Source organism: Medicago truncatula, chromosome 7 (genome assembly GCF_003473485.1).
Source record: "Medicago truncatula cultivar Jemalong A17 chromosome 7, MtrunA17r5.0-ANR, whole genome shotgun sequence".
Classification (NCBI taxonomy): Eukaryota; Viridiplantae; Streptophyta; class Magnoliopsida; order Fabales; family Fabaceae; genus Medicago; species Medicago truncatula.
Genome location: NC_053048.1, coordinates 8,314,075 through 8,386,163, shown reverse-complemented (window position 1 = coordinate 8,386,163; position 72,089 = coordinate 8,314,075). Strand labels below are relative to the sequence as shown.

Genomic DNA, 72,089 nt, shown 5'->3' with positions numbered 1-72,089 from the left:
CTTCTCTGTGTGGGTTACAATGTGTGTTTAGTTTGGCTTTCTAATGAAAAGTTCTGGTTAACCCAAGGGGTAACTAGAACTCGGTCCATGTTTCAGTTATTTCCTTGTCATTCCTATTTTCTTTTCTTTTTCTTTTGATCTGGTCAGACCCTACCCAATGCATTATTGTTGGGATGAGTTCTAAGACATAGTCGTATTTTTTACAACCCTATAAGATAATATGAAAGATATACAACAATTGAGTTCACTCATCTCATCTCAAACAATTTAAGCTTATGCATTATTCCTATATTTAAGCTTTTTATTCAAAAAAAAATAAGTTCTAGTGTATTACATAAAAGATATACAACAATTGAGTTCACTCATCTCAAACAAAATAATAAATTAATTTACATATTATTTATTTACGAACAAAATTATTAATATGACAACAGAGTTTTGATAACCCCGCTTCTTGAAATAATTCACACCCTAGCTAACAAGATAGCTAAAAAAATTTGTTCAAAAAGAAAAAGATAGCTAGAAAGTAATAAATTAAAAAAAGTGTGTATGACCGTTGACCGAATTAAAGACAATTATATAATTCTTACTCTTAAATTTCTTACTAATTTTATGAAATAATATGTTATAAGGTTATATTCACATTTATAGTAGTAGGTAACTATATTATTATTTAAATACTTTTGACTGCAATATTAATTAATATTTAATAGGTACCCACATAACAATAAATTTTTCAATTTGACCAAAAATAAAAAGAATATTTGTTTATTTTTTTTCCTATCTTATTTCTTGAGAAAGACTAAGTATTATTTTAATTAATAATAGTTACTACCAACACTATATTATAAGATATCGCATGGTCTCCTTGAGAGCAATATATAGCGCATAGTTGAGTTCACTTTTCTCATAAAAAAAAACTGTAGGTTTACTCACGCATTATTCACAAGCAAGTTCTAATACTAATAATAGAGTTTCAATCAACCCTCTTCTTGGTATAACATACTCCCTTACTAACAAGATAGCTAGGAATAATGTATTTCGATTTTAATTTGTTCAAATTTACTAATTACTAATTTTTATTATTTTTTATGTGTTGATTTTTTTTCTCTCCAGATTTTTCATCCCAAAGCTCTTATGGCTTTCACTACCTCAACCCTAGCTGAAAAGAAGAACAAGGTTTTGTTCATATTGGGTGCAACTGGAACTGGGAAAACTAAACTTTCAATCAGCTTGGGTACTCATTACCCCGCTGAAATCATAAACTCAGACAAAATTCAAGTCTACAAGGGTCTTGATATTGTCACGAATAAGGTACCGGAATCTGAACGTTGTTCGATTCCGCATCACTTATTAGGCATCATCGATGATCCTGAATATGATTTTACTATGAATGATTTTTGCAAACATGTGCTTGAATCCCTAGATCTGATAATTGGCAATGAGCACCTACCTATTATTGTAGGAGGGTCCAATTCTTATCTTAAAAAATTAGTTGAGGACCCATCCATTGCATTTTTTTCAAAATATGATTGTTGCTTCATTTGGATCGACGTGTCTTTGCCTACTCTGTTTCAATATGTAGGCAAAAGAGTCGATGAAATGGTAGAGGCAGGGATGGTCGATGAGATTCGAGAATATTTTGTACCTAGGGCGGACAACACAAAGGGAATTAGAAGGGCTATTGGGGTTCCTGAGCTTAATTCTTTTTTTGAGATAGAAAAGAAAAATGGCATTGACGATGCTCAAAAGGAGAAGATTCTGAAGGAAGCTATTGGAAAAACGAAACATAACACTTGCATATTGGTTGAAAATCAACTCTTGAAGATCCATAACATGGCTGATATGTTTGGATCAATGGTGTATAGAATTGATTCTACGAAAGTCTTTGAGGCCCTTTTAAGGGGAGAAGATTATAAACATTTGCATCAAGAGATTGTGATTAAGCCAAGCAAGGAGATAGTGAAGAGATTCCTAGAGGAGACGACTGATGGATTTGGATATGAAAAATATTCAAATGAAAATGGGAAACATGCACCCAATGATGTTTGAATAATTGGGGCAAAAATTACATAAAAAGAATTTTGTTTATTTTCATTTGGGAAACGTGCTAGGAGGAATTTTGTTGTCTTCCCTGCCAAATAAAAATAAATTTTTTTTGTCTTATTTTTCCGTGGGAATAATTTTTAGGTGGGTTTGGTTTTAATGATTTGTTGCTTTTTGTAATTGATAATATAAAAAATTAAATAAAATGTAGAATTAGTTGAATTTTTACACAAAATTAAGAGATTCTTTTTTTTAATGAACTATATACTTGATTTGTAACTTTCCGTCTTGGTTGTTATATTTCATCTTGTAATGAGTAACGGGAGCTTCAATATATGATACACTCGCTAATTAAAATGCACTCGTACTCTTGTTTTTCAAATCAATAAATTAAGGACAATTTTCATAAAATAAAATGTTATTTCTTGATTTTTATACTTTAAAAAAATTCATAAGAAAAAACATTATTTCATTGTTTATAGAATCATACTAAATTTTTTGTATTTTATCTTAAAAAATAATCAATATTCACTACTATGAGTAGTAAAAATTCAAAGAAATTCCTCTCAAATAGAAATAAATTTATTTAAAGAATATTGTGGTAAATGATATTTAGTTATTATATAATTGTAAATGATATAAAGTATATTAAAAAACTCATATAACTATTAAATTAAATACTAGATCCGTACCGGTACATATTAAATATCTAAAGGTGCGTTTCATATGTTAAAAAATAAAGGACATAACAAAACAACTCTACTAGGTGGAAGGGACATGAGAAAAAGTGAAATTTTTGTCACTCACTAATCATAGCATAACTTTTTGTCTGAAGTACAAGTTGTCTAAAATACCAAAATAGTTTTTTGTCCATAAAATAGTTTGTTCTGTGATGTTCTATCTTGTGTTGTGCTGTTATGTGTTATGTTATTATGCCAAATACATATTTTTAGCATATCAAACACATCATAAGTGTACTATAGAAATTACCTTTTCTTTTTTGAAATTAAGTAGAAATTATCATGTAAACCCAAAAAATAACTTTTTTTTATAAACAAATATATAAGTAACATTAATATAATTTTTTTTTTCAAACATTGAAATGAAATCCAAATTGAAGGTGATTTTTTTTTTTTATGGGAAATCGAAGACGAATGCTATAATTTTTTTTTTTTTGTGATATGATTTTTTTTTTAATACATTTATATGTAATCGAGTTAGAGTTTGATATTAACTGATGTTACCATTTTGTAACCTCGTTAGATTTTGTGATAAATGATGTTCATGGTTTCTATTGAAGTTTGTTAAGTTTGTATATGTGTCTAAAATTAATATGTCTTTGAGTAATTTAGCTGATTAAAAAAAATCTATCTTTGAGTTTTGTTTTTGGACAAGATAGATATGTCTTTGAGTTGGATGGTACCTTTAATATAGGGATTAGTGTGTTCATAACTAGGAGCTGAGTCTAATGGAATATTTTAGAGTCTCTCTGCATGGTGAATCTATGCAAAACACAAATTTTCTAAAGACCTCTATGTGCAGAGCTTTAAGAAGACTTTTGAAATGCATTGCAAGAGCTGGTCTCCAAAGTTTGAAACTCCATGCCAAATATTTCTTCATAGTGAGAGCTATTCTAGATTGTAGCAACCAAAATTATTGCATCTTTCCAAGGTAATTAAAGCAAGAGTCATATTAGGTATATTATTCCTAGTGAACTTTACAGATTGCAAATCATCTGATTAAACTCAATGATTAGTTTAGCAATGAAAATGAAATTCAGTTTGTGACAACGAAAATGATTGGTTGTGAAGCCCTCTAATGTTACAATAAAGGAACTTGATTGTGAATAGGTTTGTCTAACTACCTTAGAACGGGTTTCATAACCACTGCCAGTTTTCTTGGCTTGTTGTATCATCAAATTTTTCTTTCGATTTTTGGAAAGATATGTTTTTTTTTTTGAAGAATGGAAAGATATGTTGTAAAACTAGCCTTTTCTCAGTCCCTCGATCCACTTTATCTCCCCATAATCTTGCAAGTAATTCAATATTTTGCAAGTAATATTATGTAATTCCTGGTCATTAATTTGTGTTTACCTCATAATCTTTTGGTACTTGATTATTCGTACAATCTTATGAATCATGAATTTCCCCATTAGCAACACAAAAGACTTAAAAAGTAATACATAGACGAGGGCAAAGAACTTGACCCAGTAATTCCAGATAAACAAACCCTAATGGGTAAAATAGACAGTGTTCAGCAGAAAAGTGGAACAATCTAAAAGTAAAAGACAAGCAACCATAAATGAATAATAACATAACACAAAACAAACACCTACAAGGAAACAATCTATTGAATCCACGTACGAGCGCGAAACAATATTGCAACAAAAAGAAACTGTGCGTAAGAGTTCAAAACACATTGAAGATTGGCAAATGAATCTGACCGCCAACATAGAAGCATATCAACCACGAAACAACGCTTTATCTATTCTATATATAAATAAATAAACCCCTTTCAACTCTTTTGGGCTGAATTTTTCTTTCCAAAAATGCCTTCAATTTTCAATATAAACATCAATATTGTATACTTTCGTTGGGAGCATTATATAGTTCTCAATCCACCAATAGAGTTTCACTCAATCCTCTTCTCAATATTACTCACATTCGTACCATTAAGATAGCTAGGAATAATGAATTATATATATATATATATATATATGATCATCGACTTTATTCAAGATAATTAAATAATTCATACACTGAAAGTTAACTATTTTTTTTTTATTGAAATATAAGTTTTATACACATAATCATATATAAGGTTATAATATAATGTCTAAAATATATGAGTTTGGGATGACTTTTTCATTACTGTTTTACCTTTTATTTAAACTACTTTATTTACTACTTTATCCTTTAATATTATTATTATAATTGTAATCTCCAATTCCAATCTAGAGATGATATTTGGTCCATCTGCAGAAAACCCTATAGTCTTCAACGTAAGATTGTCATTATTACTGCTTTGATTAGCATCTTCAATATTATCTGGTTCGCAAGGAACCATATAAGATTCAACGACAAGACTATCCCTTGGAGAAGCTCTATTTCAAATATTATATCAAGCACCTCTCTTTCGGGTAATAATACACAGGTTGTGTCCTCTGCTAATATGTTTGATTTTGCTCTCATAAAAAAATTTAATGTGAATTTGCACCCTCCTATGGAGTTTCTTGATTTAAGATAAAAGCGAATTACAACGACTCGAATGAAAACAATACAAATTTTTCTTTAAACCATTGATAACTCCTCTAAATTACAACTTATTTTCCTTCAAATGCAAAGAAAACTACTAGCATAAAATATCGTATGATCGATACTCCCTCTTCACAACCCCAAACTTAAATCGTTTCTTGTCCTGAAGCAACAAAATATCAAGACGGTAGAATTTACATAAATTTAAGAAGAGAAACGTATCTTTCCGAAGATTGTGGTCAGATTATTACTATTCCCACTTCAAGACTTGACTAGCTTACCACTTACATTCAAGCGGAACCAACATAGAGAAGAACTTTCAAGCACTTACAATTCCAAGATACACGTGTGTACCTCCTAAATTCAACAGGGCTTCTCAAGGCATTTGCCCCACTCCAGTCATCATGTGATTGTACCTTGTTATGAGACTAAAGCAATTCCAAACAGACACTCAAGATATATACTATCACACAGACATATAGAGGTTTTTTCAAGGTTATAATGTAGCTTAGGTTAAGGTGGTATATATATGAAAAAGTAGGCTAACAAGAAATTTGGATTTAGATCCTAAGAATTCCCGAATTGAAATACTTCCTTACCACCTACAACCTTTAGCTTTGTGTCACAATCATAATTGATAAGGTATTAGCATTTATGCCAAACAATAAATGGGTACTTAGAAATACTTATACTTTAAGAGACCAAACTTTTGTTTCTGGCTCTATTAGTACCCCCACCCCAAACTTAATTTTAAATCATGACAAGTATTTCACTAATCTATCTAACTCCAAAGAAGTCAAGCAAATATAGCATAATTAAAAAGGTTCAAAATCTTGCGACATGATTCAGTCACCAAAGTAACAAAGAAAGAAGTAATGCAAGGAGGCTCAAAGGGGTTTAGCATAGTATATAACAATAATAAATCCAGGTGGCTTGAAAAAAGATCAAGGTACCAAACAAGTGCATCATGTGTATGATAATATAATCAATAGCATGTAGATAACGATCGAACTTTCCAGCAAAAATAACAATCGACATGGAACACACATATACAAAAGAAATATAGTAGAAAGTGAAGGAAAAAAAAAAAAAAAGGCTCAAAATTTAGGTGCATTTCCTTTTTTTTTTTTTTGTGTATGGTTCATAACTAAATTTATCATGATTTCCACAAATCTATAATCTTCTCTGAGTTTTTTATATAAAAAAAAAAATGTATTTTTAGTTAAGAACCATACAAAAAGCACATAAGGAAATAAACATAAGTTTTTCCTTTGTAATATTATGTTCTAAAGAAAACCCAAAGAAGTTGTTAGAAGAACAGCCTATATTAGAATCAAATCAATCACAATGTTCAATTAAGTTTGTTATCATTAAAACATCACCTTGAGAAAGATATTTTGACTTTCATCAACAAGGTAAAATATCTTTGGAAGGGAAGAACTAGATTAGCAACAGGTTGTGATGAACCAGTATAAAAATAAGTGTGTACATCACTTGAGCATTCTTTGTCATTGTCATTACTCACTTGCTCTTCCATTTTGACCTTTGACACATGACAATAAGGCCAATAGAGTTCTTCTTTTCTCATCCTTATTTTTATTCTTTTTCATTTTTCTTTTAAACTTATTCATGTTGATCCAACCTCATGAGTTGTTGCTCACGGTCCTACAACTTCCCAAATAGTATTGCAGTTGGCATGGTTGCAATGTTCCTTGAATCACCAACAACTATGAATTTTATTTGACATTCCCTAAAAAGACATCTGAGCAATTTATTTATCTAATCCTCAGTTCCAATAGTTTTGCCTTAACTGTCCTATTTATTCTTAATATGCATGAATCATTTATGTATCTCTATAGTGGATTCCCCGTGCTTCATGTGGAATAAATCATATTATTATGTTAATGTATTGATTCTGGAGCATTTTATTTCAGTTGTTGCATTGCAAGTGACTTGCAAATTTTTCCATGTAATTGGTTACGTAGTCTTGAAATCGAAAACATGATAGTATTCATTCTCTCCCAAGATGAAAATGAAAATGTTACCCGCTTTTCAATCAAACTGAAATTTCGTGTTATCTAGGTCAGTCTAGATTTAAAAAAATTAATTATTTATGAAAAAGTTACTATTAAAGCTTTATTATAATATTTTGCATGTTTTCTTTAGAGCATTATATATCGCACAATTGAGTTCAGTCATCTCACAGATAATATTAAGTTAATTCGTATACTATTAAAAAACAAAGTTCTCACTTTATAAAAGAGTTTCAATCAACAATCTTCTTGATATAAATCATATCCTTACAAAGAAGATATCTAGGAATAATGTATTTTGATTCTAGGTCAAAATTATTTGTGAAAATTGTTGTTAACACATTTGGTTTGGCTGATAAACACATGTAAAAGACGAAAATACCCCTCGGCAGTTAACTGCCGAATTATGGAACCGACTGCAGTTAACTGCTGAGGAAAACTTCGGCAATAAACTACCGAGGAAAACTTCGGCAGTTAACTGCCGAGGAAACTTCAAACCTTTTTTTTTACGAAAACCATAAATTGTCATTATTAATATTTATTAATTTTGAATGTTTCAATCATTATTTTGGTATGTTTCAAACAATTGCAGTATTACTTATGCATATATATCTTAAGGTTCTCTTCATAATAGGTGCATATGGCACTAAAAAGATAAACTTTCCATCTACCTAGGTGCTCAATTCCTCTTTGAATTCATCAACTTTAACAAATTTCAAGTTTACAAGGGTTTTGACCTGTCACCAACAAGGTATTACAACATGAACATTGTTCAATTCCACATCGCATGTTAAGCATCACCAATCATCCTTATTATGATTTTATTGTGATTGATTTTTCAAAACACGTGCTTGAATCCCTATATTTCATAATTGAAAGCAGGCATCTACCCATTATTGTAGGAGGGTAAAATTTTCACCGACAAATATTAGTTTATGAGCCAATAATAGCATTTTATTCAAAAAAATTATTGTTGTTTCATTTGGCTCGACGTTTATTTTCCTATTTTGTTTCAATCTTTATACAAAAGAGTTGATCAAATGGTTGAGGCAGAGCTTGAGTATGAGATTAGAGAAATTTTTGTGTCTGGACCATATTGCACCCTTGGATTATAAGGACAATTGAGGTTCCTGAGTTTGATTATCATTTTGAGATAGAAAAGGAAAAAGGTGTTGACGAGGTTCAAAAGAAAAATACACTAAGGAATGCATTATAAAAACCAAAGAAACCACTTGCAAATTTGATGAAAAATCAACTCTTGATTAACCATAAGATGATTGATAAGCTAGGATGGAAAATGAACAAAATTAATTCTACAAAAAGTATTTGAGGCTATTTTAAGCCAAGCATTGAAATAGTCTCAAAGGTTTTTGTAGAATTAATTTTGAACATCTTATATCCAAGCTTTTCAATCATCTTGTGGATCTTAAAGAGTTGATTTTCAACCAATTTGTAAGTGTTATCTTTGGTTTTCGAATAAATTCATTTACTATATTTTCCTTTTGAACCTTGTCAACATATTTTTCCTTTTCTATTTCAAAATAATAATCAAGCTCATGAACCCCAATTGCCCTTTCGATCCCCCTTATGCAATTTACTTCAAATACAAAAATTTCTCTTTTCTCATCCACAATCCCTGCCAAGTGCCAACCCCATTTGATCTACTCTTTTATATAAGTATTGTAACAAAATAGTCAAATAAATGTCCATCCAAATGAAAGAACAGTAGTATTTTGAATATAATGCAATGATTGGGTCATAAACTAATATTTCCATGTTGGAATTTTACCCTCATATGATTAGGTGTCCATTTTCAACTATGAAATATAGAGCTTCAAGCATGTGTTTGCAAAAATAAGTCACATTAAATTCATAATCAGGATAATTGATGATGCCTAACATGTGATGTGGAATTGAAGAACGTTGAGATTCTCGTATCTGTTGGTGACAACTCAGGATCCTTATGAACTTGAATTTCGTTGAAGTTGATGATTCCATAAAGGAATTGAGTATCTACGTAGATGAAAAGTTTATTTTTTCCCACTGCCAGTTGCATCCATTATGAACATGAACCTTCTTTTTGGCTAATGTTAAAGAAGCGAACGTCGTGAAGTATTTTTTATGTAAAATTTGAAAACAAAAAAAAATAAAAACATCAACAGTTAATTAACTGAATAAGAAGAAGAGGGTTCATCGAAACTTGTTGCAGAGTGAGAACTTCGTTTCTGATCAATGTGTTAATTAACTGAATATTGTAGTTGAGATGAAATGACCTCAATTGTTCTATATATAATGTTCTCGAGAAAGCATGCAATAATTTTTTTTTGACTCAATCGTATAAAATAAATGTAAAGAAAAAGTATTATGTTTTTTCCGGTCAATAGAAAAAAGTATTATATTTTTTAAAGAGAGTAGCTAGGAATTTTTTTTAGAAATAATCATTTAGTAACTATTTTTTTCTCGATGTGTGTGTCATACTTATCTTTTCTTTTTTCAAAAATGAGTTATTGGTGCAATTACAACCTTGTCAGTAATTATGCATATGGCACCCTAAAGCTTAAATATGAATATAAAATATAATTCAGTAGGTTTAAAAGAGATTTGGATCGGTTCAAAATTATATTATAATATTTTTTCAAAGATAGGCTAAGGTTTTTTTTTTTTTTTTTGCGAAGGAGGCTAAGGGTGCTATTCTTCCTTAGTAACAGCTCAAAATAAATCAAAATTTGATGAATTTAGTTAGATGTATATGTGTTGCGGTTTGTCTCGGTTTGGAGACAAAAAACATTTTATCCGAAGATTAAAATACTTGCAGTTCGATTTAGTTTAAATATCTCTCTTAAAAAAACTAATCCGCTCCAATTTAGCGCAATTTAAATTGGATCAGTATTTGGCTATCCAAATTGAAATTTTAATTTCCTTAAATTATTTTAATACTCATATAATAAAACTACATACTAGTATATTTTATGCAAAATTAAAACACATCAATTCAAGAATATTGTAACATTGTAAGTATACTCGTCGTGAACATTTAAATGACACTATGACATATTCAATAGCATTCAAGCACAAGGTAAGTCCGTCAAGAAAATAAAAAGTAATTGAATAACCCCAACATTGAATTTTAATCGAAATACAAAGTTATTTGAATGACAATTAGCCTGATATTCTTTACTCCTTTCATGTCTATCATTTCAAAGACTTCTCTAGATATTCCTTCAAAAAAAAAAAAAAGGACCTCTCTAGATATATTTCTGGTCTGGGTGAAAATTGTTTATTTTCCTATTTTGGAAAATAAAGATAAGCTTTCAAATTAAAAAACAAAATCCAAAATAGTAGTTTTAATGGAATACGAAATGAAGCCTCACAACCTTAAGCTACTAATTTTATGTAGGTTTTGATTCGGCTTGGCTAGGTTTTTTAGTTGTGGTCTGAAAACCAAATTGAATCAATCGTTTCTTGTTCAAAGTGGACCAAACACATCCTGGAATTTCTATTTGAGCTATAATCTTGTTTGAGCATAAAGTTAAATAACGCATCAAGTAGCTATAGGAATGGAAAAGCTTCAAAAAAATTACAATTCATCAAACCTATAAACAAGCATTCTAGATTCTATCAATCTCCATTCAAATTAACCAAACAAGCAATTCCAAATAACGTCAAATTATATTTATATTGTAATGGATTAAAAGTGTAAAACAAATTGGATATGATAATCATCAATAACTAAATATTGAAACTGAAGTTCAACCAAGTATAAATCCCAAACTAGAAATTAAAAATAAAATTTTACCCGCCTTCACTCAAAGCTTTCTGAACCAAATCCCTAAAAAGAACACATTGTGGGGTCTATGTCCCGAAAAATTATGAAATTTACAAAAACCGTATCTTTTTACGTTGATCTAGTGGTGGAATTTTAAGACTTTAGGCACTATCACTTGACCATCAGCAACTACGGGATCAAAAATCTCATCAAATTTTGTTACATCAACTGTATAGGTTTTAGGAACATATTTTTCATTTTTTGTTTCGACCGGATTCCTCCCGTCAGATGGCCTCAATAATTTACATGTGTAAGGAGGCCCATGTTTTAATTTAGCAACATTAACCTCACAATCTTCGACATCTTCAAAGGCTATGTCGAACTCTTGGTCACTATCATTGGTTTCAACGTTAACAATCTTTTCTCTTTTATGATATTTATGAGTTCTGGCTTTTACAACATTCAGCCTTTCGACTTGTCGAACTCCATCAGCCAACTGGGTTATATCCCTCAAGTGTTGAGTGTCTAATTTCTTCCTAATGGAATAATCTAGGCCACCAGCAACCATTTCGACTAACTCATATTCAAGAACCTGAGTAAAAAAACTAGTCTTTAACGATCTAAATCTATTCATATAATCATCAATAGACTCAAGGGTTTTCCTCGTAACACTGGTCAATTCTTTCAGACTTATCATAGATTGGCCCATGTAGAATTGTTCATGAAATAACCTTTCTAATTGAGTCAAATGTTGTATTGAATGTGGTGCAAGTGTGATGTACCATGTAAAGACATTTTTTTGTCAGAGAATTTGAAAAAACATTTCAATCTCAAATTCTCATTATTTTCTATGTCTCTAGCCATATTCAAATAAAGTGCAATATGTTCGACAGTAGATTCACTGATATCACCAGCAAACTTGGTGAACTTAGGGATTTTCTCAACCCCTGGGAAATTCAGTTTGTAAAACATACTCTGAAAGAGCAAAAACAAAGTTTGGTCTATGTAACCCTATGTTTAGGCCATTCTGAGTCATAATGGTTTGGACCAAATTAACTATATTATTATGTGCCCCCAAGTTTTGTTGTTGAACATTCCTAACAACTTCATCTCCATCATGATTCCTATTTACCAAAATCACTTCTGGTTGTGCTTGGACTACTGGTTCAACAAGTTGGAGTTGAGGTACAGGTTGTTGTCTTTGAACCACAAGTTGACAATTTGCAAAGGCTGAGGATGTTGGATTGGAAATTTGTTGATGACCAGGTTGCGCAAGGGCAAAGAAATCAATTATTCTCCTCATTTGAGTGACTAAGGCTTGATAACTTTGGTTTGTGTTTTGAATCAAATGATTGAAAACTGTACCAATTGGTTGTGTTAACATATTAATCATATCATGATTGCTTTCATTCATTTGTTGTCTTAAAGAAATCATTGATTCTTTAGTTAAGGCTGGTGGAGCATTTTGACCAAAAATGCTAGAACCAGAAGGACTGTTTGCATTATATGGTGTGAATGGAATTGCATGATCTGCAAATGTAGATGCATTGTTATGCAAACTTGTCATCATAGAAGTTGACAAACCATAAGGTTGTTCCCTATTGGTCATGGGCATAGTGAAGTTTTGCATGACAATAAACCTATCATCGAGAATAGCCTTAACGTGAGGATGAGAAGACATATGAATAGTAGTAGACACATGAATAGTGGCACAAAAGTCCCTATTTCTGGTTTTGTCATTGCAGCAGCAGTTTTCGAAACAGTTGCAGGAGTGGTTACTCCCATTCGAAACTGGCATTGCCATGATTGCCCCCATGGCAGTCGATGCATTGACACATACTGTAGGGGCAGATGCCTGTGTGGATTGTGCTTGTGAAGAAGACTGTGATGATTGTGATCATGCAGAAGTACCACTATTGGCGGGTCGAACCATTTATTTCAAGGCTTTACCACTTCTTAAATGCATGCACAAACAAATATTTTTTCTGGAAAAAGTTTATTAAAAGCAGTTATAAATTTTCCAGAAACTTTCACAAGAACACTTAGAATTTTTTTTTTAAAAAAAGTTTATGGAAGTTTCTTCCAAATATTGCACAAACAGGGTACCATTAGGTGTGCCAATTTGTTTAGCGGTATTTTTGGTAAACAATAGGACTAGTCTTGATTATTACAAACAGGATCAAACCATAAATCCTAGGACACGGCGTGCAATCTTTTTCCATAAAATACATGAATGTTAATATGTTGCTTTATGAACAAGATGAAGATAATTGCCTTTCGACAGAAAATAATGTAGAAAATGCAAGTAAAAGACTTAAAAGTTTAAACGCAGAAACTTAAAGAAAAGGTAAATTGCATTGCATTAATGTAAATATGGTTTGACAAATCAGATTACATACATTTTGTGACTCTTTTATCTGGACACTGGTACTTCGGGTGCTAGAATTCTATAAGTGATTTGCAACCCTTTTTCTTATGAAAAACTATTATATATACATAGAAGAAAATAACTGGAGAACCTAAATTGCTAAAAACTGCATTTCTTCGACAAGAAATTGCATGCCTTCCACGTGTCTAGACGCTTGAAGCTTGCCTCTTTACTCTAATTGTCTATCAGTTTCCACCTTTCTGTCAAAAACTTCCAATGTCCGTAGAACTTAGCAACTTCCAAGATGTACTTAGAGATTTTTTCAGCTTTGAACCTTCTTTCTCCCTTTCGAAAAGCACCAGATAAAATACAGACTAACAGTATTATGAAGAAAAATGAACCCCTAAAATCTTTCCCTCTCATTGTTATCTATTTCTTCTAACCGCTCCTTCCTTCTTTTTTTAAACTCCTCCCGTCCCCCTTCCAAGCCCGCAAACAAAGGGTAAAATACCTAAGTGATAAGAAAGAAAAAAAATAAAGGGTTAAATATATTTTTTGGTTCCTATAAACATGTCAATTTTTCGTTTTAGTACCTCTAAAAAATTTCTTCAACTTTTAGTCCTCCAAAAGTTTTTAAGCTTCACTTTTGATCCCTCCTTTAAAGTAAATTCATATGCAGAATTCATATTTTTGAATAAAATTTTGCAAAAAAATTATAATATTAAAAGAATCTCTCCTAAAAAAATTAGAATTTTTTTTATCATAACATGAATTAAAAATGAATTTTTATATTTTTGGAGGTTAAAAACTCATATTGAATTTATGTTTTGTAAAAAGTTTTTTTTTTAGGAATGATTTTTACAATATTCTACACATTTCTGCACAATTTCAATAAAACAAAATACAAAAAGTAATTTAAAAATATAGATCAAAAGTAGTGATTGAAAATTTTATATGGAGTAAAAGTTGAAGAAAATTTTTAGAAGGACTAAAATGAAAAGTTGATATATTTATATGGATCAAAAACGTATTTAACCCAAAAATAAAAAACCAACTTTTTTTTTGACATAATAAAAGACTAAGTGTTACAATTAAATATCTTAGAACGACATTTGACGTAATTTAACAAAAAAAAATTGACATAATAAACAACCAACCGATACAATTTAATATCTTAAAACAATATTTGATGTAAATTTTTTGTGGTGCCCAAGATTTGAATGACAAACATTGTATATATTATACATTATCCATGCCAACTGAGCTAAACTCATAAGAACACATTTGATGTAATTTAACAAAAAAGATGTACTTTTTTGGTTGTTCTCAGGATTCTTGATGGTGTACGGGATTCGAACCACAAAATTATGCATTATTCTACCAACTGAGTTAAACTCAAAGAGAGATTTGATGTAATCTCTATTATAAACATTTGCCTTAATTTTTTTTGAAGAGTACATGTGACATCTTCATATTCTTCATCTCATTTAATGTTTTCTTATCATCCAATCAAATTAAATTATGACTCATTCATTTTTTTATTAGCCAATCAAGATGAACCATGACTCATTTAGTTTTCATCAACCAATCAAAATGGATCATGTTTTGATTTTTTTCCCTATATATAGACAATTTGTTTTTCATTATTTTCATGTGTCTCTTTCCCCATATTTTTTTTTTTGTAATAACAAGTATTTTATGTTTTTTAAAAGCATAAAAATTTAATCATTGGTTGTAGATTAATATAGGGTTGATTTTCTTTTTTATTTGTATCTAATTGTTAATTGTTGATGTACTTTCTCATGGTCCATTGGAGAGCATGTGTCTACATTCTACGACATCAAGACGTTCAGCATCAACAATATAATTTTTAGTCAAGACAATGTTTTGTATTTGATATAGAATCAAGATGTTAGAGTTTAGATACCTTAGGTTGATTGAATATTTTTAATGAATTGATATGTCGAAAAACTAATTTCAATAAATCGATTTAATCTTTATCTATATTTATGAACTTTTGTCTTGCACATATGATATATTACACATGAACTATTATTTGATGAATCCTAATTGATGCTTTTAAACACATCTCCGGACATGTTAAACATCATCCTAAAGGTTGCATACAATTGGTTCCCATCATCTAATTTGCACAAACATTTTCTTATAAGAAGACATCTTAACTTCATCATGTTTTACTATGACGGATTTTCACTTAACATAGTTTCTTCAATAGAATGTATCAAAAGTTTCATCATAGTTTCTTCAATATGAAGAAATTTTTTGAAAATTAGTGTTTTTAAAATCTAGAAATAAATTTAAGAAAAATAAAATTAAAAATTATATAATCTCAAAATTTAATTTTCATAATTAAAAAAAATGAATTTTCAGTTTTTTTTTTCCGATTTTTTAAATTTTAAAAAATGAATTTTCAAAATTTTGAAAAAAAAAATTAATTAAAAATCAAAAAATTTAATTTTCAGTTTTTTTTTATGATTTTTTAATTTAAAAAATGAATTTTTAGAATTTTGAAAAAAAATAAACAAAAATTAATTATGTGGCATGCCACGTGGCAAAAATTGCACAGTCAGCAACTGCCACGTGGCCAAAACCATGCCACTTCAACTTAATAGTGGGGCCAGAGACCTTTTTAAAACAATTTTTTTTTACAAGGATGTTTTTAATTTTTTTTTTACAAGGACGAAAATCAAAACGTGTCCAAATTACAGGGACGAATTGCATATTTAAGCCAAATAACTATTACCATTTTTATAATATATTTTAAAAAAATAGGGAAGGACATGCGGGGGTTTAGCCCCACATAGCCCTAACATAGATCTGCCCCCTGTTTGCATCTAATGTGGAACTTTAAGTCAAAATGGACACATTAATATATCTTGTAAGACTTTTTGTGTGTGATATGGTGACATAGTAAAGTAAGATCACGCGTAGCCACAATATTGTAGAAAATGTGGGTTGATCGTGGTTTCATGAATGAAGATTTATTATGTTCCCATGTTTCATTAAGTGAGAGAAAGATAAGTAGAAAAAAAATATAAAAAATAAATTTGAACATGAGACAAATAATACGAGAAAAAAGTAGCGTGTTTTGTCCATGGTAATATTTACTAAAAATTTCATACAAAGTGAAATTTTTACCAACACTTGACACAATATCTGTGTTCCACCACCAAGAACTTCTCCCCCGCAATGTTAAACATAAATAACATACCATCGTTGGACTTTCTGGAGGAGCCAACACCGATCGATCGACACATTTGAGAAGGAACTGTTAGTTTGTTTTAATTCAAGTTTAGTTTCAGTGATAATCACAATCAGTGGTTAATCACAAGTTTGTTTTAGTTTGTTATGAAGTTTGTTACAAGTTTGTTAGAGGTTAGCAAATAAGGTTGTTAGAGTTTGTTACATTGCTTGTGCTTCAAGCAACGTTTAGACTTGTATATAAGACCATTATCTTGTACATTCATAATGTAGAATCAATAAAGATCATTTACAAATTCATCATAACTTTCTTCTCTCTCAATTCTCTCTCTAATTCACATAAAACCTTAGAATCAGAAACTGCTTCTGAACTGCTTCTGAACAGTGCTTCTGAACTGCTTCTGAACAGTGCTTCTGAACTGCTTCTGAACAACTGCTTCTGAACAAAGCTTCCGCTTCTGATTTTCTGCGCTATCAAATTGGCATCAAGAGCCTTTGGTTTCGTTCTAAGGGGTAATCAAGATCTTCAATCACGCAATTTGTAGAAAGAAACGCTGAAGGAATCACCATGAATGGTAGCAGCAGTTTCAACACACATCTTCCAATTCTTGAAGCACGCAATTGGGAAAGATGGAGTGCAGTGATGAAGAATCTGTTTGGAGCACAAGATTTGTTGGAAATTGTGCAGGATGGTATACATGAATTAGCTGCGAATGCTACTGAGGTGCAAAGGAACGCACAAAAGGAATTGAAGAAGAAAGATTGCAAGGCTCTGTTCTTGATTCAACAAAGTCTTGATGAAGGAAACTTTGAAAGAATCTCAAAATCACTGAGTTCAAAGGAAGCATGGGACATTCTTTCAAAGTATCATGAAGGTGATGATAAAGTGAAGTTGATTAAGCTTCAATCTCTGAGAAGGAAATTTGAGCTGATGCAAATGGAAGATGATCAGAAGATTTCTGAGTACATCTCTAAACTCATCAATCTTGTGAATCAGATGAAGGCTTGTAGTGAAGCTATCACTGATCAACAGATAGTTGAAAAGATTATGAGGACCCTATCTTCAAGGTTTGATTTCATTGTGGTGGCAATTCAGGAATCAAAAGATGTTAAGACATTGAAGATTGAGGAGCTGCAGAGTTCATTAGAAGCTCATGAATTGATGGTTTCAGAAAGAAGCAATGAAAGATCAATTCAACAAGCCCTGCAAGTTCAAACTATCAAAAAGGATGATTATGATAGGAAGAACTTCAAGAAAGGGAAGAAAAACTCTAAGGGAGGAAACTGGTCTAAAGGCAAGAACAATGGATCTGATAAAGGTGAATCTTCAAAGGAAGGAAATTCTAATCAAAAGAAGAAAGTTGATAAGAAGAAGATTCAGTGTTTCAAATGTGAGAAATTTGGACACTATGCCTCTGAATGCTGGTCTGGTAAAGGAAAGCAATCAAAAAATGATGAAGAGGAAGCCAAAATTGCACAAGATGATTCAGATTCTGAATCATTATTCATGATGGTTACAACAACTAGTAATGAGAGCTGCAATTCAGAAAGTTGGTTCTTAGATACTGGTTGTTCTAATCACATGACAGGAAACAAGACATGGTTAAGAGAAGTGGATCCTGGAAGAAATACAAAGGTGAAGCTTGCAGATCATAGAGTCTTGGTTGCATAAGGAATGGGGAATATTGCTATTGAAGGAAAGAATGGGAAAGTGGCAATAATTGAAGAAGTTCTCTATGTTCCTGGAATGCAGTGCAATTTGCTGAGTGTAGGTCAGTTCATTCAGAAAGGATACTCAGTTACTATGAAGGACAACACCTTTAAGTTGTTTGATAATCATCAAAGGTTAGTTTTGAAAACTCCTCTTGCAAAGAATAGAACTTTTCAGACCAATATGAAAGCTGTAGAACTGAACTGTTTATCTGCTATGGTAAAAGATGAAGATAGTTGGTTATGGCACTATAGATTTGGTCATCTCAATTTTAGAGGTCTTAATCAATTGGTTGATAAAGAAATGATTCTGGGAGTTCCTAAAATTGAGATACCTAACACAGTCTGTGGTACTTGCTTGTTGGGAAAGCAACCAAGAAGTGCATTCAGTTCAAGTTCAGCAAGTAGATCAAAGGAGCTGCTTAATGTTGTATATTCAGATGTGTGTGGTCCTTTAGAGGTTCCTTCATTAGGAGGAAACAAATATTTCATCAGTTTTGTTGATGAGTTTAGCAGAAAACTCTGGTTATATTTGATCAAGGCCAAAAGTGAAGCATTTGATATGTTCCAGAAGTTTAAAATCTTAGTTGAAAAACAGAGTGGTAAATCCATTAAGATTTTAAGAACTGATGGTGGTGGAGAGTATACCTCAAAGGTGTTTGAGAAGTTTTGTGAAGACAATGGCATTGTACATGAAGTCACTGCTCCTTATACTCCACAACACAATGGTTTGGCTGAAAGAAGGAATAGAAGCCTGCTTGACATGACCAGAAGTATGCTAAAGATGAAGAAGATGCCTAATACATTTTGGGGAGAAGCAGTAAGAACTGCAGCATACATCTTAAACAGATGTCCCACTAAGAAACTTAATCAAATTCCTGAAGAAATTTGGTTAGGATGCAAGCAGTCAGCAAAACACTTAAGAGTGTTTGGTTCATTGTGCTATATGCATATCCCTGATGCAAAGAGAAGGAAGTTGGGGGATAAGAGTGAACCTATGATACTGGTTGGCTATCATGAGACAGGTGCATACAGATTGTATCATCCTCTGAATCACTCTATAGTGATTAGTAGAGATGTAAAAATCTGTGAAAATGAAGCATGGGATTGGACTAAGAAAGAGAAGAGTTCCAGTCACACAATTCCCACAATAATTGAAGATGATGATCAAGTTGAACAAGTTCAACTTGATACTGAAGTTCAACCTGAAGTGCATGTTGAAGAGAATCAAGTCACAAGAACTTCAGTTAGACAGAGATTTGCTTCAACTAGATTAGCTGGACATGAAGTCATTCCAGATAATGTAGTTAATGAAGAAGGGGAATTTGTTCATTTTGCACTATTAGCAGATGCAGAACCAATCAATTATGAAGCAGCATTGAATGAAGATGTATGGAAGAATGCTATGATTGAGGAGTTGAATTCAATCAACAGAAACAACACATGGAAGTTGATTGAACTGCCTGCTAGTAAGAAACCAATAGATGTGAAGTGGGTTTTCAAATTGAAACTGAAGCCAAATGGTGAAGTAGCCAAGTACAAAGCAAGATTAGTGGCTAGGGGATTCATGCAGAAGGCTGGTATGGATTACTTTGAAGTATATGCTCCAGTTGCTAGATTGGAAACTGTGAGATTGATAGTTGCTATAGCTTGTGGAAGAAACTGGCCAATGCATCATTTGGATGTAAAATCTGCTTTTCTAAATGGTCCTTTAGATGAAGAAGTGTATGTGACACAGCCACCAGGTTTCAAAATCAAAGGGAAAGAGGATATGGTGTACAGATTACACAAAGCTCTCTATGGATTGAAACAGGCACCAAGAGCTTGGAACAAGAGAATTGACAGCTTTCTTGTGAAGCAAGAATTTGTTAAATGCAAGTCTGAGTATGGTGTATATGTGAAGAAAGGAAGTGAAGGTAATCAACTACTCATCTGTCTTTATGTTGATGATTTGATAGTGACTGGTAGTGATATGAATGAGATAGAAGCATTCAAATCACAGATGATGAGTGAGTTTGAAATGTCAGATTTAGGAAAATTGACATACTTTCTAGGCATGGAATTTACTGAAGTTGCAGAGGGATTGGTGATGCATCAAAAGAAGTATGCATCTGATATATTGAAGAGGTTCAATATGATGAGCTGCAATCCATCATCATCACCAGCTGAGACAAATGTAAAACTGGTGATGAATGAAGATGAAGAACCTGTGAATCCTACATTGTTCAAGCAAATTGTTGGTTCACTGAGGTATCTATGCAATAGTAGGCCTGATATTGCATATGCAGTTGGCATAATCAGTAGATTCATGAGTGAACCAAGAGTATCTCACCTGCTAGCAGCCAAAAGAGTGATGAGATACATCAAAGGAACACTGCAGTATGGCATTTTATTTCCTAAGTGCTTAAATGAAAACACTATTGAGCTGACAGCATATTCTGATGCTGATTGGTGTGGAGACAGACAAGATAGAAAGAGCACTTCAGGGTACCTATTCAAGTTTATGAATGCTCCAATTTCATGGTGTGCTAAGAAGCAACCAGTTGTAGCATTGTCAACCTGTGAGTCTGAGTATATTGCAGGGTGTATGGCAGCATGTCAGGCAATATGGCTTGAAAATATACTCAAAGAGATGGAGATAGAGGTTAGCAGACCTATAGAATTGCTCATAGACAACAAATCTGCTATAAGCTTAGCAAGAAATCCAGTTCTGCATGGAAGAAGCAAGCATATAGAAGCCAAGTTCCATTTTCTGAGGGAGCAAGTGAACAAGGGAGCACTTCAGATTGTTCATTGTTCTACTGAGCTGCAGCTTGCAGACATATTCACTAAGGCATTGAAGGTTGACAGATTCATCAAGCTCAGAAGCTTGATTGGAATGAAGGAAGTGGAAACTTGAATTAAGGGAGGATGTTAGTTTGTTTTAATTCAAGTTTAGTTTCAGTGATAATCACAATCAGTGGTTAATCACAAGTTTGTTTTAGTTTGTTATGAAGTTTGTTACAAGTTTGTTAGAGGTTAGCAAATAAGGTTGTTAGAGTTTGTTACATTGCTTGTGCTTCAAGCAACGTTTAGACTTGTATATAAGACCATTATCTTGTACATTCATAATGTAGAATCAATAAAGATCATTTACAAATTCATCATAACTTTCTTCTCTCTCAATTCTCTCTCTAATTCACATAAAACCTTAGAATCAGAAACTGCTTCTGAACTGCTTCTGAACAGTGCTTCTGAACTGCTTCTGAACAGTGCTTCTGAACTGCTTCTGAACAGTGCTTCTGAACTGCTTCTGAACAACTGCTTCTGAACAAAGCTTCCGCTTCTGATTTTCTGCGCTATCAGGAACAACCACACAAGTGAGAATGATATTGCATCTTCATCAAAAAATTTCATGCTTAAGTATTAGTTTTGTTCCCGCTTATTAGTTAATAAACCTCCATTGTTTTTCCCATGTTTGAATTTAACTGACACCGGATACATCATACTATTATCTCCTTCAATTATGACGAAATTCTAACCCGTCGCATAAATTTCCATACTAGTTTAACAATAAAATGCACTAACGCGAACATCCACCATTCCATTGACAATTTCCAAACATGGAAATCATCGGCCAGAGAATAAACACGAGTTTTATTACCTAAATTACCCTTATTCAAGTGGAAACTAATCTAATCCATTTATCAATTTAATTAATTAATATTACCATATATAACGATGATGTAATGTAATATACACGATGAATGATTATTTATAAAGTTTAGCGCATGCCAGCTAAGTTGATCACACCATATAAAACTACTGCGTTACATTACGTACAGCTATTACAAACACTCTCTCGAAACAAAAAATAACATTGAACTTTATAACTTTTAATAATTATTTCCCTTTTTTCTCATTTTCATTCGCTCTCAAATCTCAAATTAACGCACGCAAACGCAAAATCACAATTTATTCACACAATTTTCAAATGTAGAAGAACGAAAACACTTTCGAAACTTCGTTATTTATATGCGATTTCTCATTTTTCAGATTCATTTCTTGTTATAACTGTTTTTGGCCCGACCCGAATGGAATCGAATCCAATGTCTTTTACTCCGCCGCAGTTAATCGGCGCCGTTTCTAGGTTGAGATCTTCGTCGGTGAAGAAGTTGCCGGAGCCCTTACGCCGCGCCGTCGCTGATTGCCTCTCCTCTCCTTCCTCCGCCGCCGCTAATGAACCTTCCAGAATTCTTCGGGTATTACGCTTCTTCTTCTCCTCTTCGCTTTCGATTTGATTATTTTTCATTAGTGTTAGTAGAAATTGAAATTGAATTTCGTAATTTAATATCATATAGTTGAAGAAAAATCACTGAATCATGTCCAATTTTTATTTTTTGTTTATTTTCTTAATTTTTTGTTATCATTATGATTATGATGATTTGTTTATGACAATGCAATTGCGACTTAGCTTATTTTCAGTTTCAGTAGTGTTAGTAGAAATTGAAAATTCATCATAATTTCATATTATATAGTTGAAGAAAAATTCTGGTCCTATTTATCTTTTATTTATTTTTAATATTTTTGTTATTATTAGATGATGATTATGAGTTTTTTATGACATTGTGATTGCCACGTAGTTTGTTTTCAGTAGTGTTAGTGGAAATTGAAATTCATAATTTCGTATCATATAGATGAAGAAAAATCACTGAATCAGGTCCTATTTATTTATTTTTTTAATTTTGGTTATTATTATGATTATGATTTTTTTTTTATGGGAATGCGATTATGATCTTGTTTGTTTGGTAGAAAAGTATGAAGTTATGTATATATATTTTTAATTTGGTGAAATAATAGCTTTATGGTTGAGAATGGAATTTGGATTTTTTGAAGCGAAATGTGGGAGGGGTGGTTTGGTCAATGTAATGTGATATGGTTTGTTGTAATGAACTTGTTTGAAAGAGGTATTACTCAATGATACTAAGTCTATGTAACGTGATTATGACGCATTCAAGGGCTCTAGATTTTATATTTAATAGTGTTCTTAATTTTAAGCATTCATTGTAAAATTAGTGTATTCAATAAATGCTTCGCAACTGAAATTAGTGTAATGGCATATATTCATGAGGGCAAGCTTTAAAGTCTGGTAAATGGCCACTGTTGCGGTTTTCGGTATTGTGGGGTGCCGACAGACGTGGCCTCAATCCCGGTCACACATCATCATTTAAGACGTTGATGAGTGATAAGGTTGGCTTGGTGGTTGGGGTGAGAAGGTTGGCCTCAATCACGGTTTTCGGTATTGCGGGGAGCCGAGAAATGTGGCCTCAATCCTGATCACACATCATAATTTAAGATGTTGGCGAGTGACAAGGTTGGCTTGGTGGTTGGGGTGAGAAGTTAAAGAGTGGAGTGATAAGGATGTCGAGAGTTCTGTTCCCACCCACAACATAATATTAACAATACTAACATTTTCCGTTTAAAAAAAAAAACTATGATTTTGCAGACCACTCTTTGAAACCTTGCGTGTGGGTACTCCATAGCGACTCCCTGTTGGAAGTCTGAAACTTAATTTTCTGCTAGTCTCGTCTTAATGTGACATGGTTTGTTTTAATGAACTTGGTTGGAAGAGGCGTTACTCAATGGTACTACTTACTCATGTATGTTCTAGCATTTAAGGATTTTTGTCAAGAAGGATGGTTTTATATTTAATAGTGTTTTTATAACATTCGTTGGAAAATTAGTGTATTCAATAAATGCTTCATGACTTAAACTGGTTTAATGCCATATATTTGTACGCGCAGGCTTTTAAGTTGTGGTAACACTTTCTGTCGGGGTTTTTGATTTTGCCTCAATTGCAGTCGCACATCATAAACTATGATGTTGCGGAGTGATAAGGTTTGCCTGGTGATTGGGAGTGAGGAGTTAAGAAGTGGAGTGATATTCAATTATGTTTTTAAACATTCGTCGTAAAGTTAGTGTATTCAATAAATGCTTCACTACTCAAGCTGGCTTAATGCCGTATATTTGTGAGGACAGGCTTTTAAATTGCAATAACGGCTGTGGTCATGGTTTTTATATTGCAGAGTGCCGACAAATGTGGCCTCAATTGCACGCATAGTAAACTATGATGCTGTAGATTTTTCTTTATAAAATCCTGCGCGAGGGTACACAATAGCAACCCCTTGTTGGCAGTTTAGTCTGAGATGGACTCATGGTGTGGTTTCTTAATTAATGTAATAGTTTCTTCTTTACTTTGTGTGATTAAGAATTTTCCGACCCGTACGTACAGCTACAACTAAGCTGGTAGCTGCAGGGACATTTGCTATGCTGGGCACGGGTTCAAACCTGCGATTCCCCAGTTATCAACACTTGGTGTGTGTGAGTTTTGTTCGTAGGCTCGTTTGAAACAGAGTTTTTCCTTTGGTTTGTTTTTGTTTATAAATTATAAGTTACTAATATTAAATGGAATGATGCATACGGTTTCTAGAAGTTTTAGAAGTTCTGTCTAAATTAAACGAGTATTTCTTATTTTTGTTTATAAATCAGCACATAACTTTTAGAGTACATGTAGCTTTGCTTATTTTCTCACAATTATTAATTAATATATCATCTGTATATAGTGATTTCTAACTAGCATATCTTTTAGGGGAAAAATATGTTAGTTGTCCATAGTTAGTCCACTATTTCTACACAGAATATACAAGCACTAGCGTCATCTTTTAGGGATTTCTTACTATCTGCAATATAGCTAGTGTATCTTATAACACAGCCCCATTTTAATGCCGTCATAACCTGTAATTATCTATGGTTTATCATGACCAAAGTTTGAATTGGTTGCAAATTATGATGCCATGATATTTGATTTTGATGCTCAGTGACCAAAGTCTCAGCTCTACCAATTTTATTTTATGGCTTAAATATGTGATTGCAGGACTATTTGAAAGGCCCTACAACCACAGACATGGCTTATAGTGCAATTCTGGAACATACTATTGCGGAGAGGGAGCGCAGGTAATTGTCAATTATAGGTTTAGGGCACTTGTTAAGGATTCAAAAGAGGAAATGGTTTATAAATCTTATGCAGAAATAGTTCATTTTTGAAGTTTCAATGTGTTGAATACACAATTCCCAAAAAAAAGTTTCCTTTTCGGACTTCTGAACACACTTGTTAGCATTTCCCAATTTATTTCTTGACATGGTGTAGTTGGTGATACCATTCAGATGGCTTTAAGACCATTGCTGTAATATCAATTTGCAGTATACTTCAGTCAGTCATGCACTTAGTGAACTAATAATGTTGGATGAAGCATGCAGAGTGCATCCTTATAATTTAGATCTGTAGTGTACTAATCAATCTCTGAGAACCCATTATGTGTCTGGGTTTAGAATCTAGTGCATCTATTTGTCTGTGGGATTAGAATCTAGTGTATCTATTTGTGTCTGCGGAACTGGATGCTATTGTATTTTGAAATTTGAGGTGCTATTGTGATTTTAAGACCTTGATAGAAAGTTTGCAATAATAAGATGTTAATACATAGTTTGTATTATGACCTCTGTTACTAATAGCAGCAACGGCAACAAAAATTACATAGAAGACAAACTGAAAAATTAAAATCAAACATAGATAACCCAAGGCTTTCAAAAAGCCTTGATTCCTCACTCCAATCTCCCTCAATTCAGTCTTGGCTTGTCTCCTTATTTCTTCCTTTTAATCTCGTATCCTCTCCTATAACCAACTGAACCTTACTGTGTGCATCCATTCCTCCTGCTGCCTGTACAGGCAGTTTTAACACCTTTCTATGTATAATGCACTCATTTGCTTGTTTTTTTTAATAGCATTACCAGTCCCATCAAGCAATTTCCAGTCTCACGTTGTCCTATAGATGGAAGTTAGGAAATTGCTCTTGGATTACTGTGAAGGATGAATTCCCATAGTTTGGGCTGTACTTTCATCAACTAATGACTCCATTGGTCTTCTGTAGGTTAGTCCTGGGGTTTAAGACCTCAGGAGGCTGAACTTGAACCATTAGTTCCCCATTCTTAGAAAGCGTACTAGCTAGAAGCAGATTTAGAGCAGAGGTGGAAACTTTCTTTTACACCAAGAAAACACATAAAGTTTTAGCCTTTACACCACTTCTCGTACTTTTTTCCACGTCCAGCCAAGGACCAGAGGTACCAGGCTTTTCATTCGCTCTTTTTTATTAGTGACCAAAGTCTGGAGGATTGGAGCTTCGAGCACGAGTCTGTTATGTTTTCCAGAGTGGAACTGGAAGGAGCTTTGGTTCCTTTGAGTAGGACTTGTGGATGTTTGCCATATACACGGCTACATATGCAGAGGGTTTAGTTTAGTTAGATATCTCAATTATTGTGTCCTCTTTTTATTGCTTTAGCTTGTTAGTATTATGTTAACCATTTCAAAGTTCTGCTTTTTCTGACATTGACACTATTATCACCAGTCCTGCAGTAGTTGCAAGGTGTGTGGCACTATTAAAGCGGTATCTTCTAAGGTATGTTACCAGTTATTTGAATATGTAGATGTTCAGTATTTTCTCAAATTTTTATCTGAGCATTATCTATATCTTTTCCATCCTTATTTCATAGATTTGCATGTTACTATAATATTGGAATCTAAATGTCCATGGTCTCTCTGATAGATAAACCTTCAGTTGGAATAGTTGGTTAGTTTAATAGTTAGTTAAAGAGTGAACTCACATGCTATAAATAATGTGAAGGAGAGACTAAAGAGGGTTATCTTTTGTTTTAGAAATGAATTTATGGTAGGGGAGAGCTAGGTGTCACAAATACCTTAAATATAATAGGTTTTGTAGCAATAAAAACTATTTTCTTCTGTATTTTGAACCAGCACCAACAACTTTTATTGCTCAAGATGTGTGGGAATTATTGAAATTTATTTAGTAGCATCACTTTCGTTTTTTTGGGGATAAAAGTGAACCATAAAATGTCATATTCTGAATAGAAATCCAAAAAAAATTCAAACTGAGAAAAAAGAAGATAGTCGGGTCATGTTTCCAAAAATATATTTTAATATATACTGACGGGTTTGCCTTGTAGTGACAAACCTCTTTATATTCTCATGGGTAAAAAGAGAATAGGTCGGTGAGTCCTTATAGTATTGTGCTAATTTGTTTTCTATTGAAGGTTCTTCTATCTATTGATTTGTTAATTGATTGCATTTTACTTAGATTCATTAAATGTATGGAATATGCAGCTGGTTATCTTTCCTTGTATGATGTCATATTGTACATCTTGTTTTGTTGCTATTTTGCCATTACCAAGTGTTCTGAGCTTGTTGATTAATACAGATACAAACCGAGCGAGGAGACATTGCTTCAAATAGATCGTTTTTGTTCAGCAGTAATTGCTGAATGTGTTATTAACCCAAATCAGCCATGGTCGCAATCTCTGAATCGTCAATCTGGTGCATCCACAACCCCATCTCCTTTACTTGTATCTAGCGTTGCTTCTGAGGCACATGTAAAGTCATTGAGTTATGTGCGTTCCCTAGTAGCTCGACACATTCCGAAACGGCTTTTTCAACCAGCTTCATTTACCGGACCATCATCTTCATCAGGAAAATCACTGCCAACATTGTCATCTTTGCTGAGTAAATCTTTCAATTCCCAACTTAGTCCTGCTAGTGTTCCAGAAACGCCAAGTCCTGCAAGTGTTCCAGAAACATTAAAGAAAGATTCAACTGTCTTATCTGTCTCAAAGTCCTTAAAATGTGAAAAAGGTGATGAAAATGATGAACTAAGGTTCATTGCCCATGATGTTCTGAAATGGCGCTGGCTTGAGCAAACACAGTCGTCATCTGTCGGGACTGAAAGGTAAATATTCTTTCAGCATTTTATTCACAGCTTATTTTGAGAAAATAATTGTTTTTTTTTAAAGCCGACTATGGAAGCTATTGTGGTCTCAACATGAGCTCATCCAAACTTGCATTCCATACTTTGTTTTGTTTTTGGTTTGGGTCTCTTGGGTTATCTCTTCTAGTGCTTAAAAAATTGACTCTATTATTTAACTTGATTTATGCAGTGATCGTGGTCAGTATATGACATCACATAGTAGTTTCTTAGAAGTAGGTGCAGCAGCTTTACTTGTAGGAGATATCGAATCTAAGATGAAGGGGAAACCATGGAAATTTTTTGGAACTGATGATATGCCTTACCTGGATCAGCTGTTGCAGTCTTCTCCTGTAACACCAATTACAAATTCCGTCTCTGCTCGTTGCCACCTGAGAGCAATAACAGCATCTAAACGCAAAAAAGCAGGCTCTCATCAGATATGGCATGTTCTCGTATAACTTGAGTCCCTATTATTTTTTTTCCTCACAAGGCTGACTAAAAGTCTGATAATTTGTTTTACAACTTTGGCTTGTTGAAGGCTTTTCATAATTTGATTTGCTGTTCTGAACATTGCTATTTCTCCAGGGAGGATTATCCCGTGATTACATTTCGTCCCCGAGCTCGACAGCTTTTCCAGTATCGCCATTACAGGTATTGATCATGTTCACTTGAGATACTTCAAAGGAATTTGATAGCAAATTTTTGCAACCATAACACAGGCTTTGTCGTCAATCTTATATTACAGAATTTCAATTGCTATAATTGCCTTGCTATTTGGATTCCAAATTGTTCTCATCATTTGATTAGAGAAACTATAATATGTGTAAAAATATGTGAACTCTGTAAATTCTACGTGTCTATAATGAGATCACACACATTGTATTTATAATGATTTTACAATAAATTAATTGAATGCTTAATGAGTAAGCACTAGCCTAGGAAGTTGTATACTAGGAGTAGTGACAATCAATCTAGGAAGTTGTACAATTAAAGGAATATCTGTAGTTCTTAATTTTAACGATAAAATACATTAATGTAATGATGGGCAATGCTTTTCAAACAAATGATCTCATGATTCTACTTAAATTTATTCCCAGGATAAAATACCTATCAACATACCTGTTTATTATGCTCTGGTTTTTATTGCATCCTTTGTTGATTATAAAATACCTTGCAACTTGTTTTTATCGTACTATAGTTTTTAATTATTGATATATTTGTGCTTATCATTTTACACCTCACAAAATGATCTCTTTCGCTGACCAGTGAGCAACAACCTCTACGATTAAACCCTGCCGAGGTACAAGAAGTTATTGCTGCAGTTTGCTCCGAGGCTTCTTCCCCAAGCACCAATGTTATGACAGTGTCAACTAGACTAGGCAATAGCAGTGGAAAACCATCAACAGATGTGGCTGTTAGCGTCCTTATTAAATTAGTTATTGACATGTATGTTTCAATTAATTATTGTCGTCTTTGTTTTTATCATCTCTTGTTATCCTTTGATTACCCCAAGTCATGTCATTCTCTCAGTTTTACTATATATTCATGATTCCCATGATTGAAATTTTAATTTTTTTTAGTTACAGACAACTTTAAAAATAGGATGAGTTAAATTAATTTTTCATAGAGGAAAGAAGAGGGGTTGATACTGGACATGATGAAAAAATGGTGACGGACAACTGCTTATTTCAAAAAGAAATAGTCGAGCAAAAATTTAGGATTAGTAAATATTTTTATTGAAGCTGGCATCCCTGTTCCAAATTAATATAAACATATATTCGAACAGTTGGCCAGAAGTTCTTGGCATCTGGCACCAATTTAAGGAAGGCCAGTTTAGAAGCTGTTGCAATGAGGTGTGTGAACTGCAAATGTTTTGACCTATAGTGAACTATAGATTCACGGGCTAAACAGATAAAATTCACTGTGTTATACACCAAAATGATTGCATTGGTCACACTATATACATAGTCATACATACATGCATATATACATGTGTGTGTGTGTATAATTTGTTGACTGGTATTTTGATAATGTCTGTTTAATTATATCTTGGGTCTCCAGATTATTTATTGTTAACATAGTGTTATATGAAAGCAATACCGAGATATCATTACATAGCGTTTTAAAACGGAGAAGATAATATTGAACTTTTTAATGTCAGGAGGTATATTAGGTTGAGTGCTGGATCCCTCCACAACAGATTAACCTTCTGTCCATCTACTTGATTGAACTTTTCTGATTATTTCACCTATCTATAGTTGTTGCGTAGTTCTGTGAGTTTATTGTGTATGATGGTCATAAAAATATTGTTCTGTAGGTATGTTTTAGATTCTCAGACAGCTGCTCCTCTCATTCTTTCTATGCTTGAGGTGATACATTAAAAAGTACATTTTTTTTTATTTTTATAACTATACGTATCTGTTTTATTTTTACTAATTTGTATTTCAAATGTATCTTTCAGGATATTCTTAGTTCTTCTGAAACAGCTTGCAGGATCCGCGCTTTCGATTTGATTCTAAATCTAGGGGTTCATTCTCATCTCCTAGAACCGATGATTGTTGACGATGCTTCCATTATTGAAGAAGAATATTCTCAAGAATCCTACTATGACAGCAACACTCAAGTTATGATGGAAGATAGCAGAAAAGGAAATTCTCTTAACAAATCAGACACAGTCTCTGCAATTGATAGTTTTGAGCCATGGATTATAAATATTCTGTATGAGATACTGCTTCTACTTGTTCAGGTATTACTGATCAGACAAATAAATTGTTAAACAAGATAGATTATTTCTTGTGTTATGTAATGATTTTCTTGGGTGGGATCATCTGATTGACAGGTGTCAATATTTTGTTTTCCATTCCACAATATATTGATACCTGTTATACATGATATGATGTAGATGCTTTGTCATTTCAAATGCGGCAGGTGTGTGTGTGTGTGTGTATGTGTGTTATTTTTTGTTAATGAGAATTGATTGATAACAAGGATACAAGACAAGATTGCAATCTCGTATCTTATACGGAATTCTCATATCAAGATGAACTCTGCTTAGTTGGACTAAGAAAAACTTCTATCATCTACTCCGTCCGTCTCAAAATAGGTGTCCCTTTTGGGTTTTACACGGTTATTAAGAAAATGATTAGTAGTGTTGATTTCAATGGAAAAATATGGTTCATTTACTAAAACACCCTTATTAATTATAGTTAGTGAAATAGTTAGATGATTAAAATGCAAGAAATAGGGGTCTGTTGGTGGAAAATAATAATAAATGTTGTATTAGTATTGTAAAAGGGACAAATAAATTGAGACAAAGAAAAATAGTAAAGAGGACACCTATTTTGAGACGGAGGGAGTATTTCATAAGATTCTCAAGAAAATTATGCTGTCATTCTTTCAACATTTTCTTAGAAATGGTTCATTCACACTGTTCTCTTAATTTCTTACACTTCTACGGTGATCAATTACATTTTACAGACTGAAGAAAAGGAAGAATCTGTTTGGGCATCTGCACTCAGCTGTTTGCTTTATTTTGTCTGTGATAGAGGAAAGATCAGGAGAAATCGTTTACAGGGACTCGACATAAGGGTGAGAAATAATATTCCTCTCCTACTTTTCACTCTACTAGTGTTCATGGAAATTCTTGAATATGAATATTTCTCATAATATTGAAAGGAATGAAAACCGACTATTTATATACATGAGATCTGATCTAAATAGGAATGCAATCCTATCATAACTGCTAATGATACTAACAGATCATACTATATTAAATATAATAAATATCAATATCTTAACACTCCCCCTCAAGGTGGAGCATACATATCATATGCATCCATTTAGTAAAGATATCTGCAAGTTGATCCTTAGGATTGACAAATGAGGTTTTGATGACTCCAGAGAGAATCTTTTCCCTAATGAAATGACAGTCGACTTCTATATGCTTTGTTCTCTCGTGAAAAACCGGATTGGAGGAGAGGTGTAAAGCTGATTGATTATCACATACGAGTTCCATCTGGCCAACCTTAGAAAAACTTAATTCTTGCAGTAAATGTTTTAACCACACAAGCTCACTTGTAGCATGAGCCATTGCTCGATACTCGGTCTCTGTACTTGATCGAGCAACAACTGTTTTCTTTTTGCTCTTCCATGATATGAGATTTCCACCCACAAAAATACAATAACCAGAAGTAGACCGTCTATCACTTGCATCTCCTACCCAATCGGCATCTGAATACCCAACGATATTAGTGTAGCCTCTATCGGTGAAAACAAGTCATTTTCCAGGTGCTCTTTTGATGTACTTAAGAATTCGAACAACTGCATTCCAATGATTGTCACACGGAGAGTTAAGGAACTGACTTACTACGCTAACTGGAAAAGATATGTCAGGTCTTGTTAGGGTAAGATAATTCAATTTTCCCACTAGTCTCCGGTATCTTCCTGGACCGGAATAAGGTTCCCCCTGGCCAGGAAGGAGCTTCACATTAGGATCCATAGGAGTGTCGGCTGGTTTGCATTCTATAAGGGCTGTCTCCTCTAAAATATCAAGGGCATATTTTCTCTGAGAGATAGCAATGCCTGACTTTGATTGAGCCACCTCAATCCCAAGAAAGTAACGTAGAGGACCTAAGTCCTTAGTCTGAAAGTTTTGAAATAGGTGTTGTTTTAAGGTTTTGATACCTTCATAATCATCACCGGTAATCACAATATCATCAACATAAACTACACGATAGATATATTGATTTGATGATGAACATTTAAGAAAGACAGAATGATTCGATTCGCAACAGGTCATCCCAAACTGCTGCAAAACTTTGCTAAATCGACCAAACCAAGCCCGAGGTGATTGTTTCAGGCCATATAAGGACTTCTGCAATTTGCACACCAGACTACGCCCCCCTTGAGCAACAAACCCAGGAGGTTGCTCCATATAAATCTCTTCTTCCAAGTCACCATGCAAGAAAGCATTCTTGATATCCAATTGAAATAAAGGCCAACGTTTCATGGCAGCCATAGCTATAAAGAGGCGAACAGATGTCATCTTCACAACTGGTGAGAAGGTATCGCTGTAATCTTGACCATAGACCTGAGTATAGCTTTTAGCCACTAATCGAGCCTTTAATCGATCAACTTGTCCGACAGGTCCCACTTTGACATTAAACACCCACTTGAAACCAACAACAGATTTTCCAGGAGGAGGTGGAACAAGCTCCCAAGTATGTTTGGATTCTAAAGCTACCATTTCATCAATCATGGCTTGTTTCCATCCTTGGTGAGATAATGCTTCATGAACTGTCTTAGAAATTGAGGCAGATGAAAGCGCAGAAACAAAAGCAAAGTAGGAAGGAGACAGTCGGTGGTAACTCAAAAAGTGGTAAATAGGATGAGGATTAGCGGTTGACCTTTTACCTTTATGAAGAGCAATAGGTAAGTCATTAAAAGGCTCGGGTGGGACCACAATAGGAGAGGAGATTGGAACAGTAGCTGAATCACTAGAATCAAGAGCAATAGTCTTTGTAGCTGAATCATTAGAATCAATAGGAGATGTTTCTGGAGCTTCAACATGTCGACGCTCATAAATATTACCGTAACGGCGGAACTCATGGTTACCTTGTAACTGAGTGGAGACAGATGGCTCAAATATTGGGTGAAATAGAGGAATAGGTATCACCTGAGAATCGGTAACATCTGTTGTAGAACAAGATGTAGTGGGTGAAGCAAAGAATAGTGTATCCTTGAAGAAAGTAACATCTGCTGGAATATAAAACCGACGTGTAGATGGAGAATAACACCCATACCCCTTTTGGGTTCTAGAATAGCCCAAAAACACACATTTGACAGCTCGTGCAGACAATTTATCGCGACTAGGAGTGAGATCATGAACAAAACATGTAGAGCCGAACACAATAAGTGGGACTCTGTGCAAAGGGTCCTTAGGAAATAAGAGTGAGTGTGGAATCTCATTATCCAATACTGAGGATGTCATACGGTTTATCAAATAACAAGCAGTGAGAATAGCATCACCCCAAAATTTAAAAGGTGCATGAGCATTGATCAATAAGGTTCAAGCTGTATCAACTAAATTACGATGTTTCTTTCAGCGACGCCATTTTGTTGTGGTTTGTGGGGACAACTAGATTGATGTATGATACCAAGAGAAGCCATGAAAGAGTTGAATGGTGCAGAAAAATATTCTTTTGCATTGTCACTCTGCAAAATTCGAATTCCTTTTCCAAATTGGTTCTTTATCTCTGAACAAAATGTCTGAAAGGCACCAAATAATTGTGAACGGTCCTTCAGTAAAGTGATCCAGATGCATCTAGAAAAATCATCAATGAAAGTGACATAATATCTATATCCCAAAGTAGACAGCACCCGACTAGGACCCCATACATCAGAATGAACAATATCAAAGGGAGACTTGGATCTTTTATTGGGACTGCTTGAGAAAGATGCTCTAACATGTTTGCCAAGTTGACATGACTCACAATCCAATGACTTCAAATGTGAAAATTGAGGAACCAACATCTTTAACTTATCGAAACTAGGATGACCCAAACGACGATGAATCATATCTGGAGATGCAGAAACACCACAAATAATGGATGATTGACTATGAAGGTAATATAGACCCTGTGATACAGATCCTGTTCCAATTGTCTTTCCTGTATTACAATCTTGTATACATAAAGACTTGGAAGAAAATGTTATGGAACAATTGAGAGAGTCAGTAAGCTTACTGATTGATTGTATCGTACTGCAATCTGCAGGGTAAGTTTTTTGCTTCACTTTTTGTAATATTGGACAGGGTGTATGGAAAGAGAGGATGCTTAATGATTAGTGAATATGGGGAACTTCCTTGTTTGCTCTTGCTAAAAAGTTTACATTTAAGAACTTGAAAGCATGGGGATGTGAGATAATTTGTTGAAAAAAATATGGAAGGAAAAAAGAAAAAGTTTGAGCCTATTTATTCTTTTCAGTTACAACTACCACTAACTATTCCTGATACCTACCATGTAAGACTTGAGTGATTTCTGATTTTTTTTTTTTTCTTAATACAGACAGTTGTGCACACTTTTAGTTAGTGATATTGTATTCTCTCTCTTCTCTATCTCTTCTAATCTTGTCAATCATTTTCCACCACTTTCTCAGTTTTTCTCTGGTTGACTGGTTCACAAATTCTTTTGGTTTTGAAGCACACACTTCACGTCTTCACCGGGACTCACTCTGTTTGGTTGGAATTATTGAGTATCTCACAACTTATTAATGAAGAGTGATAAAGGAGGTGTTTATCATGGAATATTTATTTTCTTGCTTATAAATCCTATATATAAAATTAAGTTACATAACTGTTGCCTTTATTTTACTTAGTACTGTTATTGGGTTATGTTTCAGAATCTCTCAGAAGACCAAAAATCACGCATGCAAAGAGGTTCTAAAGTTGTAGATCCATACTATAAACATTCTTTGTTTCCATCTGTGTTTTCATTTATTTATAAATACTGCCAGTCGTCAATACAAGGCTGGATAGTTTAAGTTGTGTGGTTTTATGCATTTCAGTTATGAACAATTCTTACTACAGTCGTTTGTGATTCCTGCTCTATTTATCTTGAGTTTTTATGCAGTCATTTGTTCACTGTTTTATTTTCTATTGGCAGTGTGCCTCATGTGATTAATTATGATATCTGTGTATAATTTAGTTACTCCCAATTTGCTTTAGGTTCTGAAGCAACTTATAAGAACCAGCAGGGAGAACTCCTGGGCAGAATTAGTTCATTGCAAGTTGATTTCCATGTTAACCAACATGTTTTATGAAGTTCCTGATGAAGTTACAGAGCCTGTCTCTAGAAAACCAAAGTTTCTTGTGGATCAACTTGATCTGATTGGAGGAGTTCAATTTATTTTCATTGAGGTATGCCTATATTTTAACTCTCTAACATACTTCCAAATTCCAATAGAGTTCATTTTACAGTATCATTGTTGTTCCTTTACGAGTGGATACTGATAATATTGTTTTGTATTATAAAGTACTGCTATATATGAACTTATGTTTATCGTACATTACATTGTATATTTAGACTTTGTATTGGTCCTTAATCTCAAGATTTTGAAGCTCTCCATCAAATTTTAATGACTTTTGCACTTGCTTAATGTGCCCAACATAAATTTTCCACATCATCTAATTGATAAGATTCTAGCTTCTTGTTTCCTTCCATTATTCAGAATAGTATAATTGTAGATAAAATTCTGAACCAGCATCCTACACTTAGTGTTGCTTAGTTTCAAATTGCATGACTTCCCCCATATTTATCTATGTTGGTGCAGTATTCCCTTGCAAACTCAAGAGAAGAAAGGAAAAATCTGTTTTCGGTGCTTTTTGAGTACATTCTCCATCAAATAAATGAAAAATGTATGGCTACAGGAGTAAATGAATACAGTGATGATGAGATCCAACCTATTGCTTCTCTACTTGCTCAAGCAAATGCGGCTGAGGCATTTTATATTTCTGTCAAACTTGGAGTAGAATGCATTGGGGAGATTTTGAGAAGATCAATTGCATCTACTTTGTCCAGATATCCTAACAGTGAACGGCTAAATGCGGTATGTCGACAATATCCTTCTCTTGTATATCGATACCCCCACTCTCTCCTCCACTACTTTGATGAATGTTTATTATCTTAGTTGGCGTGGCCATAAGAGAACCTTCAAATTGTTTCGTAAATATCAAAAACACAATAGGTTTCTTTGTAAAATATAGAAAAAAGAATCCCAACATGGATTTTGGTTTGTAAAGGACATTTTACCATTTATACCCTGGAGAAGATGTGCAAAGGAGTTCATCTAGTATTCTTTTTATGGTTATGTTATGGGTATAGCCTTATGTAGTTCCTTCAGAAAAATGTGAGAGTTCATCTAGTATTTATTTAAGGTTTTGAATGCTGCTTTTGCTTTGTCCAAATATAGGCTTATTTTCCATTTATATTGCCTCCAATGTTTAAAAATCAGGAAGTTGTTGTGACTTTCTATTTGAGTTGTATTTTTTTTTGCATTTGTGGCTTAAATTAAGCCTGTTTTGAACTTTATATTCAATTATATCTTGCGTGGTTCTTTTAAATCTTTGCAGCTACTGGAAATTGTAGCAGAGAAGTTTGACACCGTAATAAGTTCATTTACTCATCTGGACAAAGAATTCTCCAATATGATTCTGATAACCAAATCTCACAAGTTTTCTGAAAATATGGATGGTGCGGCTCTACAAAATGGCATTCATTTGCAAGCAAAGCATTCATGGGTGACTTTACATTCCCTTCTTCACTCTGAAAGAATTTCGTACCGTCAAAATGGGTATATCTGGTTAGGTGATCTGCTTATTGCTGAAATTAGTGAGGAAAGAGATGGAGATATATGGTCAAGTATCAAATACTTCCAGCATAAAATTACTCAAGCAGGAACTCAAGATTCTTTGGATACATCAAATATTCCTTTGTCCATTTTACTTATGTGTGGCCTTTTAAAGTCCAAAAACAACTACATTAGATGGGGATTTTTGTTTGTTCTTGAAAGGCTTCTTATGAGATTCAAATTTTTGCTAGATGAGCATGAAATGCAGCTATCAAACAGCAAAGATCTGCAGCATGGGAAGAAAGGTTGGCACCTTGAGAAAGCCAATGCAGTAATCGACACAATGAGCAGTGCTTTGTCTCTGGCTTTTCAGATAAATGAAACAGACCGTATCAATATTCTGAAGGTAATCGATTCTCAATCCAAAATACCCTTTTGCTAAATATCCTCATATCATAACATTAAATGCGTATAAAAGAATGGCAAGCAACAATAGTTGTAACAAAATGCAGCATTTAATTATGCATGTTCTTTATCTTATCATCAAGAGAAAAAGACCACAGTTTTCCAATTGAGTTTGTCAGGGGAACTGTTAGAAATTTTTGGTCTTCATGATAGAGCATGGTCTTTTATGAGATGTAATAAAATGAGTTCAATTGTCAAGTGCAGATGGTATGTCAGCATAAATGAAATTACTTTATACAAAATCTGAAATCACGTAGACCTTTAAGTAGCTGAAGTGTTTGTTTTGTTATAGATGAAATCTTATTTCAGAATTATCAATGTAAAACACAAATCCTTGGAGGAATGTTTAAAGAATGTTTTATTTGGGATGACAGTTAGGATGCTGCTGGTTTAAATGTTTGTCATATTTGTTACCTATTTTGCTCAATACTTTATCTATTTCTAAACAGATGTGTGACATACTATTCTCTCAATTGTGCCTAAGAGTTCCTCCGGCTACAGCTCTACCGTTTGGTGATGACGTGCAACATGACAGAAATTTAAATCTCACTAGTGTAAACAAAAAAACTGACATTGATAATCATGTCCTCAAACAAGATAGTTTCCGCTGGGATGAACGCAAGGAAGAATCTAATAGAAGACCTAGATACCCTAATAACTACCATCCAGATCATGAGACTGCATCAATGGCAGCTCTTCTCCAAGGACGAGCTATTGTCCCCATGCAATTAATTGCACGTATTCCTGCTGCCTTACTATATTGGCCACTCATTCAATTGGCAGGAGCAGCAACAGATGATATTGCTTTGGGAGTTTCTGTTGGAAGTAAAGGAAGAGGAAACCTGCCTGGTGCCACATCGGATATTCGGGCCATACTTATCCTCCTTCTTATTGGTAAATGCTCAGCGGATCCCGTTGCTTTCAAGGAAGTAGGCCAGGAACAATTTTTCAGGTGATCCAAAATTTCTGTATTCTTTGTAAAAGTGTCGCCCTTCTTTGTAACTTTTACGTATTGAAATATAAAACATGAGTTTTCTTGTATCTGGCAGGGAACTTTTGGATGACACAGATTCAAGAGTGGCATATTATTCTTCCGCTTTTCTTCTGAAGGCATGGATTTTAATTGATTTGTAGTGTTGAATGTGTTGTGGCAATAGATATCATTTTTTTTTTAATTTTGTTGTAATTTGGCATTGCTGCAGCGAATGATGACAGAGAAGCCAGAGAAATATCAACACATGCTTCAGAATCTTGTTGTTAAAGCTCAACAGGTACTGTTGTTCTTTAATGAAACCCCATATTAACATTTTAATCTTGCATTTAGATAAGATTCATATTCAAATTCTGTCTTTTATATTAGTTAGATGTAACTTCTCAATTTGATGTTCCCATGTTAGAGAGTGCGAATCTTTCATTCCCATGGATAAAGAACACGACAAACAATAACTTTCCACTAGCCTATATTTATTTGTTCTTAATTTTCAAACTACTAAATTTTTAATAGTTTATAGTAATATCAAGCACTTACCAAACATGGTAAATGGTAATACTGTTCTTGGTGATAGGATTCTTAGGAACATCATTCCTGGATATATAATACAAGAGTACGCTATTTATGACGAAATCTACATCACGAAACTGTTGCAGAATTGTTTTTGACCAGTAACCGTCATTTATAATCATACATAGTTGTTATAAATGTAATATGTGAGAAAGAAAATAATCTGCGAAAATGTATTCTTGCACTTTGCACTGCTCTTTATTTTTAACAATTAGTATTTCTCATAGTTCTATACCTTGAAACAAGCCCCTTAAAGATTATTAATTAATAGTGTGCTAGGAAAGTCTACATATGTGGGAAAGTTCTGACACCTGAAGATATGGTTTGATGAGCTGTACAAATTAATTCTGACTTCATGAATGTTATATCTTACTATTAATATCTCTATGGAGTTCTGTCAAGAAAAAACTCTTATGGAGTTTATGATGTTCGTTTCGTTGTGTTTAAAAAATGCAACCTGGTGTATAAAACTCTTGATAGGGTTGGGTTCAGGGAAGGGCTGAACCCATTGTGTTGTTGAAATCAAAATAATCTTCCTTTCAAATCTCTAGATTTTTGTTCCCTTATCAATTTTCTTAATATTTTTGTTTTAGTTTTGGTGATATAATATTAACTCTTCACTTATATGATTATGCCTTACTTTTGCAATGCAGAGTAACAATGAAAAACTATTGGAAAATCCATACCTTCAAATGCGTGGCATAATTCAACTGGCAAATGATCTTGGAATTGACTTGTGATGTTCATGGTATGGTTTTCTGGAGGGATATATTGTTTGGAGTTGGAGATGTGTGTTGGTTTGACATCATTCATTTGGCTTAGATTTCGAAACGCGTATATCCAGGAAATGTTTCCTTCCATAAACAAAATTGTGATTTATTTTTTAACATGGCCAAGGAGGGTACACGTGGGGCCTGAGAATGAGAGCTAGTGGAGTTGGGTTGCTCAAAATATTGATTGATTATTCCGAAATAATTAACAGAACTCAACACACTGCTTGCTCTAAATGCCTGTTGGTTTCTTCAGTGATATTACTCTTTTGGAGAGCCATGTTTTATCTGCCATCATGACTTCATCTTTCCTGTGTATTTATTGTCAACAATAACTGAGAGAAGGCAGAGTTCTGTTGAGGAATAATTTTGAATGCACCTGATTTTGACCCAGCTACTGATTATTGCTGGTATGCACATCTCTCTCCCTGACTATCTTGCTTTGGTTTGGTTGGGACACATTTGAAATCCAATAAAGCTCTTAGAACTAAAAAAGACATGCATTTTCTTGAAGGACTGAACTTAGATGTACTACCATAAGTAATGTTCTTATTGTTCCTCTCAGTCTTTTCTTTTCATAAGGCAGTTTTTGTACACCCTTTTGTATATTTATTAGGGATAGTTGTACTATTTTTTTTCATTGAGAACAATAGGAACAGTGACAATAACACTATCCTTTCTTGGAAACCTAGTCTTGAGCTGAATTGAGACGATTAACACTGGCCTTAGTAGGCGTTAGTGGACAAGCTAAACTTTGTGATAGTCAAGACATTTCTGTATCTAACAAACTCGTGTCCTTAAAAAGAAAAAGAAAAGGAAAGAAAGCTTTACACAATCCATCACTTATTTGAGTTTTACTAGGTAGGAATAGCTTGTTATGACATTTAATAACTTGATCAGTTTGTGTCCTTGCAGTTGCTGGCTGGTGTGCATTATATTCCGTGGAAAATATGTGCAGAACTCCACAAGATTCTTTTGTACAGGATTTAGATTTAGATTCCCACCGGGCCTTCATTTTTTTCGCTCATGAAGGCTGCCTCTATGCTTGCATATTTTTACTTAGCATACAGGACCTTTCATGGGAAAAGATAGAACTCAGTTTTGCAAGTTGTTAATATATATCTATCACAGGTCACAAGGAGATCCTTTGATAAGGGGTAATCCTAGGATGTCTACTTTTAGATGCATCCCTAGCTGTTCTCCTTGTTTTCTGTAAAATGTGTGGTTTAATATTTTTCTTTTCCTTTATGATCCATTCCATTTTTGCGAAAATTGTAACATGTAGTGAGAAATTAGTGTGTACATTATCTATTCATGATTTTATTATGGGAATCGTTTTGTTTAACAATATCATCACAACAACCCCGTATTTATTCCTTGCATTAAGATATAAAAACGACGCAGACTCTAGCTAAGAAACTGATATTTTTAGCTCAAGTCGATGGCTACTGCTGAGTAGCTATTGCGCACTTGTAATCACACCTCTTCTGTCAATAAATAGAAAGAGATTGTGTAGACACTGACATGGTTTAAATACCATAAAATTACCTTTTTCATTGAAATACTTCCTAGGGGTTGTTATTGTACACCCAAATGGTTTATCGAGAGCAATTTTTGTAATGAGTAGTAATTTTTTTGGGTAGTGCATGAGGAGTAATTTGTAAATGGTTATAATAGCTTTGCAATGAGGAGTAATTGAACTTACAAAAATGATTATAATAGCCTTATAAATTTTATTTGAAAGTTTTATTTAGACTAACAATACTTTCTCTTTTACGAAAGAAAATTAACTCATCTTTTAATCAAATATTACTCAATACAAGTACATAATCTCAAAATAATGGTTACTAGTCCAAGGAATGACCGCATGTATGATTATGAACAACCATATTCATTTGTTGGTCACTGCTAGTGCGAACAAAATTTTACCTCAGTTAAAAATTAAGCTACTAAATTTGGAAACCTTGACTCAACTACTTCATGGGAATCACTCTCGCATCATGTGCCCTAATACCATCTTGGTAGCTATCTTTATTTATTGGAGTAGAACAGTAGCCTCACCTTCAATAGTAGACATTTTAGCATATCTCCAATTTGCATGTGCCGTTATAAAACCTTTGTCGTTGTTCCTAACACAATAACCTATAGATCTAATGCTTTGTTTTCAGAAAAGCTTGTGTCCACGTTGCACTTAAGATATCCATTCAGGGTGTTTCCACCTCAGAAGTGGTTGATTTTGGACTGGATTGTTGTTGTTCAACTGCTTCTGTTGGAGGTCGAACTAATCCTTCTGCAGTATAAAAGCTTGAATCCAAATCTTCTCAGTCGTGCTTGATTTGTCATTCATACTTTTGTTGTTTTCTTTAATGCCTGCCATATGATTGATCCACGTCATAACTTCTACCTGACCTGCCACATTCCTATCCTCCAACTACATTATAAATTTTATTTTTGTTTAACAAAATGAACCGAGAACCATACTATAAGTTACAGGATCTGGATAAATAATAGCATAAGCCAGGCTTCCAAGCCAATTTTATCCTAGAACTGTAACAAATAGTGTGGTCCTGGCCATTAAGACTTTCACTCATGAAAAAATACAATATGTCATATGTTGCTTTTATAGATCACTGACTTTCAACATTTCACAACATTTCTGATGTGGGGCTTTTTTCTTTTCTTCGAAATTGTGAGTACGCTATTAGCTAGCCTATAAGTATAGAATATCCTTTCATGTGGGACGTTTTCTATCTATCTATTAACAGGTAATGCAAGTGTTTTTTTGAATGAGATGTTACAAAGTTAATAATAAAGAAAAACTGATATGTGATTGTTTTAGAGGTACTTTTATCATCTAAATATGATATATATTACATCAATATGTAAGGATGAGGCATGTAGCAAAAGTATAATTGAATAAATAATATTATTTAATCTGTTATCATGTGGGCATTAAACACACGATAACACTACAAGAAACATTACCTTTTGTTAGGGGCAAAATCCCTGTCAAAAGGACACAATCCCTGGGAAACGCGACATTTGTGAGGGAAAATGCCAAGAGCAGAAGCAATCGCAAAAGCACTCATCGCAAACATTTTGCCAGGGGCTACACCCCTGGGAGAGAAAAACGAGGGGCTGAACTCCTGGTATATCGCCAGGCTTTCTCCCTGGCAGAACCCCTGACATATTCCCTCACTTTCGTCTGCAACTTTCCTGCAATTTTGCAGACTCTGCGACTGCGCTGACTGACGTGATTGATTGACGGAAAGGCAAGTCAGATGAGCAAAAAATCAGGGATATGCGAGGGGTTTAACCCCTGACAAACGTCCAAATTAATTTTTTAAAAAAATGTTTATTTATAAAAACAAATTTTTCATTAATTACTTAAAAAATCGTTTTTTTTAAAAGTTGTTTTTGAAATACAAATAAATGGTTCAAAAATCAATTTAATTAATAAAATATATTTTAAAAAAAATTAAAAATATTTTTTAAAACACAATTAAATGCATATAAATAAAGTTTAGTCACTCAAACACTACTAAGTCTAATTAATAGGCATGAAATAGAAATCGTACTTAATAACAGTTTTCCAACAATAAACCTTTTTAATACATTCCTTTTTCATATATATTATTATTTATAATCACTTTTTAAAATTGAATAAATAATAAATTTTTAAAAACATATTATGTTTAACAAAAAGTTTTTTTTTTTTTTTAAATATCAAAAAAAGAGTTGCCCTAAATTAGAAAAAAAAAAAACAGATTATGTTGTAATTTATGTTTTACCACACAAATTTAAAATAGAGTCCTTAAATTAGAAAAAAAATTAAAGAAACTATTTTACTAAATAAACCGTATTCTATAATATATAAAAATCCACCTAATAACAATATATTTAGCAACATGCATATATTTAATTTTATCACAAAAAAAACATGCATATTTCATTTTATCACAAAAAGAAAACAGCATGCATATATATTTCATTTTATCACAAAAAACATGCATATATATACCATAACAACATGCATATATTCAGCATCAATTTCTGGACAATTAACATTGAAAAATTCGAATAAAATAAACCAAAATTCATGCATAATATGAAAAAACGAAAAAAAATTATAATTAAATTTGTTTTCTTCAGATTTTTTAAAGAAAAAAAAAACATCAATTTATTGGACAGCTAGCATATTTTAGAACATATCATCAACATGTATATCAGTTATGGTGTTATGAGGAAAAAAATCACTAACTTATTGAAGCTTTACAATAGCAGATCTGCAATGCAATCCAAAAACAGCAAGAGTTGGAGCAATAGCTAACCAAAGGAGGCAGATAAGTAACACAGCTGCAAATAACGTACAAAATAAATAACATTAATAAGTAGTAAAAATTAATATCATGATAAAACATATAATTAATGAAGTATTTTTTACCAAATAAATGAAGTATGTTGAATGTGTTATGTTTTATGTGAAGAAAATTTTATAAGTGTTGTGAAGTCTGTTACATGATCGGTGCATGGATTTATATAGGGAGCAAAAAAAGCAACGGCCTATCCGAGGGAATGCCCCTCGCATGCTTGGTCAAATCCTAGCATATAACTAGGTACCAGATAGCAGCAGAACGACAGGAAAAAAGCCAGGGATTCACGCAATAAACGAGGGGTATTGCCCCTGTCTCAATTGGACCGGACAGGCTTTTCAGAGCCTTGTCAAATCAACAGGAAACAATGCAGAGATTCATCACCTACTTTAGTCACTTCAAGTCTGCATGCAGCAGATTCTTGAATTTCAATTTCCCACCTTGCAATAAGTGAGGGTTTTGTGAGGGCAAACCCTTGTGTTATATGCCAGGTGTTGTCCTTGGCATTTTCCCTGGCAAATTTGCCAGGGGTTCCAAACCCCTGTCAAAATCCCTGGTAAAATGTCATATTTCTTGTAGTGTAAGATTATATCTTTATCTTATTCTATATCTTATCATCGCCACCAAACAGGTTAGAAAAATATTTTAGGATCCACCAGTCGTCATGATAAGATATTTGTATCATATTATGTCTCAATTCAATGTTTGATGAGATAATGCTGATATTGAGTTTCTTTTATTTTATAATAATAATCAAATTTTTATTGTTCATTTGACAATGCCGATATTGTTAGACCAAACATCCTTACTCATATTCAAACTCAAAACCCTGTAAATATGTGATTAAGTTTCGGCTTATATTTATCAATTTGTCTAAAAAAAAAAAAAAAAAATTTAATATCAGAAATTCCATCATGTTGAGAATGACAATTCACAAAGAACTTATTCTTAGAGCAGTAACAAGATTACCATTCAACAATGGCAAGCTGAACACAGTTTCTTCTATGATAACAACTTCTATTAGACTTCTGAGGAAACCAACAAGCTTGGCTGGATAGGCACTTCAACTTCTTAAACCATGTTTTGCACTTAGAAGTTTGGAAACTGCATTCACTTTACAATTCAACCATGTTATTTCAAAAATCCCTTTAAACTTATAGAATGCCCCAAAACATAATTAATATGAAAAGTAGAAAGTCCACTTTTTAAATTTATTCTTAACCTCTATCAAGTGTATCCTTTCAATTGTCTTGAATTGTATAGAGTGCAGAACATGCTAAATTTCAAAATCTCAAGACCAACTCATACCTTCCAAGTTTTTATTCTCACTCCATTAGTTGTTCCTGTTAAGGTAACCATGTTTAATTTACTACCATATTGGAAACATCAGCTTCTATGTTATCAGCCTCCAAGCTTCCAATGCTGCTAAATTTAGCATCGCTATAGCCGGTATTTGGCATGATTTTGTACTAAACAAATACATTGATCAATTATAATTAAGTAAACCTTACAAAGCTTATAAGTGAACATGCTAATGCATTAAATACTAAAGCTAGTTACTAACATTCAACAAGTATATATTGATCTACAAACTGGCATACATTACAGAGAAATAGCAAGAGTTGCCTAGATTACAATGATAGAACAGGTTTATTACAGATAAATAACAATTTGCTTTCTCTATGCAGAGCTATAGCTCCAAAATCAGCAACTTTAAAAGCCAATGCAGAGCTACAGATCCGCCAAGATGATTGTTCCGATAGGCATCAAGAGGCATCTACTAATAATTTAGTCTGTTGAGAAAATAACAGTAACCAATTCCAATTCTTTCACCCAATTAGTAACACTTAGTAACGTCGTTGCCTCGCCGATCGACATTGTAACTAGTGGTTCCGACCACAAGGTTTTCGTTCCAACGAAGAGCCCCATCTCATTTCGTAAACTGGTTCTTTTCCAACTCTATTAGTATGGTTGAAAAAAGAAACATCAACATTACACTTTAGATAGCCTTGAAGAGGTCTCTTCCACTTAATTTGCATCGCATATTCAATCCTCTCTCCCCTACTCTGCTTGGAAAGTCTAGAGGCCTTCCATTCATAAAGCATCATCTTTCCTCTCTAAATTATTTCTGATGGCCTTGCCACAATACATTTCCATATCGAATTGTGTTACTCTTCCACAAACTTCACAGGGAAACAACAAAAATTCTGTGATATTATCATTACTTAATAACGTGTTTTCATATTTATTTTCCGGTAAGTAAGCAATTTTATCTAATCTTTTGGGACATCGTTGACCTTTCTATACTTTTAACGGTAATATTAAAACTAACGACTTCACTTGTGTTTAGTGCAATTGACGAACCTTTGGCTTCATATGATTCCTCATTTTACATTAATTGCATTTTGCAGCTCCAGAGACTCAACTTACACTGAATACGCAATTGAATAATCCAAATCCTTGTGATGGGACCAAAAAAATTGGTTAGTCAGCAGTAAAAAAGAAGTAACTACCAGAACAAAAGCGCGTAATTTTTAGAACGAAATACGTTTCTTTAATTGGTTAGTTGAACAGTAAAAAGGCAAGAACATCATATTTACAAAAATAATCTGGCGTCTCAAAAGTGTTTACACATTCACATGACTTAACTGGTTTCCCTCGAATCACTTGGTTGACAGTGAAATGGGTTCGAATTTGGGCACCACCCATATTCATATGATAGAGAACTAAAGAAAATGATAGTACTGATGTAGGCAGGAGGAAATAATTGGTTGGAAAGAGTTATATTTTTCTGTTGTTCCTAACTCTAAATATCAAGTCATTCTCTTAATTCCAACCCATTCATAGAAGGGGTAAGAAGTTCGGTCCGGCCAGGAATAATGATCAATTGAGATCACGGGTTCAAACTCGAGCAAGAGAGTAAATATTAATATAACAACTAACTACTAACATTTGCCATTAAGAAAAAAGATCATTCAATTATGATTAGAAGTTAAAATTTAAAGGTTAACTTCTTTAGTATTTTACAATGTATTCAAATTCAACATATAACTCATTACTAACACAACAGAGCTAAATTTTTTGGAACATAGGCGAGGAAGGGACGGGTTATACCCATACTACTACATTGACCTACAAGTTATTATTCGGCACCAAGCAAATATGTCCTGGGAATTTTGATTTTCTAGTAAATGAAAATAATCTCCACTAAACCATCTGAAACAAGTAAAAAGCATAGAAGATATTGGCTTTGGTTGGCCAAACCTGACAGGGGCTTGAACCAAATTTTGTAACCAAGTCTGATCAAAGTTTCGAAATGACAAGTACAAAGTGCACACCAGTATTAACATAAGTAAAGTCATGCAAATCAGAACTCGGACATATGATCATTATCCTGTATTCAATACTTTTCCGACCTATTTACTCAAATAATAGAAAACTTGGGTATTTTTGTAGGAGCAGAGCAGGGGTAACCAAAGTTGTTCCAACAAGCTCAATTTGCAATGTCTTTCCATAAAGCTTCATTTGGTTGCACCTCCTGAGGGCTGCTAGAGCATCAGACTCCCTAGTAAAGAAAACTTCTGCTGTTCCTTTTGATTCCCCAAACTGATCATAATGAATGGAATACCCTTCCAACTCATCATTTTTCGAAAACAACAGCTGTAAAAGGAAGACAAGAGATTTCAGTTTCTCATATTATCTGAATGACAAAAAAACAAAGCATATTTTACCCAAAAAAAAGGTTCTAAAAAAAGACAGGGTGAGGCAAACATATCTTCGATGAAGATCATTATATGGGCGTAGCATTGGTGTTAGGGGTGAGTTTGGTGTTTGGGTACATGTCATACCTTAAAATTGCAATAATGGCTTTGATTTAACTCAAAAGAGAACATAAAAGGAAAAAAATAAAAATAAAAAACACTTCCAAAATAAGATTCAGAAATCAGATTGATATGGGGTTGTCATCATCAGAAATAGTATTTACTATTGACGCTAATTGAATATACTTACCAAACAGCTACGAGCAGCAAGATTCTCATAACCAATATCTCCAAAGTAAACTATATGTTCTGGACAACATAACATAGACATGAACATCCAATAATGGTGATAAACTTAAAAGTAAAGCTAGCATGTACATGAAGGAGAAAAGCTTAACGGCAAGAGAAAATTGTTGCACCAACAAAGGGAAAGGATATGATACACAAACACTACACACTACACAGAATCAAAATGTCACAAATTATACTATAGTAAGTGCGTGTTATTAAGAAAGAAAATCTAGTAGCATATGAAATGCACAATTAAAAATTATGCAGGAAATGGCTATGCCATGATGTACTACTACTTAATTCTCAAATTTCAACTGTGTCCGTCTAATTCACTTTTTCTCAAATTTCAACTGTGTCCGTCTACTTCATTCGTCAAGATTTATGTCCACATGATGATATATATAAGCTAGAGCTATTAACAATTAACATCATTAATTCAAAGACTGATATTAGAAACTTGAACCAAAGGCTCAACTGAAGGGATCAAGTTACTCTAAGAGTCACTTTAAGCAAAGTTACTTCGCTCAAAACTCATTATAAACAATAAATTGTAACAAATCAAACTCGTTATAAACAATAAATTGTAACAATCCAAACATCAAAAGATCAGCTGGCCTAGTTTAACGGTAAATTACCAAATGTCTTGTGGCATAATGATAACAGTCTCCCTTTGAATGTCAGTTACCACGATTAAACCACCGGACTAATGTATCAGAATCAGAGTGTCATTTTTTTGTTAGCTCAACATATTTCTAATTTTTCAACGCACAGTTGCACACCCCGAAGTTCAGCACAGCAAATTCTATGCAATCAATGCACCAATCGAGCCCGCTGGATTTTCAACTTAACTTTTCTGGCTTCATAGACAAGACCAGAGGTAGTGAGACCATCAATAACAGCTCTTTGAGTAGCCCTTAAGATCTGAAAGCCATCTTCAATAGAAGCAACCAAAAGCTTGGAAGCAATTCGGAACTTCTTAGCCCTGCAAAGGTTGTGCAGCAAGCTAGTATATGTGAACGAATCTTTAACCTCCATAGAATCAAAAACCTTCACTGCTTTATCAATATCACCAGCTTTACCCAAACAATCAAGAATAGAGTTGAATGCCACCAAATTAAAACCAAAACCCAACGTGTTCATGTAATCTAAATGCTTCTCGGCACCTTCAAAATTGCCATCCTTACATAATCCATGGATTATAATCGTGTGTGTGTACTGATCACATTTCATTCCTTGTTTCTCTATCTCATCCACCAACCTCAACGCCTCATCAAACCTCCCTTGCCTGCAGAACAAATTTATCATTGTATTATAAGAAGCAAGATCCGGCACCAAACCATTACTCATCATCTTCTCAGCAATCTCATCCGCTTCTTCGATCCTCCCCGTTTTCACCAACGCAGCAACCACCGTACAATACGCAAACCCATCAAACGTAAAACCTTTCCTCCTCATCTCCGACAAAATCTCCAACCCTTGCTCCAACCTCCCACACCTAAAACAACACTTCATAACCGTGGTATAGGTAATCGCATTCGGCTCAAAACCAAAATCACAAAACTCATTCAGCACCCTCCTTGCATCCGCTAACCTCCTTGCCTTACACAACCCATTAATCATCGCATTATAAGTCAAAACCTCTGGAACAAATCCACGACGCCGCAAATTCCTAAACAACATCAACGCGTTATTCACATAACCATTCTTACACAAACCATTAATCATAACATTATAACTCGCCATACTTGGATAAATCTCCCCTCTCTCAAAAATATCCCGAAAAACACCATTCGCTTCCTCTGGTTTCCCTAACCTAAAATAACAATGCATTAAAATATTATAACTCCACACATCAGGCCTTATTCCTGATTGAAGCATTTCATCAAACAGATCGAGTGACTTTTGTAACAAACATTTTCGAACCGCACCAGAGCTTAATGAATTGTAGGAAACAACATCAGGATTAATTCCAGCTTCTTTCATTCTGTTGAGAATGTTGTAAGCGGCGTCGATGCCGACGAAACGACAATAGCCATCGATTAATGTGTTGTAAGTGATAATGTCAGGGTTTAGTCCTAATTTGATTCCGTCTATTAAAACGGTTTCGGCTTTTGCGATTTGGTTTGATTTGCACATTGTGGATATGGTTATGTTCATGAATTTCGTTGATAATCGAGTGATCATGTTTTTTTTATTTTATTTTAATATTTGGGTTGAATCATGAATGAAATGAGTTTTGAAGTGAAGTGTAGCGTGGAATGAGTTAGTGTTGTTGAAACCGGTTGGTCGGACCGGGAGGTCCAACCGTTAGGTTGGTTTTTCTTGAACTGGGATTTGTGAAGCAATGTGGAAGGAGGAAGAAAGAGTGTGAATGTGAAGGACTAGGATAGCGACCCGTGCGATGCACTGCTAGAAAAGGAATCCTCTATCAGAAGTTACCCCAGAAACTTGGATAAAGAATTTCCTCCTCTTAACAATAATGTTGTGGTGAGATCTGTCGGAACCGTTACGGTAAAAAGATACTTGAAGATCTGCAAATTCAATATTACTTTCAGTTAAAAATAAAATAAAAAAACACAATCAAACTCAGAGACATAGTATGCATTTGGTACCGAGCAGATAGTAAAATAGATAGATCTATTGATGATAGAGTTTCTGCCACTGAATTCAAAGACCAAATATTTATGCAGGGAAATTAGTAGTAAAATGTGTAGAAGATTTATCTCTAGAAACCTTCACAATAGTAAAATCTCTTAACTCAATCATTTTAGACTTGCTAGAATCCGAATTTCATGGATGAAATACATGTATACCAATGTGAAGGTGATTAACATTATCAACATTTTCATTATCATCTAACAGGAAGTTTTTTTCGAAGTGGCTCTATCATGTTTTGTTTAGGTGAAATTTCACAATTTTGCTCATATCAACAGAATAGTAATGAAATTAAGAAATTAGATAAGAAGAAAGAAGGAGCAATCTCCAAACGAACCTGGACATTGTTGAGAGTTTGCTACGGTGGTTGAGAGACTCGAGTGGCTGTGGGTTGAGAGACAGATAGAGAGAGAGACTCGCGAGGGACGAGAGAGAAGAAGAGTTGTTCTGATTCTTCAGATATTGTGATAATTAAATTTTTTATCCTCTAACTATTTAATTGATATTGGATTGGTCCTCTAACTAAAAATTGATTTATTTCGGTCTTCTAAGTTTCTCACCGTTAGTACATTTAGTCATTTCTGTTAGTTTTATTCAAATAAACGTTAGGATTTGTGTTATAAAGTTAGAGGATCCACATAACACAAACTATAACGTTTATTTGAATAAAACTAACAGAAAGGACTAAATGTAGTAACGGTGAAAAACTTAGAGGACCGAAATAAATCAATTTTTAGTTAGAAAACCAATCTGATACCAATTAAATAGTTAAAGGACAAAAAAGTAATTAAACCTTTTATTTTATTGCATGTGTGGCTTTAGCACACCAGACTAACAACGGAGTCTCATGAGTTCTATGTGTTTCATTTGCGAACTTAGGCGATGTTTGGTAAAAATAGCGGATAACAGATAACTTAGTTGATAACTTATATCTAATGGTTGATAACTGATAATTTATAGCTGATGTCTAATGAATGATAGCAGATAAGCTAATTAAAATATTTGGTAAAATTAACGATTCAACTAGCCGATAAACATAAAATGACATAAAAGGACATTTTAGTTCATAATAAAATTTATTTCAATTGATAACTAAAGTATTTTCTTTAAAAAAATATTTAGAATACTTGTAATTTAGTAAATTAAATTTATTATTATATGCGTGTATATATTTTATATACTATTATTAAATTAATCATTTTCCACTTGTATTCATTTAAGCTTTAACCATCTAAGAATAAAATATGTTTTTTTTTAAGGTATCCCAGTGGCTAGAATTCACCTTATAAGGTGAATAAGTAGGGTGTTTGGGGTTCGAACCTCAGCCTCTGCATATAATAATGCATGTCCTACCAACTGTGCTATGTTCACAGGACTGTTTCTTTTTTTTATTAAGGAAAATAAAATCTTTTTTTTGTAATGGTCGGGGTTCGAACCCCGAACCTTACATATTTTATGCATTGTCCATACCAACTGAACTAAACTTACGATGATAAATGTTAAATTTAACTAACAATGCATATATATGTCCTTTAAAAAGAAGCTTAAGAACATATGTTATTTTTTTAAGAAAAAAAGTGTAACTGCATTACTAGACCGTATATATAAAAACAGCTCCAAAAAAAAACAATATTATTATATAGGGTTAAATATGATTTTGGTCTATATAAATATACATACTTTTCGTTTTAGTTCCTCTAAAAAATTTCTTCAACTTTTAGTCCCTATAAAATTTTCAATCACTAATTTTGGTCCCTATTTTTAAGTTAATTTTTGTATTTTTTTAATAAAATTGTGCATAAATGTGTAGAATATTGTAAAAATAATTCCTAAAAAAATAGATTTTTTTTTTAACAAAACAAAATTAAATATGAATTTTTAACCGTAAAAAATATAAAAATTTATATTAAATTCATGTTTGGTTAAAAAATTCTAATTTTTCTCGGAAGAGATTCTTATAATATTATAAATTCTTCTGCAAAATTTTATTTAAAAATATGAACTCTACATATGAGTTTAATTTAAAGGAGGACCAAGAGTAAAGATGGAAAATTTTGTAGAGACTAAAAGCTGAAGAAATTTTTTAGAGGGATTATAAAAAAATTATTATAAGTGTAGAAATTTTTTGATCCCTATAAAAAATTTCAGCACATACTTTTAGTCTTAGTAAAATTAAAACTTCTTTAATTATGCTTAAACTCTCCAATTGAATGAAATCTAGGTAGATCCTACCCATTTATGTGAGATCCATTTTTAAAGTACGAGACCTACATGAATTTTAATCAACTAAAAGAGTGAGTGATAGAGAGTAATCATAACACTCTTCAATAAACTTGGCTCGGAGGATTATGCATAGGTGAGTGGTAATTACTGTATTAGAGTATGTTTGTAAAAAAAAAATTAACACTTCACGGGTTAATTAAGTAAGAAGTAGGTTTCTTCCTCACTGAAAAAATATGGGTCATGTTAACTTGTGCCCTTAAGGCACATGTTAAGCAACCTAAAAAAGTAATTTTGCATTGGAAAATACAATATAACAATTTTTAAGAAGTTGAATGCATGGTTTTTGATATGTCTATTTCTATAATGAGTATCTTAACATGTGCCTTGAGGGCACAAGTTAACATTTGCCAAAAAATATATATATAATTCTTTTTTTTTTTTGAAGGAAAATATATATATAATTTTCTTAGGCCAACTGATAAAACTGACTTCATAAAATCCCCCTTTCTAATTAATTGCATTTTGCAGCTACATAGACTATACTGCATGCACAGAATACACAACTGAGTAATCCAAATGCATATGATGAAACAAGGTACTGCAAATTTCGTGGAACAAAATGCAAACATTTCACTGAAGATTATTAGATGTTACACAAGGTACTGCAAATTTACAAATCACAAATCAGACTAGATACATGAAACTTAAAAGAGATAAGAGCTCATTCATACGATCAGGAATCAGAATTTCGCACCTTGCAAAGACATCATTTTGTCTTCCAAGTAAGCTACTTCGACCAAGAGGCATATCAGCAGTTGTTCCATAGCTCATGAAACTAGGAATCGGAATTTGATACCTTGCAAACACTCATTTGGCTTTCCTAGTAAGCTACTTCGACCAAGAGGCATATCAGCAGGAGTAACCGAATTTGTTCCAGAGCTCATAAGACCAGGAGTTGGAATCTTGCACCTTGCATCCCTTCATCTTCAATGGTTCGCAACAACGTCGCCACCCTTCCATTGATGGCGAATCAGATCTCAGAATTGCAAGCGAGTCCATCCTACATTCATCCAAGTGGAAGTCCTACATCGGTTACTATCACACCACTTCTCACCGATTCAAACTATTATGTTTGGGCACGGTCGATGAAAAGCGTGTTGATTCTCAAGAACAAATTCCATTTCGTTGATGGAACGATCGGTATCTTACCTCCTGATGATCTGAATTACGATGTTTGGGAGCTGTGTAACAATCTCGTTCAATCGTGGCTTGTTTCTTCAATTTCTCCGCCAACCACACAAACTGTTTTGTGATGTTTATAAATCTGCTTATGTTGAACATGATTCACAAAGTGTTGATAATATTGCTCAGTCACCACAAAAGGATGAAGCACACTCCATTTCTTTTACTAAGGATCAATATAATGGTTTGTTGGCTATGCTGCAGAAACATTCTGTTGGTATAGGTGAATCGTCCACTCCTTCAAATGGCATCAACATGATTCATGCTTCCAGCCATCATGTTATTTCAGGTAGCCGTTGTTTCTCTCTTCATACTACTGCAACCTATCATAATTCAGTTCCTTGGTTTCTTGACATGGGAGCTACTCACATATGTTGTAATTTGGATTTGTACACTTCTCATGCACGGATCACACCTATGAATATTAATTTACCTAATGGACATACGGTTGTAGCACACTTTTCTGGCACAGTATGACTCACACACCTACTTAACGCTTGACAGAGTGTTGTTTATTCCACAGTTTGCAACTAATTAGATATCTGTCTCCCAACTTATTCCCCTTTCATCATCAACACACAAATCCACATAACACACCTCACAATACTCCACAAATTTATTTCGATAATACTCCCATATTTACCACTGAACCTGCCACACCAGATCCTTCCATATCAACATCTCAACCACATGCTCCTCTTGTTTCTGCCCTTACTCAGGCTCGCCATTCCACTCGTACTCGTACAACACCAGCTCATCTTCAAGACTTTGTTTGCTCAGCTCTTCCCATCTCCGCTTCCTTGTCTTATCACCCGTTATCTCCCTCATATTGTAGCTTCACTCTTGCCATCTCATCAGACATTGAACCTTCTTCTTTTAAACAGGCCCAAAGTGATCCACGTTGGCAACTTGCTATGTCCCCTGAGCTTAGTGCTTTGGAAGCAACTGGAACATGGATATTTGTAGATCCTCCCCCCAATATTTCTCCCATTGGAAGCAAATGGATCTTCAGATTAAACGGTATGCCAATGGTTCTATTGAGCGCTATAATGCATGTCTTGTAGCCAAGGGTTACAATCAAATCGAAGGCGTGGATTTTTTTTTTACACTCTCTCTGGTGGCAAAACTGTCAATTGTTTGATTGTTGCTTGCTGTTACTTCTATTAAACGATGGCATCTCCACCAATTAGACGCTAACAACACCTTCTTGCACGGTGATCTTCAAGAGGATGTCTACATGCACCCTCCTCAAGGTGTTTCTCCTCCTAGGCCTGGGCAGGTTTGTAAGCTGCTCAAGTCCTTATACGGCCTCAAACAAGCCAGCCGGCGTTGGTTTGAAAAGCTTATTTCACTCCTCCTGACCATTGGTTTTGTGCAAGCTTCAGCTGATCACTCCTTTTTAATTCGTGCTTCTCCAACTTCTTTCACAGCTTTATTAATATACGTGAATGACATTATATTGGCTGGTGACTGCCTTGCTGCTTTTGCTGAGATTAAGCAATTGCTTGATCATCATTTTCGTATCAAAGACCTAGGCTAGCTCAAGTTCTTTCTTGGCTTGGAGGTTGCTCATTCCTCAAAAGGTATATCCCTCTGTCAACGCAAATATTGCCTCGACTTACTTTCAGATGCAGGCCTAACCACTTGTAAATCGGTTAGTACTCCTCTTGATTATGCTTGTCTTCTTCACATTGATGATGGACCTCCCTTTGATGATGTTTTGGCTTATCGCTGTCTCATTGGTTGCTTGTTATACTTGACTACGACTCGCCCTGACATCAGTTTTGCCACACAGCAACTGAGTCAGTTCATGGCCAAGCCATCCGTAAACCATCATCGCACTGCTCTTTGTGTGCTTCGTTATCTCCAGGTCTGTCCTGGTCGTGGCTTATTCTTTCCTCGAACATCTGAGATGCAATTATTGGGGTTTAGTGATGCTGATTGGGGTGGATGTGTTGATTCTAGACGTTCTGTTACTGGTTTTTGTTTCTTTCTTGGTGGTTCTCTTGTTAGTTGGCGTTCCAAGAAGCAATCCATCGTTTCTTGTTCTTCCTCCGAAGCGGAATATCATGCTTTAGCATCAGCCATCCGCGAACTCCAATGGCTCACATACGTTTGTCCATTCTATATTGTGACAACCAGAGTGCGTTACATATCGCCGCAAACCCCGTGTTCTATGAACGAACGAAACATCTTGATATTGATTGTCATATCGTTCGAGAGAAGGTCCAAAGAGGGTCTGATGCACCTCCTTCCAGTTCCTTCTCATAGTCCACATCCACGATCATATTTCCAAGCTGGGATTGATCAATATTTTTCAACCTCCAGCTTGAGAGGGGTAAGGTAATAGTCACACTAGCTGAGTCAGCACAGTACTTACCAACATCAGCTGAGTTTACATAGCCACTTGTTAGTGGATCCAAATTAGAAAGAACTATTCATATCAGCTGTAACTGTAATGACAGAGGGAGCTATATAAACCTCCTTGTAACCTCTTCTCCTTTTATTCATTCAATTCATATAAATTTCTTCTTGATATGAATCATTTTTATCTCTGTACTTTGAACTTTCCAACTCCCCCTCTTCCGAAAACAATAGCGGTAAAATGCAGACAAGAGATTTCAATTTCTCACATTATCTAAATGGCAAAAAACATAGCAGATTTTACAAAACAAAAAAAAAAAATGTTGAGGGAAAAATATCTTCGTTGAAGATCATTAGTTGGGCGTAGCATTGGTGTTACGGGTGAGTTTGGTGTTTGGGTACACGCCATACCTTCAAATTACAATCATGACTCATTGATTTACCTCAAAACAGGACATAAAAGAAAGAAGAAAAAAAAATCACTGAGACCCAAATTAAGATTCATACACCAGATTGATATGGGGTTGTCATCATCAAAAATAGTATTTACTAATGAGGCTAATTGAATATACTTACCAAACAGTAGCAAGCATCAACATTTTCAGAACCAATATCTTCAAAACAAACTATAAGTTCTAGACAACATAACATAGACATGAACTTCCAACCAATAACGCAGAGAAACTAAAATGTAAAGCTAGCATGCCCATGAACTTCCAATAATGCAGAGAAGCTAAAAAGTAAAGATAGTGTACACTCACAAAAGCTTGACAGAAGGAGCAAATTGTTGCATAGACAAGTGAAAATATGAGACACACACACACACTACACACTATGCAGAATCAAAATGACACATTATACTAGAGTATGTGCATTGTCCTTATAATTTAATCAATTATAATTAGAAGTTAAAATTGAAAGGTTAACCTTTTTAGTATTTCACAATGTATTCAAATTCAACATATAACTCATTACTAACACAATAGAGCTACAAATTAGGTAACATAGGCGAGGAAGGTTATTTCAATTATTACTACATTGACCTACAAACTATTATTCGGCACCAAGCAAATATGTCCTGGAAATTTTGATTTCTAGTAAATGAAAATAATCTCCACTGAACCATCTGAAACAAGTAAAAAGCAGGGAAGATATTGGCTTTGGTTGGCCAAACTTGACAGGGGCTTGAACCAAATTTGGTAACCAAGTCTGATCAAAGTTTCGAAATGACAAGTACAAAGTGCACGCCAGTATTAACATAAGTAAAGTCATGCAAATCAGAACTCAGACATATGACCATTATCCTGTACTCAAATAATAGAAAACTTTGGTATTTCTGTGGGAGCAGGGGTAACCAAAGTTGTTCCAACAAGCTCAATTTGCAATGTCTTTCCATAAAGCTTCATTTGGTTGCACCTCCTGAGGGCAGCTATTAGATATTCATCAAATAACTTTAAATGAACATATCATATTTTAAAAGTAGTTATAGTAAGTAATACATACACGAATGTCTTCATTAGAAACCCTTTGATCCAAGTTAGACAAATAGAGCTTCATCGTAAGTTTTGGTTCATGATGAACAATAGCGCCATGCTCATAAACAAACTGTCTCATTGCTTCTTTTTCCAACTCCTGTATTTTCATTTAAAAATCAAAATCAAAATCAAAAGCAATAAAATTAAAATTAAAACTGTTTTGTGTTATGTTAAAAGAATGTACCATAAATTCATGCTGAGAAAGGGAACTGCCAGGAGCGTGGTGGTGCGAGGTTGGTCCGTAAGGGATGCTCCTCCTAGCTTCTCTTTCCAACTCCTACATTTTCATTTCAAAATCAAAATTGTTTCAGTTAATATTTTGTGTTATGTGTATAAGAATAGTTGAATACCATAAGCTGATGACAGATTTCAGTTAATTTTTTGTGTTATGTACATAATCTACAACCTCCTCTTCCATGACGGTGAGAGGAACTTCGGGTTAAAAAGACATCGTCGGCTGCGAGCCAGAAGGTCGGGGTGTTTTTATTATAGCTCGACAGGGGAGGACCTCGAGTCCTACGTATCCCTAAGTGATTAGAAAATCAGAGCTACGCAGTTCCTTCAGTACCAAGTCAAAGACTAATGTGTTTCATCTGGGGACTTAGTTAAGGTGTCGCGTATACAAGTGTTCCTCCTACTCGTGGCGAGCACATGCTTGACTCACTTGTCACTCATATTATTTATAGCGGTACAAAGTTCTTCAGGAACTATACACTAGATTTAAACAATAAAATTGAGACTTTTTATACAATCATTCAAGGATGTAAAACTTTTTAATTCATCTGGATTTCATTGAGAATAAAAGTTGAGTTCTTCAGGAGCTATATTGTTTATAATTATCAATGTTTATGTGATACTTCAAGGATGCATATCGTATAATAACACACTAATAGAATATGATTCACATAAAAACGATTAGATATATTTTTAGTCACCATTTTCAATTGATGGAATTGTATCAGGATAAGTTATAATCATCAATACAAAGGTAAAACTTACTTACAAATTAAGAGTAGATTAGAAAAAATTGCATACCTCAATGGGTAAGATTGTGTTGATAACATATTATGAAACTCTTTGAATAAAAAAAATAGAGAGAATGATAGGAAAAGAGAAAAGAAAAAGAGAGGAGATTATTTTCTTATTTCCATTAAGTGTACATTTATATCAAAATGAGCGTTGTTTAAGGTTTTTACATGTATATTAATAAGAGTCAAATAAGTTTTTGATCTCTATAAATATAATTAATTTTATTTTTTTGTCCTCATAAAAAAGTGATATGTTTTGGTCTTTATAAAAAATTTCAGAACATACTTTTAGTCTTTGTAAAATTAAAATGTGTTTGATTATGCTTAAATTTTTACATAATTTAATGATTTTTTACATACTTATTTAAAACATTATACAAACTTCCTCCACAGAAAATTGAGTTTTTCTATTTACACCCCATGTTTTTCTGGTTACATCCAAATTTTCTTATTTTTTTTTTTATAATATCAAAATTGCCCTTTTATATAAATTTTCTTAAAACCCTAATTTTATTCATTGTCAGTGAGTTTCACCCTCTTTCACCCCACAAAGCGATCGATCAAACAATTTGATATTCAATATCAATCTCCATAAAAATTAAAGAGTGAATCAAAATATTTTTCATCCATACTCAATTGGATATAAGTAAGTGAATTTCTTCTTCTATTTGCTAGTTTCAATTTTTTTCCTTCAACTGCAATGATGCACTGTACGATTACAGTTTTAATTTACATTGGCAAGGTTAACTTAAATTCAGTTTAAGTAGGTTCATGTAAACTTAAACTGAGTTTACATGAACCTACTTAAACTGAGTTAACATGAACCTACTTAAACTGAGTTTACATGAAGCTACTTAAATTGAGTTAACATGAACCTACTTAAACTGAGTTTACATGAACCTACTTAAACTGATTTTTTACAAAATCGCAGAACTGTGAATCGCAGAACAAGGAAAACACAAAATCAGAACTGAGAACCCATAACAAGAAAAACACAATCGATTGAAGAACAACACTTGCTAACTTGATTTGCTTCGAATTTTCTTTGAAATCATGAATGGACGTGAGAAAGTATGGTTTTGAAAATCTTCGCAGAACACAATCGATCGATTGGAGAATTATGGTTTTGGAAGAAGGGTTTTGGGGTGTAACCAAAAAAGAAGGAATAGGCTTTTTGAAAATCAAATTTTATGAAAGGGTAATCTTGTCATTTTGGGGTGCAACCATGATTAACTAGGATGCAAGTAAAAAAACTCCAGAAAATTAGCTCAAAATTTGATTTTTTTATCCAAATTTCATTACTTTAATTTAAAAAATTTATGTTTAAAAAAATTCATATTTAATTCATTACATGTTAATTTATATATATATATATATATATATATATATATATATATATATATATATATATATATATATATAAAAGTTTAAACATAGTTAAATAAATTTTAATTTAACGGACACTAAAACTGAAATTTTTTATAGGGATTAAAATATGTCACTTTTTTATGAGGGTTAAAAATAAAATTCACAATATTTATAGAAACCAAAAACATATTTAATCCTATTAAAAAAATACAATGATTAAATGAATGAGAATAGTTATTTTACCAAATTATCCTCAATAACTATTGGTTTGTTTTCCACTAAAACAAAAGTAATACTTTGAAAGTAGTGTTCATTGTATTAATTGAAGATTGCGATTAAAAGTTAATGGTTAATATTGCATTGAAAACTCAAAATTACATTCATTTTAAAACAATCTTTTTATCCTAAAATAACACCCATTTCAAAACGGAGAAAGTACATACGAACAGGGGTGGATACATTTGAGAGCTATGTGGAGCTAAAACTCCACATGAAATTTTCCATTTATTTTAATAAATAAAATGCATATTAAAAATAAGATCTTTTAAATGTTTTGTCACTTGTTAATGATACCAAAAAAATAATGATAAGAAATGAGGAATGAGGGATGAGGGATGGGAAGAACTTACATCTAAAGTTATTAAAAATTGCAATAAGCATGATATTGATGTGCCTGATATAGATGCGCCGTATGCGAAAAGGAAGTAATTTTTCATTGAAAAACACCAATAATTTATTAAAATGTTATATATTTAATATAAAATATACAAGTTATAAGACAAACTTACCATTTTAAATTTTTTAACATGTGCAAATTTGCACATGATAGAAAAAACTCTTCTTATTTTTAATATAATTTGCATTATTGTTTCTTCAAAATTTTAGCCCCACATATACTAAATGTTTGGATCCGCCCCTGCATACGTAAAAATACAATATAAAAGATCATGGATCAATAAATATAGCTCATAAATTAACATTTTCACTTTTTTTTTTTAAATAGCAAACAACAACATCTCATCGATTATTCATATAATAAGGATGTTAACAAGTATGTTAATGAATGAGTTTTGCTTACTCAACTCACATGATGGAATCTACACATCATCTCTACTGTTGGAGAATATTCGAAGTGGGACTTCAGCTTTCTCCTATGTTTAAGTTTGTGCTTGACAAACTTCATACCATAAGTTGGTGCTGCCAACACTACAACAAACCTTTCCTTTTGACACAAACTTTTCTCTCCTTTGTTCATCGATCCATTGCACAAAACTTCAACGGATGTTTCATCCTTGCTATTGGGTATGTCATCTGAAGCAACAACCTCAAACTACATTGTTTTACAAGAGCATTACAACATTGGTATCCATTATTGGCTAATACTCCTAATGTGAATGTGCCTTTCGGTGTGCCTTTGAATATATATATTGGCGATGCATGGAAGTTATCAAGTCTTGTTTGGGAAGGTCCCCATATTGTGCAAACAAAAATTGCTTTAATTTGGATCTAGCTTGTAATTACCAACACCATGGGAAAGGTCCCCATGCTGTGATGAGAATGACCTTAAGAAAGGACCTTGGACCCCTGAAGAGAATACATTGAAGACATGTAAGCGTGTTGATCGACCAATTTAGAAAAAAGATCGAGTTTTACCTTCCCTATAAATAATCCATGACTATGACAATCGTTTTATCCCGTCTATAACCTCGGAATCCAAGACTCCAACAAAACACACCACGTCGTTGTTAACCAGATTAAATTGTGAATTAAAGAGTATGAAATTATCAACAAATTCAACCCTCCAATCTATATTGCGCTCCGGTCCAACCATTTGAAAATTTGATCCTTCTCCACAATTCCACCCGCATTGGTACATCCAAACACATTTATCTTCAACAGTACTGCGGTATTCCACGGTCGTTGCACCACTGCAAGGAAATCATCGTCAAAATTGTCATGCACCTGCATAACAACAGGTAAAAACCTCTGACAATAAATCGGATGCCTTCCTCCTATGTCCAGCAGCACGCGTCTGCCACACCAGATAATTTTGTCGTCAGCTCTGCTGCTGGTATGCGTTCAGATAAAAAATTAATGAGTGTGATTTTTCAGCTTTTTCAAACTTTTAAAATACAAAATTACTTAATAATTTACCGAAATTTAATATTTTCTTCTCAAATGTTAGGTGGTTTAATCAATGTTTGTGGACATTGTTGATCTCTAGATTTTAAATGCAATTATAATCAGTTTTGGTCATTTGAGATCAAAAGTGTTAAGAACACTTTTCAACAATCTCAACAACACTCACACTCCAATTGAAAGAAATCTATGTGGATCACATCATTTCTCTTCAATAAACTTGGTTGGGAGAATAGGTTTACCCTGATCTGTCCAACAGATTTTTCAGCTAAATTAGTCCCTTTTTTTTTTTTTTACGGACAGAAAGTTGGTCACCGTTGTGCATAGCTGAGTGGTGATAATTACTGTATTAGAGTATGTAAAAAAACAAATTAACAGTTTCACGGGTTAATTAAGTACGAAGTAGATTTCTTCCCCGCTAATATATATATATATAATTTCTTCGGACAACTGATAGAACTGACTTCATAAAATCCCCCTTTCTAATTAATTGCATTTTGCAGCTACATAGACTACTGCATGCACAGAATACACAACTGAGTAATCCAAATGCATATAAACTGAGTGAAAAGAATTTTTCAGAAAGATAGCATTATCAACGTTTCTTTAATTGGTAAGCCAAACCGTAAATAAAGTGGCGACTTTTCTTTTTTAAAAACAACACTGGATCTTTTGGAATCTGCATTTCTGCGCTGAACCGTCACAAACAAGTAAAAAGCAGCGGACATATGGGCTTTAGCTGGCCAAATATACTTGATAAGCGCTCGAACCAAATTCAGTAACTAATAGCATGTTTGTTAATACTAATTTCCAAACAGACATTAAATCTGTCCAAACTTTGAAGTTTCAAGTGACATGTACAAAGGGCATACTAATATATGTTTAAATAAACTCATGCAAATCAGAATCCCAAACATATGACCATAATCCTTTATCCAATGCTTTTCTAACCTATTTACTCATATAATAGGAATCATTCTAGCTATCAATCATGATTTCCCTTTCCTTTTCCTTTGTTTTCCTTCAGAGGCTATCAATCATGATTTCCCTTTCCTTTTCCTTTGTTTTCCTTCAGAGCCTCTGAGCGATACCTCTCCAAGTCTTCATCAAGATCTTTCGCAGACACCATTGGAATCTGGCGTTTTGCTTTTCGTGTATGGTCCTTTCTTGGAAGATAGCCATGTGTTGCTGTAGAGCTATTATTGTACTTGCTACCTCCAAATTTTCTTTCTTCCCTGTAAAAAATTAGTATCAAACTAGTGACAATTTCAACTACATGTATTTAACACCAAATCCATGACACACACACATGAACAAACAGAACTTGAGATTTCACTGAACAAAATGCAACATTTAACTGAAGTTTATTAGATGTTAGTATGTTACAAAAGATACTACACATTTATAAATCAGACTAGATACATGAAACTTAGAGAGCTAAGAGCTCATAAGTTCAGGAATCAGAATTTCGCACCTTGCAAAGACATCATTTGGTCTTCCATGTAAGCTACTTCGACCAAGAGGCATATCAACAGTTGTTCCATAGCTAATGAAACCCGGAAACGGAATTTGACACCTTGCGAAGACATCATTTGGCTTTCCCAGTAAGCTACTTCGACCAAGAGGCATATCAGCAGGAGTAACCAAATTTGTTCCAGAGCTCATAAGACCAGGACTTGGAATTTTGCACCTTGCAAAGACATCATTTGGTTTTCCTAGTAAGCTACTTTGTCCAAGAGGCGCAGCAGCAGGAGTAACCAAACTTGTTCCAACAAGCTCAATTTGCAATGTCTTTCCATCAAGCTTCATATTGTTGTACCTCTTGAGAGCGGCTAAAGCCTCAGACTGCCTTGTAAAGACAACTTCTGCTGTTCCTTTTGATCTCCCAAATTGATCATAATGAATGGAGTAACTTTCCAACTCACCCTCTTCCGAGAACAACAGCTGTAAAATACAGAAAAGAGTTTTTAAATTATTATCTGAATGACAAAAAAACATTGTATTTTTTACAACAAACAAAAAGGTTCTGAAAAGAAAGGGGTGAGGAAAAAATATCTTTGATGAAGATGAAGATCATTTGGGCGTAACATTAGTGGTAGGGGTGAGTTTGGTGTTTTCAAATTACAATAATGACTCTTATTTACCTCAAAAAAGGACATAAAAAGAAAAAAAATCACTTTGAGACCCAAATTAAGATTCATACACCAGATTGATATGGGGTTGTCATCATCAGAAATAGTATTTACTAATGAGACTAAGTTAATATAATTACCAAACAGTAGCAAGCATCAACAATCTCAAAACCAATATCTTCAAAACAAACTATATGTTCTAGACAACATAACATAGACATGAACTTCCAATAATGCAGCGAAACTAAAATGTAAAGCTAGCATTCACATGAACTTCCAATAATGCAGAGAAGCTAAACAGTAAAGATAGTGTATGCTCACAAAAGCTTGACAGCAGGAGCAAATTGTTGCATCAACAAGGGGTGAAAATACTACACACTATGCAGAATCAAAATGACACAAATTATACTAGAGTATGTGCATTCTCCTTATGAAAGAAAATCTATTAGCATATGAAATGCACAGTTAAAATTTATGCAGAAAATGACCATACCCTGATGTACTACTACTTAATTGTAAAATTTCAACTGTCCGTGTACTTCATTCATCAAGATTTATTTATATACGCGTCACATGATGACCTAGTAACACCATAAAACCAAAGACTCATATGACTTGTGAAAAACTTGGACTGAATAACATAAATACATGAAAATAATAAAAATAGAGGAGATATGAAGTTACTCTAAGTGTACCTTTAAGCCAGGTTATTTTGGCTCAATAACTCTATAAACTCTAAACTTTACCAATCCAACTACTAAAATCTTATTAAGTGGATAAGCTATTAGATACTTCACCAAAAAATGTATCATAAGCTTCTTAATTTTTAAAACATAGCAAATTTATATGAAAATAATCAGTGTTGTTAAATAGCATCTATATTCTATAGCGGCGCAGTATGTAAGTAACTTAGCTTAAAGTTACTCATAGGGTCTCTTTGACCCCTCTCGCATAATAACAACAATATTACAATAGCAATCTATGATGCACGGACACCATACACAACATGGACATTGACGCGTCGACACCGATAATTTGAAAAAGTAACACAATTCAATGTAATCACATCTATCACTACAAAAATAAAAAAATATGTAATCACGAGTCATTGTCATATCGGTGGGGGACACATGTCATACATTAGACTCACCTTCAATCAAAAGTGTATGTGCTACACAGATAACAATAACATTGATATTGCAGCAACAAGAACAACCAAAATGACAGATATAAAGAGAAAAACAAATAGCCTTTGTAGCACCGACACTTCTGATGAAAGACGTGTCTAGTGTTCAACACGACACCGAGTCATTTTTTAAAATTTTTAACTGTGTTGACGTGTCCGTCTCAGTGTGTGTGTGTCAGTACTTGTAGCAAATAACAATATTACAACAAAGATGTTGATGATAAATAAATAACAAAAATAGTAATAATCAGTGTAATACATGAATGTCTTCGTTGGAAACCCGATCATCCAAATTAGACAAATAGAGTTTGGTGATAGGTTTCTGGTGAGGTTGATCCAGAACCATTTCTTGAGGAACATCATCAACATTGCTTCTTCGCAACGCTTCTCTTTCAAGCATCTGCATTTTCATGAATCAATTCAATCACTCATTTTGATCAAAACCAAAAACAAAAACACTGAAAAGAATGGAGAAATGAAGTACCTGAGAGTGAGAAATGGAGTAAGGAGTGATTCTGACTGAGTTGCTGCGAACGCCGAGGTGGCGATTTGGTCGGTTGGAGGTGGTGCGGCGGTGAGTGGTGATTTGATCGAGTGACATGTCGAGTCCGGCGGGCATTTTGGAGGAGAACGGGAGTAAGAGTAGGGTTTGTTTTCAGAGAGTTAGTAGTGAGCGTAGTTAGTACAGAGTGAGTGAGAGTGAGGGAAATGGGAGAGAGAGGCCTGTTTGGATTAAGAGATACTAGACCATTGACCCGTGCTAACGCACATGTCATTTAAAAAAGATAATATTCACTGAAAAAATAAGACACTGTAGTTCGCGTGAATCTAAAAATTGTCGTGAATCAAAGCATAATGTCAATATCAAAGACTTTGTTATTGTTCCATAATTCTAGTACGTAGTTCCTGTTACTTTAAAATAACATATAATTTTGAAAGGGAAATTGAAGTTCGTTGACATGCAAATAGTTTCAATAAGTAAGAAAATGAACAGTACACAAAAAAGTCCTACACATTACGGAAAACTTCTCTGTAGACCACATTTGATGCAACATCGATATCATCGCCGTCGTCGTCATTAATCAATATTTTTAAACCACCTCTCGAAGTAACCCGTGATATTGCGACGTACAACTGTCCATGTGAAAAAACAGGAGACGGTAGATAAACACCAACATGTTTCAACGACTGACCCTGACTCTTGTTAATAGTCATTGCAAATGAGACGACAGATAACGGAAATTGCCTTCATGTCAAGCAAAACCTCATAATTTGCTAACCCGTGCTACCACACGGGTCAATGATGAGCACAATATATTAGTAATTTAGGAGTTCAACATCACATAAAAACCGTAAATTAAAATAACATGAAATATATAGCTATATTATGTAGGTAAGGTATGATTTACAATTAATGTTTTGCAATGATCATGCTTATAGTTAATGGTAAGTTAAGCATATTTTGAAGACACAGTCATATGCTTAGATAGATCCTTATTCAGCCAATAGAATATCATGTGAAAAAACAGGAGACGGTAGATAAACACCAACATGTTTCAACGACTGACCCTGACTCTTGTTAATAGTCATTGCAAATGAGACGACAGATAACGGAAATTGCCTTCATGTCAAGCAAAACCTCATAATTTGCTAACCCGTGCTACCACACGGGTCAATGATGAGCACAATATATTAGTAATTTAGGAGTTCAACATCACATAAAAACCGTAAATTAAAATAACATGAAATATATAGCTATATTATGTAGGTAAGGTATGATTTACAATTAATGTTTTGCAATGATCATGCTTATAGTTAATGGTAAGTTAAGCATATTTTGAAGACACAATCATATGCTTAGATAGATCCTTATTCAGCCAATAGAATATCACATGAAGCATTGGGCCAATCCTTATTAAATCAATGATATGAATCATAGTTTACAACTTAATTTGTAGTTTGCATAGCTCAGGGGATATCTAAGACACAGTCACATCAGTATAATCAACCACCACCGTATAAATTATCACCGCGAGGGCCTTCTTGCAACAACCACCACCGCATAAACCTCCTTCTAGAATATAACAAACAAAAAAAGAGATGATAATAAATTAGATAGCAATCCAATTCAAAAAGTCATCGGATTACAAATAACCAAAAATCAAACTAAACAAATGCTCATACTCTTATTTCAACCCCGAATTTGAAAATTCCTGAACTGCAAAATCAACAAACCAAACCCCACACCAATCATATAACAATTACTTTGATTTTGTAAGAAGCCTAAAAAGCTGTTGCAAGCTATTTTGTACAATAGAGGAATTGAATGGAAAGAAAGATGTGTGGTTAACCTTAGTCACAGAAAAGAGGAGGAGCAGCTAAAAATCCATTTGATTTTTCTTCTCAATGTTAACACAACAACAATGTTTCTATATAAACACAAAAATTAAATTAGAATGAAACAATTAAATCATTGTGGAGCCCTGTTTGTTACATACTTAATGAATTAATTAATTAAATCAATTCCATTGTAAGATAAGCTAATAATTTTAGCATGGAGAGAGAAAACGCACTTGCAATTTTGAAGTGAGATGAAGAAGTCATGACCAAGTGTAACAACGAAGCCTATCTGCAACTTTCTGGATAAAACCAACCCTTCCAGCTTCTTGGTGATAAATCCAACGACATAGTGGGAACCATCAGAGAAAGTGAGGCAATTTTATAAAAAAAAAAAAAAAAACTTCTATACAAACTCAAAAAAAGGGAAGAAAAAATAATAATTAGAATGAAACAATTACATAATGAAAGTGAAATAAACAAACATACCTGCATATCCCCAAATCCACATTTCCATCAACAAAATCTGCAATTTGTAAAATAAAGCTACAGATCAAAACATGGTGGAGAAAGAAAAAACATTGAAAATCATTGCATATATCATCATCTTACACAAATGATATTAGCAGATTCAGAAATTCTATGGGAGTTTAGACCAGTCAACCTCCAAGGATGCGAGTAACAAAATCTATTAGCAAAAGCAGCAGGAAATAATGATTTGTTTTGTTAAAAAAAAATAGGAGTGATTTGTTTTGTTCAAAAGAATAGGAGGGATTTGTTTCGTTCAAAAGAATTGGGAATTTCTGCAATAAATTAGGAACAATTTGTTAATAGGAGTGATTTATTTTTCTTTTTTTTAAGTTTATCTGTTTAGTAGGAAACAATTTTTTTTTTAAAAAAAAAGGGAGATTTCTGCAATTTGATATTTTAAACATGGGTAATACAGTAAAAGCAAGCACTGAATTTAAGTTAAATTAGAGCAACAATTAGCATTCGGGTTAACTTTAATAAATAAAAGATAAAAGATAATATATTAGGGTAAATGAGTTGAGGAAGTGAAGAAAAAAATATGGCAACAGAAAATATGGAAATCAATTAGATAGGTTTTAGGAGGAGGGAAATTAGGAAATCATGGTTAGGGTTTGGAGGAGGGGAATTAGGAAATATGGTTAGGTTTTAAAGGAGGGGAATTCGGTTTTAAGAGGAGGGAAATTAGGAAATCATGGTTAGGGTTTGGAGGAGGGGAATTAGGAAATATGGTTAGGTTTTGAAGGAGAGAAAAATAGCTATAATTTTTTAGGTTAAATATTAGTTGGAATTAGGGCAACAATGTTAGGTTTATAAATAAAAAGAAATATGGTTAGGTTTTGAAGGAGGGAAAAGTTGCTAAAATATAAGGTTAAAATTAGGGCAACAAAGCTTTGTTTAGGAACGTTTAAGAGAAATGTATGGTTTTAAAAAGAGATTACGGTTTAGGAGAAAGGATTAAAATATATTGGTGAGGGTTTGGAGGAGGGGAGTTAGGAAATATGGTTTATCGAAATCAATTAGATAGGTAGAAATTTCGGTTTAAGTGAAAGGTATGGTTTTAAAAAGAGATATCGGTTTAGGATAAAGGATTAAAATATATTGGTGAGGGTTTGGAGGAGGGGAGTTAGGAGATATGGTTTATGGAAATCAATTAGATAGGTTTTAGGAGGAGTGAAGTTAGGAAATCATGGTTAGGGTTTGGAGGAGGGAAATTAGGAAATATGGTTAGGTTTTGAAGGAGGGAAAAGTTGCTAAAATATTAGGTTAAAATTAGGGCGACAAAGCTTTGTTTAGGAATAAGAAGATTAGGGCAACAGTTATCGTCCGGGTTAACTTTAATAAATGAGATAGTTTGTTGAAATATTTAAGTCTTCTTATATATTAAAGTTAACATGTAAGCCCTAATTTTAACCTAAACCCTATTGCATAATTTTACTGTTTTAACCCTAATCTTCTTATATATTAAAGTTAACATGTAAGCCCTAATTTTAACCTAAACCCTATTGCATAATTTTACTGTTTTAACCCTAATGCTCACACCTAATCTCCTATTTTCATGAACAACCCTAATGCTCACACCTAATCTTCTTATATATTAAAGTTAACCCGTAAGCCCAAATTTTAACCTAAACCCTATTGCATAATTTTACTGTTTTAACCCTAATGCTCACGCCTAATCTCCTATTTTCATGAACAACCCTAATGCTCACACCTAATCTTCTTATCTTCTTATATATTAAAGTTAACCTGTAAGTTCTAATTTTAACTTAAACCCTATTGCATAATTTTAATGTTTTAACCCTAATGCTCACACCTAATCTTCTTATCTTCTTATATATATTAAAGTTAACCCGTAAGCCCTAATTTTAACCTAAACCCTATTGCGTAATTTTACTGTTTTAACCCTAATGCTCACACCTAATCTCCTATTTTCATGAACAACCCTAATGCTCACACCTAATCTCCTATTTTCATGAACAAAGCAAATTGGCATCGCTTTATTTCCCCTATTTCTTCAAAACAAATCGCCATATTGGAATAAAAGGGTTTTGAAAGATTATAGCAACATTTTTTTTGTTAATATTACACTTTTCATCCAAATTAGAACTGAACTCTCTTTATTAAATATCTACCACAAAATGCACCAGAATTTTGCAATCTATATAAACAGGTGGAAGAAACATTTCAACAAACAGTTAAAGGGTATCATTTACGGTAAAGACCAAATATTCGATAAAAGGAAAATTATTTAAATCTTCTTATATATTAAAGTTAACATGTAAGCCCTAATTTTAACCTAAACCCTATTGCATAATTTTACTGTTTTAACCCTAATGCTCACACCTAATCTCCTATTTTCATGAACACTCCTAATGCTCACACCTAATCTTCTTATATATTAAAGTTAACCCGTAAGCCCTAATTTTAACATAAACCCTATTGCATAATTTTACTGTTTTAACCCTAATGCTCACGCCTAATCTCCTATTTTCAGGAACAACCCTAATGCTCACACCTAATCTTCTTATCTTCTTAT

The 72,089-nt window shown here is 33.5% G+C and overlaps 4 protein-coding genes across 7 annotated transcripts; 2 read left to right on the top strand and 2 right to left on the bottom strand.

Annotated features, from left to right (window-relative positions):
- The first annotated feature begins 1,137 nt into the window (after positions 1-1,137).
- Positions 1,138-2,052, top strand: LOC11441304 (adenylate isopentenyltransferase 5, chloroplastic). Its single transcript, XM_003621808.1, has one exon. It carries the CDS (start codon positions 1,138-1,140, stop codon positions 2,050-2,052), a length of 915 nt encoding a protein of 304 aa, XP_003621856.1.
- Positions 2,053-22,205: 20,153 nt separating this feature from the next.
- LOC11443330 (uncharacterized) lies at positions 22,206-41,736 on the top strand. Its single transcript, XM_003621804.4, has 18 exons — positions 22,206-22,640; positions 25,313-25,392; positions 26,838-26,888; positions 27,705-28,229; positions 28,438-28,689; positions 28,833-28,898; positions 29,514-29,693; positions 30,565-30,616; positions 30,709-30,993; positions 31,725-31,835; positions 35,971-36,162; positions 36,576-36,851; positions 37,375-37,998; positions 38,507-39,009; positions 39,107-39,167; positions 39,260-39,328; positions 40,272-40,798; positions 41,304-41,736. The coding sequence occupies exons 1-17, from the start codon at positions 22,473-22,475 to the stop codon at positions 40,356-40,358; spliced, it is 3,582 nt and encodes a 1,193-aa protein (XP_003621852.2). The 5' UTR covers positions 22,206-22,472; the 3' UTR covers positions 40,359-40,798; positions 41,304-41,736.
- Positions 41,737-47,719: 5,983 nt separating this feature from the next.
- On the bottom strand, positions 47,720-51,928 carry LOC11445614 (putative pentatricopeptide repeat-containing protein At4g17915). Of its 4 annotated transcripts, XM_024771472.2 has the most exons (4): positions 51,806-51,928; positions 49,449-51,344; positions 48,773-48,831; positions 47,979-48,421 (listed from the first exon to the last, which is right to left on the bottom strand). In XM_024771472.2, the coding sequence occupies exon 2, from the start codon at positions 50,995-50,997 to the stop codon at positions 49,624-49,626; it is 1,374 nt and encodes a 457-aa protein (XP_024627240.1). In that variant the 5' UTR covers positions 50,998-51,344; positions 51,806-51,928; the 3' UTR covers positions 47,979-48,421; positions 48,773-48,831; positions 49,449-49,623. The 4 variants fall into 4 exon arrangements, with proteins under 4 accessions (XP_039683683.1, XP_024627240.1, XP_003621847.1 ...); XM_039827749.1 differs by having other exon boundaries at positions 47,720-48,421; positions 48,773-51,344; XM_003621799.3 differs by lacking the exon at positions 48,773-48,831.
- A 12,192-nt stretch (positions 51,929-64,120) lies between these two features.
- On the bottom strand, positions 64,121-67,402 carry LOC11446087 (THO complex subunit 4B). The gene is made up of 4 exons (XM_003621796.4): positions 67,170-67,402; positions 66,945-67,085; positions 64,842-65,311; positions 64,121-64,602 (listed from the first exon to the last, which is right to left on the bottom strand). Exons 1-4 carry the CDS (start codon positions 67,302-67,304, stop codon positions 64,401-64,403), a joined length of 948 nt encoding a protein of 315 aa, XP_003621844.1. The 5' UTR covers positions 67,305-67,402; the 3' UTR covers positions 64,121-64,400.
- Positions 67,403-72,089: the final 4,687 nt, after the last annotated feature.

Coding starts and splice junctions, on each gene's coding strand:
- LOC11441304 (XM_003621808.1), top strand. CDS start 1,138: ATGGCTTTCACTACCTCAACCCTAGCTGAAAAGAAGAACAAGGTTTTG.
- LOC11443330 (XM_003621804.4), top strand. CDS start 22,473: ATGGAATCGAATCCAATGTCTTTTACTCCGCCGCAGTTAATCGGCGCC. Junction 36,163..36,575: donor TTCAATTTATTTTCATTGAG/GTATGCCTATAT, acceptor ATGTTGGTGCAG/TATTCCCTTGCAAACTCAAG. Junction 37,999..38,506: donor ACCGTATCAATATTCTGAAG/GTAATCGATTCT, acceptor ATTTCTAAACAG/ATGTGTGACATACTATTCTC.
- LOC11445614 (XM_039827749.1), bottom strand. CDS start 50,997: ATGATCACTCGATTATCAACGAAATTCATGAACATAACCATATCCACA.
- LOC11446087 (XM_003621796.4), bottom strand. CDS start 67,304: ATGCCCGCCGGACTCGACATGTCACTCGATCAAATCACCACTCACCGC. Junction 67,086..67,169: donor ACTCCATTTCTCACTCTCAG/GTACTTCATTTC, acceptor ATGAAAATGCAG/ATGCTTGAAAGAGAAGCGTT. Junction 65,312..66,944: donor TTTCCAACGAAGACATTCAT/GTATTACACTGA, acceptor TGTATTTTACAG/CTGTTGTTCTCGGAAGAGGG.